Consider the following 72,089-nt stretch of genomic DNA (forward strand, 5'->3'; position numbering starts at 1 on the left):
CTAGAGTTTCAAAAGTAGAATTTGTATATATTTTGAAAATTCATACTTAGCTTGTTATTTATTGCAGAACAAATCAGAGAAAAGTTTTCTGTTTTAAGTTTTTTGAGACCTAGTTCCAATTCCCCTGAAAAGTTGGTATATTTCCTCCTCCTACCGTTTTTTCCCCTTTATTTTGTTTTGGAAACATTTAAATAGGTTTATGCACGAGGCCGTAAGTAAGTGCCCTTCCATATTCTTTGACATGACCTTTATGTATACCTCTCTCATGTGCACTTCTTGCTTCTTTATTTCAGCAGATTATTTTATCTTGTGATCATATCAGTTTTTTTTTTCTGTGACAAATTCAGATTAGTTATGGTAAGCAATGCAGGAGAGATACTTCGAGAAATAATAGAAATTCACATAACAATATTATTTACTGAGTGCTTGTCATATTCCAAGCACTGCCTTAAGTGGTTTTCATACATTTTCCACTTTGATCCTCACAGCCAACCATTTTTTTCCCCCTTCATTTATAGATGAAGACCTGGACTGCAGAGAATTTAAGTAGACTGCTAAAAGACAGTCACAGTGAAAAGGAGGCCCAGTAGTTAAGTGCCTTTTTCTAGTGCAGTCTTAAAACTCAATTAAAATTCATACTTTTTCCATCTAACAGACTATATTTGAAATAGTGAGAATGGAAGTAAAGAACTTGAAAGAGCAAAAAAAAGCTATGGAAAGTCTCAGGGAAGATCCATAGTCACAAAATGAATGCTACTCTCTTCTGGTGTTTTGTGAGGTTTTGTTTGTTTTGTTTTGTGTGTGTGTGTGTGTGTGTGTGTGTGCACACAGGTATGTGTATATATATGTGTGTGTATATATATGTGTATATACAGGTATATATATATATATATATTTTTTTTTTTTTTTTAATTTTAATTTTTTTTTTTGCCTGCACAGACCATTTCTGGTCCCTTTCTTTCATGGCTATTCCTCCTCTGCACATCCTCTAAAGACTGTCTTGCCCCCAGTCTCTCTTGGTTTCTTTGTCCTCCCTTCTTTTGCTCACTAGGAGATTTAAACCATTCACATGGCTTTGAATACTATCTATAACATCATGAACCTTAATTGTATAACTCTAACCCTTAGAGCTTTCCCCTGAGATCCACACTCCCATATATCACTTTTAATTTGATACTTCCATTTATAGGCACTTAAAATTTTATGGGTCCAAAATAGTGTTTGATTACTATCTCCCCACAAAAAATTTTTTCCCAGTCTTTTACTTGTCAGTGAACATCAACACAATTTACCTGATGAAACCAAACTTAAAGGAAGTATTCTTGATGATTCCTTGTTCCTAGCCTTTCTGATACAGCTCAACAAAAAATTTTATTCATTCTATCGCTGGTATTTATCTTGAATCTATTTATATTGATCTCTACCCTTCTACTTAGGTTTAAACAATGATGTCTCATCTGAACTAATTCAGGAAGCTTCCAGGTTGTCTTGCTGCTTCTTCCAGTGCACTCCTCCTGTTCATCACCCTACAGCAGTTAGTGATTTTATTCCAGAAGGTTAATAAGATTGTAACCACCACCACCACACAACACATACACCTGTCAGTATCACTTAATGGCTTTGTTTTGCTTTTGGAATAAAATCCAAATGGTGTGATATGAACTGTGTGGCCCCATTCCAAACTCTAGCTCACCTAGACCACAACTCATGATCACTTTCCTCCTCCCTCATTATAGTCCAACCACTAGGGCTTTCTTTTGTCCTTGACATTTCCAGCCTATGGACCTTGTCATGGAATGCTCTCTTCTCCTTATTCTTAATGTATCTGGTAAGTTCTCCTTACTGAGTTCTGAACTCCAAAAACATTTTCTCGGGGAGGACTTCTTTGTTCATCCTCACTCTGCACCTCCAGCCATTAGTATCTTTTCTCACCATCCTAGGTACTTCTGTTTCTACTTGTTGTAATTTGCAATATTTTGATAACCATGTGTAATTGCTTGCTAGAATTAGACTCCCAGGAAAGCAGAGATGTGTTTCTTCACTGTATCCCCGGTTAACAGCAGAATGCTTGGGAATTGCAGATAGGCAAGATTTTAGGGGAAAAAATCAGTGAATGAATGAAGCCTGATTTAATATTTGTAGGGATTGGGTCAGCAGTGAGGTGTCATATTATGGGAATGCAGTAGTTTGGGTTATTTTGATAAACTGGTACTTTTGCCCCCCTACTGGGCTGCACTCTGTGGGATTTCTAAAGTAAGATTAGCAGGGTTCTTGACACCGTTTGGCTATATCAGCATTATATTTATCTCTTAGCAAAAAAAAAAAAAAAAAGCTAAGTCTTCATCACCCAATCTAATCTATTTTTTGGCCCTTTGTTCATTTGTCTCTTTAATGATTTGATTTCAGGAAGGCCCATTTGCCTTCACATTCTATGCTGATGCTGCTTGGCTAATAGGAGTTTACAGACTGGCCTTGTTTTCCTCTTTCTCACAAATTAATTGCCATGTGACTTAGAGAAGAAACCATACTGCTGCTACTACTAATAAAAGTACATAGTAGATGAAATACTTTCAGCTACCCTGGTATTAGCCCTCTGCTAAATATTTTACATACATACTCATTTAACTCACACTATACCTTATCGGTGGAGAAGAAAAATGAGGTTTCATTGGGCAGAAGGGCAAGACTGGAAACACACGGGTGTCAAAGCCTATGCTGGAACTATTACCTCCTATTTCCTTGTGTGCCTTCTCACCAGGAGTGCCTCAACCCTCTCTCTACAAAGAGGCAGGGAGGACATCACATGACCTATGGACGAGTGATGCTAAATTCCTTTTGCACCCTTAAGATTAAATGCTGCTCTGATTCAACCAGCAATCAGATCTTACTGGCTGGTATTTGACCTGTCTACTAATTGTACCTCTGTGTTCATATACACATAACTCAAAAGTAAATTCATTCTTGAAATCATTTTATTTGTATTCTGGCCGAGCCAGTGTTGACCAAAAATTTTGGGGAGTTTGTAAAAGGAGGGTCACTGGAATGGATTGCCTCTGTTATACGGCATTATCCTGAAGATTTGCTCCTCAGGCTTCCTTTCTTGTAAAGGGCACATTTCTAGACTCCATCACAATCAAATTGAATCAAAATTTCTAGTCCTGACTGCAAATTCCTGCAACCCTACCCATTTAAATGGCCCCTCTTAACATTAACTGAAACAGTATTTTTAACTTGGATATTTATAAAAATGACAAGAGAATTTATCAAAAGAAGGGAACTCACACTATGGAACACATATATTATTTATATAGTCAGTTAAGCATAACTACAGATGAAGCAACTATAAATAATGTTGGCCACCAGGTCATGGTAATAAATTAGAGAAAACTGGCTATGAAAGCCCCTGTGATCTTTTATGTTTATGGATTTGTAGTATTACTTAATGTGTTTCTTTATCCCATAGTGGTCCACACAGATTTCTACTGCATAGGTATTTAATTAATTTATTCACCCAACAAATATTGGATCTGGGTATTCACTAGGCTAGGTGCTGGTCACTTTCTGTATCAGAGCTAAAGCACTAATTAAAAAGTCATTCTGTCTGTTTGCAATTGCCAGATCATCCATTTTTGAAGCTCAGAGCTTTTTGATTTGATACATAGTTTTATCTCTTGAGTTTGTTTTTCTCCACCTGTTTCTCTTTTTTTCAGTTTGCTATTGTATAAACTTGTGTCTGTGTTGGATCTGCTAAAATCATGGCTCTTTTCAAATGCATGAGTGTCCATTGTATGCATTTTGAAAATGTTTGCAAAGGATTCCTGAAAAATGCATCCTTATAAAGAACCTACTATAGCTGTGCTATAAGGATTTTGATGGCAATAGCTGATTTTTAGGTACAAGAAATGTTATATTCCAAGTTGTAGGTTTCCTTGAAATTAACTACTCATTTCATGGAATACCTTACTGTTGTGGGGTGTATTGTTTGTTTTTTTGCCTCTTACTATGAAAGTTAAGGTGAGTTCTTTGGAATTTTTTCTGTTAATATTTTAATCTCTAGTACCTGGCGCATAGTAGGCAGTGAGAAATAGTAGTTGTGTGCTCAAATGAAGGTATCAGGAAATAAAATGATCCCAAATCTGCAGCAATAACTATTTTATGACACAATGCTGCCTCTCCAGAGTTTTGTTAATTATTTGCATTGCCAAAGAAATGGACTACATGAAATATTTTATGCTTCCAGCTAGAGTTTTCAAAATTGAGCATGCTTCATAATGTAAAATAAAAGAAAATAAAATTAAAATAAGTACATGGAACTCTTCCAATGCAGACCCTTGGAGTATTGTCAAATCTACTTCTCACTAGCTGTTTAGATTCTGGAATAAAAAATATCCTTTCACTTTCTCTTAAAAATTGAATGGCCACCTCTGTAACCTCTGGGCTTTAACCTGGTTAGAATTGATTGTTCCTGATCTTTATTGATGTTTCCTTTAGTTTTGTTTGTTTTTATGTTTTTTTTTTCTCAGAGTCCCAGTTCCCTGCCGCAACTATTTCTGCAAACCACTTCTGCGCCTGACCTCTTCATTTATATTATTTTCTTTAGTCAGATCATGTGTTTCCTCTGCTCCTAGATCTCCCCTTGTCCTTGAATCTGGGCTAGACAGAACACTGTAAATGCTAATGCATTCAGTGTTGTCTTCTTGGCTTTCTTTGAATCTTTCCCCTTGCTTTCTCCCTGCTGGCACTTTGCCTCTGTGTGAGTACCTTACGTTCCTGGAGGTCAAACTTCTTTGACTTTGGCTACTCCTTTCTTAGAGTAGGACAACTGTGATCGTTTCTGTAGGTTTCCCACCCCCACCTCTGTCAGTTTCCATCTGTAACTACTACTCAGGCTTTCCATACATATAAAGTTCTCTTACCTCTGAGATTTATATTTTGGCACCTGAAAGTCTGTAGACATCATCTCTCTTCATTTTACAGTTGAGCAAACAGAGTTGAAGTCTGGTTAAATTTGGTGCATTGAAAGCATGTGCTGCCTCCTGAAACCCAGGTAAAATATCAGAAAGCCATAAGAAGGGTAAAAGGCTACAGGGACAAACAAGAGCAAAGACAACAGCAGCTGAGAGATGACATCAAACTTCAGGTGGAAAGCAGATGGATATGTAATGAATGATTGGGCAGAGCAGACGTGGAAACCCAGGTACCTGTAGAGAAGGATACCCAAGAGGAGTTAATTTTATACCCACTGGACCTTGAAAAGTCCCTCAGGTTCTAAGACAGTAGAAGTACTGGGTTCTCTGTGAAAGGCAAAATCTGGGGGAGACAATACCAAAAGCATTGGTTTATTTTTGTAAAAAGAAGCAATTAGAAATATCAGATGCCTTCTCCCACCTCTGACAGCCAGGCAGCTACTGCTTTCCTAGCTTTCAAGGAGAAATTAAGTCTATGTTGAGACAAGCTGACCTGGAAGGGATTTTGAATGGGGAATCCCAGGCAAAGCAGAGAAAGGATGAGCTTCTTTTCTGGAAAAAGGGGGCTTACGCAAGTATCTGTATATCTAATGATGAGAATGATCGCCATCACTTTACTTGGTCTAACTCCTATAATGGAATCCGTGTCATTGCCAGAATCAAACATTTGAGGACCTCCTTAAAAAATCTGGTTTGAAACCCTATTAACTTAAAGGGAAGCCCATGAAATCATGATCCCAGCCCATACACAGAGTTCTATATTAGTTTTTAAATTTCTTACTCTATGAAATTTGGGTAAAAATGTCAACATGAGGCAAAAAGACAAAAACAAAGAGAAATTCAGTGAAAACAGAGTCTATGCAGTGAATTGGAGAATTCCAATTTATAAAATACGTACATACATCATACATCAAAGAGCTAAGAGAAAACATTGTACTTCTCAAACAGTATGATATTAAAAAAAGACAAGGAAGAAAGTTCTTTGAAATTAAAAATAAAATAGTTAAGTTGAGGTGTTAAAAGAAAAAATTGGTATGGGGCACCTAGGTGGCTCAATCAGTCTAGGACCCAACTCTTGATTTTGGCTCAGGTAGAGGTCATGATCCCAGGGGCATGGGATTGACCCCCACATCAGACTTGGTGCTATGTGTGTAAACTGCTTAAGATTCTCCCTCCCTCTTTCTCTCTCTCTCCCCTCTCTCCCCCGCTTGCATGTTCTCTCTAAAATAAAGAAGAAAAAGAAAAATTGGCATAATCTAGATGGTAGAACAAAAAGACAAAGAGGTGAAGTTCAATACTCAGTAGGGGATTCAGAGAAAAAGGAACAAAGAATTGGGTGTTGGTAAATATCAGAGAAATAAGAGAAGACTTTTTTAGTAGGGTGGAGGGTATAAGCTCCTAGAATGAAAGAACTCATGATGCTCTCAGCAACATGGTTGAGAAAAGACTCACTCCAAGGCAGTTTAACATGTCCAAGTGTCAAAAATAGAGAAGGATCTAGATTTCTTGGAAAAATGGGTTGCACCAGGTGTTGTATGGAAGTGTTAAATCACTATATTGTAAACTTGAAACTGATACTACACTGTAGGTTAACTAACAGGAATTTAAGTAAAAACTTAAATGGGAAAAAAAAGTGGTTTATATGTAATGCATCTCAATCAGACTGGCATAGGACTTTTCAGTAGCAACGCTGGAGACTGCATGATGATTCTTTAAAATTTGGAAGAGAACATTTTCCATGAATAGTTCTATAGGCAGCCAAGCTTTCAAACAATGTGAGGCTAGAATAAAGACATTTCTAAACATACGTGATTTAAAAAACTGTACTTTCTATATATCATTTCTTAGAAAAATTCTGTGCATAGGATCTACCTCAGTTGGGGATTAAGCAAGAATAGCAGATTAGATTGAGAAAAGATGAGCTGTAGTAAATACATGAAAGAGGACATTCATTCCAGCAGAAGTGTGCAGCTCACACAGAGAGGGATCCATCCAGGATACCAGAGGGCAATGGGAAGGAGAATCTCTTGGAAACAAAAGAATTGATGGATTTCTCAGGGAATTGATGTTGTTGGAATGTAGTATTGTGGAGAGCTGCCACGGTTTTATTGAAAAGATTGGGAGGGATTATTGATAGGTCCCTAGAAAAATGGACGGCTGAATAAACTGGCCATCGTTAATCTTACCCACTTGTTTCCTCCATTCACCCCTGCACTGCCAACTGATATCAGCATATATGGCTCAGTTCAATGCCCACCAAAGGACCTTGGTTCCTATATTTGGTTTAGTTCTTTAGTTCTTGCCTCCTGAATACTTTATCTCTATTTGGTGTTGAGCTGGGATCTTTCTGCCTACCAAACTGTTAGAATGCTTTTATCTTATAAAGCATTCATTCGTTTTGTTTAAGTAGTCACTGTTTTCAACTGGCACAAAACACTAATGTTGTCACATCATTTCCTTCGTCTCTCCCCCCCTTCCCCCCCCTGTATTTAAAAGGTACATACTTAGTGAAAGCAGGGACCCCATTTTTAGATTAGCTATTTATAAAATACAGGATACCTCACGTTTGGTAAATAGTATTTATTGTACAGAGTTTCTGCTATTTTTGCTAAAGCAAATTGTTAATTACCAGGCAAGACCCTGAGAATTCATCCCCTTACCTTCTGGCAGGATTGTACTTAAATATTCTAGACAAATTAAAATCTATGTTTTACAAGAAAATTTATTCTTTCCTAAGTGACCCATTTTAACTCATAACAATTCCCCACTACTATGAATTCCTTCTTGTCTCAGTTAAGTCCCTTAAATTGCTATTTAAGTTCATTTTCTTCTTTCTGATGCTTTGTTATATCAGCTGGGCGATGTTCTCTCTCTTTCTCTCCCTTTCACCCTCTCTTTTTTCTAGGTTGCTCCAAATTAAAGGTGAAAACAAATTTTTGTCTTAACGTAGCAAGGTATCTTGAAAACAAAATAACGGAGACTATAATTTCAAAGTCACAACTTTAGCCAACTCTGGTCTTCTGATGTGGAAATTGTGCAGCATAACGGCCCTTTGAATCTTGTAAATGTGAAGAGAATTTGATCTTTACTGACCTTGAATGTCGTATTAGCTTAGCCTTCTACCCTTGGGAATAGACTACATACTTTCCTGGAAATTCCTGTTTTGGTTCATTGCCATGACCATGGGACTATATTATTAACCATTCAATCAAATTGTAAGTTTAATGATAGATGACTTTTTAAAATAAATGACATTTAGAATTGATTTATTCCTTCTCTTACATAATGATAAACAATAGCATATTAAGGGATGCTTATAAGATCTGGTTTACTGAAAACAAAGGTTAGATCTTGAATACAAGTTCTTACAGAAAATAAGATTAATAGAAAATTGAGAAACAAAGTAAAAATACCTACTTGTGTCACACAAATATTAAGTACCTCTGTGTAATACCACTAATTTATGAAGCATAGGTAATAACACATATTTATTCTTCATTAAAAATAATATCACGCTTTTGTTAAAGTGTGGGCACCCAGGGATAAATTCCCGACTCCCAGGAGCTGATACCAGTAATGAGGCTGCTGAGAAGAAATATCAGAGATATGTTCTTCAAGTGGCTCATAGACCAGTAATGCATAAGATGTAAATAAGCTGTGTGTTGTATTATTAATGTTCTCTGCTTTTCTGTACACCATTTTTGTGACTACCCTTAAAGTCCTTCACTGTGTGTGGGTGGTCAAAGAATTTCTGAGCTACTCCCTGTTGCTTTCAGATTACTGAACCAATTTGGCTCTAGTTAATAACTCTATTAACTGGATAATGGTTACTGTCCTTTTATCAGCTTAGTAACACTACATCCCCATTATAAACAACTGGTCAGTGACATAAATCTCTTTATATAGTAATACACAAAATACTTTGTCTCTTAAGGGCAGTCTTACAGAAACAGTAACCGATATTGCATTTTTCATTGGAAAAAGCTGCCTCAGGCCTTTGTGGGGCTGCGACTGGGTAGCATCTTCTAAATCTTTTCTCTGGAGTTGAGCAGATGGCGGCTTTCAGATTGGAAACTTGATTCAGTGCTGCATTTAGTGTGATTAAAACAAATGATGAGCCTGGAGCTGGGTCTCTACAGCCCCACAGGACAGGTGGCAAAATGGAAACTGAAGGTAACCCGTTTGTCTACACAACACCAAAGAAATGGCTTGATGAACTTTCCACTACTGGAGTGACTGATTTTTTTTTTCCTCATCAAATAAATTGAGTTGACCAGCTGTATTGGCGTCCTGTAGACACAGCCTGAAAAGTCTCCTGCTCTAACAGGCTTCAAACTAGTGGGGGTCTGTAGTGACACAGCAGGTGCAGTGAGATCTAAGCCCTTAAATGCAATGTATACACAGAGCTCTGCAGACAGCCCCATGGAGCTACCACATAAGATGGTTTTTCATGTGCAAATGAGAAGGTCTTTCATTTTTCAAGCTATTGCATTATATCCCCTTCTGTTGAAAGACAAACACAGGAAATCAACCAACACTGAGTTAATTACAGAAGGGTGGCTAGTATCATAGTCAGGATTGTAGGCTTCAGTCATGGGGCTTAAATGCACCACTATATTTTGCACTTTGGCACACAGACATGAAGCCACACTGGGGATTCATGGTTTTCATGAGATTGCTTTCTGGGAAATCGGTTCTGGGAACAGGATGGGGGATGAGGTGGGGAAAACAGTTTGAGGGCAAAGAATTATGAAGAGCTCATTGGCTGACTTACAAAGTGAGAAATTACCTGGTATGGTGTTTTAGTAGAAACTCTCCACACCCTTGAAACTTGCTGCTAGAAAACAAATTTGAAATCTCTTAGGATGAATAGAAATAAATGTGGATAAGAAATATAATTAATGACTCTAAGTGATTTTGCTAGTTGTGGGTTGTGGAATGAAAAACTATTCCAAATTACTGTAAAAGGTATTTAATTTTTAAAAGTTTTCAGTATTTTGATTAGTATTTGGAGGAGTCCTATTTTGAGGTTTTTACTTACATACCTATAATTTCATATTTTATTTCATAATCTAGGTCCTATAAACATAATGCAACCTTACCATTTTAAAAACTGTTTCTCATGCTACATGCTTATGTATATCTTTGTATATGTACACACACATCTTTATGTTGCATACATATAGATATATATGTATAAACACACCATTTGTTTATGTATTGGTCTCTCTAAAACACTTATATTTTATTTATAATGACGTTAATGAAGACCAAATATTGCAAAAGCCTCTCATGTGGAATGCCCTCTCTGACAGCCACTGGAACTTGCAGTTTTGATAATATTATTATCTCCATTTTATTAGTTAGAAAGCTGATTCAGAGAGGTTAGGTAATTTTCCAAGGTTATAAAGCTCGTAAATGACAGAGCCAGGAATTTTAACCTACATCATAAGTCTTTGAATACTGTCACATACCTTCTCTTGTTGAATATATATCTCAAGGTAAATGTTTGGAATACATTTCAGTATGTGCTACACAATGAATATGATGTATGCATATGCTCAAATTTTGCATGCTGAACATTTCTGTAATGAATTTTTTTTGTTTGGCAGATTTCTAATGTAGGCAATGTTAAAGTCAGGTTTTCTTGGACAAGGTAGAAATCAGACATGCTTGTTTTCTTTAGTATACATCTCTTAGAGTGGGTCTCTTCTATATGGTTCACATTCATATTTTAATTTTAGCCTGAAAAGATGTATAATAGAAACATAATTTTAAGACCTTGTTTTGGTTTTCTTACTATTGTCGGTAGCTTTTGGAAAATAGGATTTAGTTCTTTTCCATATATGATCTCTATGAGATGTAGCTCTCCTGAGTGGCAGGTGGCATTTTTTGTTTGTTTCTTTGAATAAAGGGACTAAGGTAAAATCTGTGATGGTAATATTTAATATTTATGAAACAAAGAGGATACCAAAGATGAGTCTGGGTCTTGGGGTCTCCTTTGAAAAAGTCCATTATTCAGCTCTAAGTAGCCAAACAGTTAAACAATTTGGGAGCATATTGTTTGTAAAAGTACTAACAGAGCTCTTCCTCGTGTTCTGGAAGATGTGTCTTGGGAGAGGTTGGATGGGTTCAGATCCCATTGCTCTATGTTCATTGCAATAACATTCTATTGTATCCATTGACTTTCTGAGCACAAAAGGAAAAAAAAAATGAAAGGATATCAATCATGCTGTAGAGGATAACTTTCGCATGATCCTCTCCACTGTTCAACAAGTGTCTCCTCGGGTCTGCTCAGTCACTGCCAGCCAGGGGATTGATGTGTGCATGACAACCATTAATGCTAATGGACTTGTGCATGTTAAATCCCACTACACTAACAAAGGACACATTCAAGTGTTGAGTGTGACCCTTTTGTGGAAAGCAAGTTGGGATTGATCTTGCTAAAATAACTGATCCTTTTGCAAACCCAGAGCCTTTCACAAGGCAAATTGGCTTTTTTTCCCCCCATGGTGTTTCTTGGGAAAGAAAAAAAATGTAGAAAATGATAGGTGTTTGGCTTGGTGTTGATTTACTGCTATAACTGATTTTAGAAAAATGTATTTTTCAAAGTATAAAATGGATTATAAGAGTTGTTCTAGTCATTGCCTCTGAACAATCTAATCTAAAAAATTAGAGATTCGATAAACTCCAGATGTTTCAAAATATCTGGGTATTCTGGTTCTTACAAGAAAGCAAACAAGATGAGATCTTTTTCAATCCTTTTGAAATTTTAAATTCCATCCACATGTAATTTGGATGCAATGGAATGGTAAGGAGCCACATATTCTAGCTTAGAATTTTTGATTATTTAAACAGATTTCCTAAGCATTTTTATTACTCTTGGCTTTATTTTAGTTTATACTAGAATAATTCTTTGATACAACTAGCTTTAGATAAAACATTGAGACAGCATATAGATTATTTCCTTATTAAAAGAAAGATTGAAGAAATTTTCTCCAATTGCATGAAATTCTTCACTCATATCCATGAGTCTATCGAATGCTTATTGTGTACCAGGTACACTTCTAGGTACTGGAAGGGGGACAGTGAACAAATAGATAAAATCATATTGTTAGGAAGTTTACATTTTAGCGTGGGAAGGTGGAAAATAAATAAAACCAAATTATCATATAATATGCCTGGTGGTGTTAAGTGCCATGAAGGAATAGAAAGCAGGCTAGTGGGAATACGGGTTGTGGGAAAGGGGGCTACTGTTGTACATGGAATGATGAGAACTCCAGAGGCTTTAGAGGGAAAGACCTTGATGCTAAATGTTTACCATTGGCTTATGTGGAGGACATTGATTATGGAAATGGGTAACCTCTTTTCTTTTTCAAAGAATAGAATGCCATTTTACAAAGTGATAGAGGTGACATCTTTCTCTCATCTAACCAATATAGCATGACTTTGAGGGATGGAGCCTTGAATATGGAAATCCATCAACAGTTCATTGTCCTATCAGACAAAGGCAACAAATGGTTTCAGAATAATTCACGTGATTGGGGGTATAGCTCAGGGGTAGAGCATTTGACTGCAGAATAATTCACATGATTGAAGAATGGCAGGAAAGATTTTGCTACTATCCAACTGAGCTCAGGAACAATACTGCTTTGGGGATCCTTGAGAGATTTTAACCTCTACTCCTTTGCCCATTCCCTATCCTAGCTTCCTTTTCCCCAATTTGGATGTGACCATCATTCTTTTTTTAAAATCAATATAGATTTTATATTATAAAATCAATGTATATAGATATATATGTATATAGATATAGATATATATATATATATAGAGAGAGATATGGATATATAGATACATAGAATTTAGTAATTCATCACTTACGTATAACACACAGTGTTTATCCCAACTAGTGTCCTCCTTAATGCTCACTCCTTTAGACTTCCCCCCTACCCAACACCTGCCAGCAAACTTCAGTTTGTTCTTTGTATGTAACAGTCTCTTATGGTTTGTCTCCTGCTCTGTTTTAATATTCTTTTTGCTTCCCTTCCCTTAAGTTTACCTGTTTTGTATCTTAAATTCCACATAGGAGTGAAAATATATGATACTTCTCTTTCTCTGACTTATTTCCCTTAGCATAATACACTCTAGTTCCAACCACGTTGTTGAAAATTCTTTTTCATCACTGAGTAATATTCTATTGTGTATGCATACTACATCTTCTTTATCCATTCATCTGTTGATGGACATTTGGGCTCTTCCTATACTTTGGCTATTGTCGATAGTGCTGCTATAAACATTGGGGTGCATGTGCCCCTTCAAAACAGCACACCTGTATCCCTAGGAAAAATACCTAGTAGTGAAATTGCTGGGTCATTGGGTAGTTTTATTTTTAATTTTTTGAGGAACCTCTATACTGTTTTCCAGAGTGGCTGCACCAGTTTGCATTCCCACCAGCAGTGCAAATGGGTTCCTCTTTGTCTGCATCCTCACAAACATCTGTTGTTGCCTGAGTTGTTCATGTTAGCCATTCTCACAGGTGTGAGGTGGTATCTCACAGTGGTTTTGATTTGTATTTCCCTGATGATGAGTGATGTTGAGCATCTTTTCATGTGCCTTGACAATCTGGATGTCTTCTTTGGAAAAGTGTCTATTCATGTCATTTCTTCACTGGATTATTTGTCTTTTAGGTATTGAGTTTGATATGTTCTTTACAGATTTTGGATACTAACCCTTTGTCTGATATGTCATTTGCAAATATCTTCTCCCATTCTGTTTGTTGCCTTTTAGTTTTATTGTTTGTTTCCTTCACTGTGCAGAAGTTTCTTATCTTGATGAGGTCCCAACAGTTCATTTTTGCTTTTATGTCCCTTACCTTTGGAGACATGTCAAGAAGTTGCTGCAGCCGAGGTGAAAGAGGGTGTTGCCTGTTTTCTCTTCTAGGATTTTGATTGCTTCCTGTCTTACATTTAGGTTTTTGATCCATTTTGAGTTTTTTTTGTGTACGGTGTAAGAAATTGGCTCAGGTTCATTCTTCATGTCACTCTCCAGTTTTCCCAGCACCATTTGCTAGAGAGACCATCTTTATTCCATTGGATATTCTTTCCTGCTTTGCCAAAGATTAGTTGGCCATACGTTTGTGATCCATTTCTGGGTTCTCTACTGTGTTCCATTGATCTATGTGTCTATTTTTGTGCCAAGACCATACTGTCTTGATGGTTATAGCTTTGTGATACAGCTTGAAGTCTGGAATTGTGATGCCTCCAACTTTGGCTCTCTTTATCAGGATTGTTTTGGATATTTGGGGTCTTTCTGGTTCCATACAAATTTTAGGATAGTTTCTTCTAGCTCTGTGAAGAATGTTTGTGTTATTTTGATAGGGATTGCATTGAATACATAGCTTGCTTTGGATAGTGTGGACATTTTAGCAATATTTGTTCTTAGAATCCTTGAGCATGGGATATTTTTCCATTTTTTTGTGTCTTCAATTTCTTTCATAAACCTTCTATAGTTTTCATTGTATAGATTTTTCATGTCTTTGGTTAGGTTTATTCCTAGGTATTTTATGGTTTTAGTGCAATTGTGAATGGGATCAATTCCTTGATTTCTCTTTATGTTGCTTCATTATTGGTGTATAGAAATGCAACAGCTTTCTTTACATTGATTTTATATCCTATGACTTTGCTGAATTCATGCATCAGTTCTAGCAGTTATTTGGTGGAGTTATGGTGGGTTTCCACATAGACTATCATGTCATCTGTGAAGAGTGAAAGTTTGATTTCCTCCTTGCTGACTTGGATGTCTTTTATTTCTTCGTGTTGTCTGATGCTGTGGCTAGGACTTCCAACAGTATGTTGAATAACATTGATGAGAGTGGACATCCTTGTTGTGTTCCTGACCTTAGGGAGAAAGCTGTCAGTTTTTCTCCATTGAGGATAAAATTAGCAGTGGGTCTTTCATATATGTCCTTTATGATCTTGAGGTATGATCCCTCTTTTCCTACTTTTTTGAGGGTTTTTATCAAGAAAGGATGCTGTATTTTGTCAAATGCTTTCTCAGCATCTATTGAGAGGACCCTGTGCTTCTTATCCTTTCTTTTATTAATGTGATGTATCATATTGATCTGTGGATACTGAACCAGCCTTGCATCCCAGGAATAAATCCCACTTGATCATGGTGAATAATTTTTTTTAACGTATTGTTGGATATGGTTGGCTAGTATCTTGTTGAGAATTTTTGCATCCATGTTGATAGGGAAATTGGTCCGTAGTTCTCCTTTTTAGTGGGATCTTTGTCTGGTTTTGGAATCAAGGAAATGCTGCCCTCGTAAAATGAGTTTGGAAGTGTTCCTTCCATTTCTTTTTTTTTTTTTTTTTTTTGGAACAGCTCCAAAATAATAGGTGTTAACTCTTGCTTAAATGTTTGGTAGAATTTCCCAGGGAAGTCATCCTTCCCTGGACTGCTGTTTATTGGGAGATTTTTGATTACTGATTAAATTTCTTTACTGGTTATGGGTCTCTTCAAATTTTCTATTTCTTCCTGTTTCAGTTTTGGTATTTTATATATTTCTAGGAAGTTTTCCATTTCTCCCAGACTGCCCAATTTGTTGCATATAATTGCTCATAATATTCTCTTATTATTATTTGTATTTCTGTGGTGTTGGTTGTGCTCTCTCCTCTTGCATTCATGATTTTATTTGTTTGGGTCCTTTCCTTTTTCTTTTTGATCAAACTGGCAAGAGGTTTATCAATTTTGTTAATTCTTTTGAAGAATCAGCTCCTGGTTTCATTGATCTGTTTTGTTTTTTTTTTTCCCCCTGATATCATTGATTTCTGCTCTAATTTTTATTATTTCCCTTCTTCTGCTGGTTTTGGGCTTTATTTGCTGCTCTTTTTCCAGCTCTTTTAGGTGTAAGATTAGGTTGTGTATTTGAGATTTTCTTCCTTCTTAAGGAAGGTCTGGATTGCTATATACTTCTGACTGCTTTTGCTGTATCCCAGAAGTTTTGGGCTCTCGTGTTTTCATTGGTTTCCATGTACTTTTAAATTTTCTCTTTAATTTCCTGGTTAACCCATTCATTCTTTAATAGGATGTCCTTAAATATCCAAATATTGAGGCTCTTTCCAATTTTTTTCTTGTGGTTGATTTAGAATTTCATAGCGTTGTGTTCTGAAAATCTGCAAGGTATTATCTTGATCTTTTTCTGCATGTTGAGGGCTAATTTGTGACCCTGTATGAGACCTATTCTGGAGAATGTTCTATGTGCACTCAAGTAGATGGCCGTTATTCTTTATAGAGAATTCAGCATGGTATGCCCTTCTCAGGGAAGTCTCCACTGATCAATGCCATCATTCCCTGGTTACTCTCTGGCTTTGCCTACCTTAGTCTTCACACCTGGGAGTTAGAGGAAAGGAAGAAGAAAATGATTTCACATGTACGCATAAATTTCAAGAAAGGGCATTAAAAAATAAACTTCACATTGTCTCAAGACTCCTTTAACTTACAGTGAATTTAACATCAGTTCAAATTATTCCATTTTTAAACTATAGGCTTGCTGACCAAGATTATCAGGAGACTGCCAGCAATCGGAGTTGGGCAGTTAATGCATACATTTTTCACTGCGTTCCTTTTATTGTTGACATAGTCTGAAGAAAATATAAATTATCTTTCGTGCATTTAAAATTTGATGACAACAATATCCAATACTTTTTGAATACACACAGTTGTCAATCATAGTGAGTCTCATAAACATGACCTCATTTTACACTAATGGTCATTTCTATGAGGGGGATACTGTTATCATTCCAATTACAGAGGTTAGAGAACTAAGGCTTGGAAATACTAAATAATTAGCCTAAAGTTACAAGACTAATTAATACCAGATCTAGGATGAAGACTGAGGAAATCTAAGTCCAAGGTTGATTGAAAGCCACAGCATTAAAATATCATTTTCAGAGATAAGAGAAAACGACATTCCAATCTTACAGTTAGACACTGCCAGTCCCAAACCTTAGTGGCTTTAAGTATTAGAAGCCTTAAATATCTTCTTACAAAGAATAAAAAAATGGTATTAATGAACGACTGGCTTGGTATTAAACCAGTGCAATGCAGAACTTCGAACAGTCCATTATCAGGCAATACTCAGAAGTAGATCAGTTGGGGAGTTCCTGAGTTTGAGTTTGAGTTTGAGTTTGTGATTTGCCCAAAGCAAAGGGGCTGGCATCAGGATTAAGACTTGGTGAAGTGCATGGTTTTTCATCTAGGAACAAATGCATGTTTGTTTTGGAAATAGCATCCAATGTCAGCTTTGCTGGAAGTGTCAACATTTGATTTTTCTTTTTTAGTCAGTAGCCAGACACAGAAGCCTGTGAATGAGCACGAATATAACCTCATCGGTCCTTTCCTCAGCAACCTCACGTTCACCCTCCTATTTTGATTCATTTCTAATTGAACAAAAATCAAACAGCTTCCGTTTATCAGGTGTTGTTGTGGGTGGTAGTGAACAAAGCATCAGATCCATGCTTTCAATAGAACTCCTATTTTAGTAGGAGTGGACAAAGAACTTAAATAAGTAAAATTGATAATGATAAGGATGACAACACATTAGGGAGAGAAGAGAATAACTTTTAGATAGGATGTCAAGATTGAGAGGTAACTTCTGATTGAAAGATGATCTTCCTGTTAGGAAGTAATACATGAGGGAGTAAGACAGGGCACAGGTTTCTCTCACTCAGTCACAGGGTCTCACTCTTCAAGTCTTCTGATTGGCCCACCCACTGTTCCAGCAAGGTCTGGCATGTCATGATGTTGATGGTTTTGAATTTTATGCCAAGGTGTGGAGTTACCAGACCAGTATTATGAACATTTTTTCAAGAGTTTTTGTTTAGTTTGCTTACAAGTAAAATGTGAGGTTGCTTTCTTTATCTGTCTATATAAGAAATACATTATCTTCTGCATAAATGATGACAAATTTTTGTAGGACTTTGAGTTTTGGCCAGGAATATGCTAGATGTGTTGCACCAGTTGCTTTTACCTGATGAACAGGCAGGCACAGAGCCAGAGCCTTTAGGATGGTTAGGAAGGAAGTGGGTAGGGATATGTACTGTAAGTAATGTAGGTAATATTATTCTTACTTTACAAATGATGTAATCAAGGCTGAGTTGGCTAGCCTTGGTCCATATGTAGCATTTAGAAGTTTTATCTGAGTTATTAAATTTCAAACATCAAGTGCATAATTGATTTTCCGGTGCCTTCATTATCTATGTGGGGGAATACGTCTGTATGTCTGGATGTCATAATTACATCATAGCTTACACAGGCTTTTAGGGGCACAATGATAGTACCTCTCTTAATATATGATAATATTGTTCAACTTTTTAAAGTTTTTTATTGAAATGCTGAAATCTTGCTGTTCAAATAATGCATTCTGGTGTAGTGGAATGCTGAATAATTTATCACAGAAAATAACAAGCTTTGTGCGACAAAAATTCTGTTTCATACTATCTAGTAATCTTCATCCTGTAGTAAATTTATTATGAGATCAAATGATTCCATTTGAAAATCACTTGCTTGCAAAAAAAAAATTGCTTGCTTTCTAACCAAGATCAGTAGAAAAATAGACCATAATCATACTTGGACAGTTAATGAATACACTTATCATTGCATTTTTCTCATCTTTGACCCAGAGTTTACACAATAATTAGTAATGTCCATACATTTAAAATACAATAGTAAAACATCTAAAAATTGCTGGGCATGTGCTGTGTTCTGAGTTTATGCTAGGAAGTTTTTGTACATTATCTCATTTCATCCTCTTGACTCTCCAATGAGGAAGATACTATTGTTATGCTTATTTCAAAGATGATAAAGACATAGGTTGATCAAATAAGAATACTTGCTCAAGGTTACAGATCCAAGAGTGGGTTTAAGATTTAGGCAGTCCGACTCCAGGGCATATGTTTAACTAAAGCACCACCTGCACTTCCAGAGATTAGTGGGGAAAAAAGGGTGAAACTCAGAATTGTTAAGTTCAGCATTTTAGTAACTGTGGTTTTAAATTTTGTTAACTTTGATTCATAAAAGAGGGATATTCTGTGGAGAAAATTTTCAATTTATGTGAAAGTGCTTTGACACTTTAACACTATCCAAAAAATGGTTTTTTTTCCTTAAAGTTCCTTAATATTTGATTGTTAACAAGGCAAAACTATGGAGATGTACAAAGATCAGTGGTTACCACAGGTTGGGATGAGTGAGCAAGGGATAATTAGCCACCTAATTATCCTAAAGAAGGTTTTTAGGGCAGTGCAACTACTCTATATGATGCTGTGGATTTGGGGTAATGATGTCAATGTAGGTTCATCAATTGTCAACAAATGTACCACTCTGGTGGGGGATGTTGATATTTGGGGAGGCTCTGCATGTGTTAGGGCAGGAGGCATATGGGAAATCTTTGTATCTTCTCAGTTTTACAGCGCCCTAAGACTTTAAAACATAAAGTCTCTTTAAAAAGTCTAACCAAACATTTTGTTTGACACAATGGGCTCTAATCTGAAAACTAAATTAAAAACAGAAAAGTTACTTAAAATTTTTTAAATGCAGAGCTTCTAAAAACAGCATTGCAAATTTCACAGTTTTTCTGCAAGGAAGATCTTTATAATTTCCATCCAACAGGGAAGTAAGGTACAAATAGAGAAGTAAGACACTTGGTCTTAAAAATAGTAGGTGGCAGCATATATATTTATCATATGGGACAAATTCTTTTCTTGTAATGGCTTATCTATAAGAATATAAGTGTGATGTTAAAAACACAGCAAAGGATTTTTGGCTAAAGTTTAGCAGTACAGTGATGACAGGCATACCTCTTTCCATATTTCAATGAAAATCCTGATAAAAGAAAGTAAAAATTCCAAATAGCTTACCATGAAAACCAAGGGTTAACTGAAAAGCTACTAGAATTTATGTAAATTTCTAACAAAGTGGCAAATTAAAAAAAATACACGAGTAATACTATACATAAATCACATAGAAATATCTTTAGAAAAATATTACATTCAGATTAGCAATAAAATATATTTAAAAGGCTGAAATAAACTGAATAAGAAATAAACAAATCTTTTTTTTAAATTTTTTTTAACGTTTATTTATTTTTGAGACAGAGAGAGACAGAGCATGAACGGGGGGGGGGGGGGGGGGGGGGGGAGGGCAGAGAGAGGGGGAGACACAGAATCGGAAGCAGGCTCCAGGCTCTGAGCCATCAGCCCAGAGCTCGACTCCAGGCTCTGAGCCATCAGCCCAGAGCTCGACGCAGGGCTCCACACAGGCTCTGAGCCATCAGCCCAGAGCCCGACGCAGGGCTCGACCTCACGGACCGCGAGATCGTGACCTGAGCTGAAGTCCGACGCTTAACCGACTGAGCCACCCAGGCGCCCCAAGAAATAAACAAATCTTTTACAGGACATGAATCTTGACTGTCTGGATCAATGGAAAGACCATGTTCCTGATATTAAATATTAGAATAAGTTATCATAAAAAGACTGAGAAGACTTTAATGAAAATACAATAGTATTTTGATATCTTTTAGTGGATGTCCCACTCTTTTTCTGTCTACATTCTTTAAAAAAAAAAAAACAACCCACCACATTATTGATGTATAATTAACTTGGAGTGAGCTGAACATATTTAAAGTGTATAGTTTTATGTTTTCCAATACACCAATAAAACCATCACCGCAGTCAAGATACTAAAAACACATTCATCAAACCCAAAAGTTTCCATGCCTTTTATAATGCTTCCCGCCCTTCCTATTCTGCCATCACCTACTTCCCCCAAGCAATTACTGATCTGTTTTCTGTCACTACAGATTCGTTTTTATTTTCTAGAATCTTATATAAATGACATCAATCATATACTATGGATTTTTTAAATATGGCTTCCATCATCATAATTATATTGACATTTATCTGTGTATACCAGTAGTTCATTCTTTTTTTTTTTTTTTTTTTTTTTTTTTTGATTGCTGAGTAGTATTGCAATCCAGGAATATGCCATGATCTTATTTATCCAGTTATCTGTTAATGGACATTTGGACTATTTCCAGTTCTTGACTTTGAAAAATAAAGCTGTTATAAGCATTGGTGTATAGTGAACAGTAAAGACATAGGTAGAATACACTTCTCCCTAATGATAAGTATTATGTTGATAGTAGTGATAATAGTGCAACTTCCATTAAGTACATGTTATGTGTCAGATACTATGTCATATCCTATATGTCAGGTGAATTTTACATCTATAACAAAATAATAGTTCACCTGAGGCACTGAAAAAACAAACCTTTCCGATCCCCAAGTAAGTGTGAGGCTACCTTAGAGAAGTCATCAAATGAGATATATGTGGATTGTTTGCACAGCTCTGGGGAGATTTCTTCCTACGTTGTAAGGGGTTAGGGACATACCATCTCTGTCTTGAATGAAATGAAGCTTCAACTGGACTTCTTGGAGGCTTGATAGGCATTTCCTGTGGTTGGAGGAGCCTGTATGATGCCTGACTATACTGGAGAAAGCTAAAGCCAAATTTGATGGGGCAAAGTGTGAAAGTAGGAGGCTGCTGTCTGGAAGGAACCACGTGTACACAAAACACCATAGAGGACAATGTGAACTGGAATTTTGTGTTGCCCAGTGGGACACTGCTGGGAGGGTTACAGGACTCCAGTAGTGTAAGTTGTGGACAAGTGTAGAATCAGGTCTGAGTGGAGGACTGTCCAGGAGGCTGCAGTCAGAGAGAGACCACTGGGGAGTCCCCGGAAGACACGTGCATGCTCAGACATCTCCCTGGTTCAGAGAACAAGCAAGTGAGGACTTCATGTTCTGACTTCTTTTTTCCCCACACTCTTTGATGCTAGCAGATTGGAAAAGGCAGCAGTGGATTTGGGGAAGAGGTGGAAAGCTGAAAAGAGAAAAAACAGGAGTCAATTACATCCTCTACCTGAAGGCAGGCAGGTTACCAACTATAGGTCTTACCCATAGAGAAAGAAAATAAACTAAAAAAAGATTCAAGTGTTGATATCATAAATTGGACATATTTAATTACCGAATGAAGACACGGCTTTGTAACTTAAAGTTATCGTAGAAACATCTGTTACCAAATATAAAGGGAATTGCTTTTTCCACTGGAAAAAGTTTTAAGTGCATGTTAGGAGGCAAAAAATAAAATTAAAATTTGATTATACCTCATATGTCATTCTTTGTCAGAGTTTTAGTTACATCTGAATTATTAGCTTATATAATTTATAGCTTCTGAAGTTTTACTTGAACACAAAAATTTTAAGCACAAATACTCATGTGAGAGACAAGAAATTTGGCTTATAGGTGAGAAATTGAGAAGAAAATAATTCTTGCCCCCTACATTGCCATGAAACCAATATCACAAGCAGCTTAGTGCTGACCTGCCTTGGGAGATAAAAAACTAGTTCATATCTCAAAGAGCAAGATTTTCGAAAGCCCTTTGCAGATAAACATTTAAGATGCGAATCCTTTGAGCACTGTTCATTTCATTTCTGAAAATGCCACTGTTCTAGTGTAAGTTCATATCAGCTAACTGCATGTCTTTTTCTGGGGCTCGCTGTTTGTTTTTATGCAGGAGACATGAAAAATGAGGGTTCTGTATTGAGATGTAACTTGGTCACAGTAGAATGATCTCCATCTAGTTCTATCAAAGAGCCAGCAGAGCCTTAAGAAACTAGAGACAGGGCTTTGAAATGACAATTGCAAGTAAAATGAAATAGTCATTCTCTTTACCCAAAGCTTATGAGTGAGGACTTTTTTCCTGGCAGTTTTATCTTTTCTTTATATCAACCACCAGCTAAACACACATATGGACTACACACACACACACACACACACACACACACACACACACACGTGCTCTCTGTCACTCTCTCAATTCTGAGGCATATGTGTCTGTGTGTGTGTTTGGTACATTTGACAGTTGGGGAAGAATGTAGTTTTAAATAGAAGTCAGTGTTGGCCAGGTTTACCTTAAATTTTGTACTAGGATTTCGTATTGTCTTTTCTAAACTGAAAATGAAAAAGAAATGCTAGCACACCTTTTATCTGAACGGCAATGGAAATCAAACTCCCGTAAAATGATTTATTTACATTTAAAATGTGCTCAGTGTTTTTTTATCCTGAATATATTCTGACCAAGTAAATTCCCATCAGATGTTTTCCATTCTAACTCTCCATGTGAGGATCATCACAAAGTGAACTTTAAACAATCTTTTGTGTAAAGAAATTATGATTATAAACATGTAGAAAAAAAGTGTGTGAGCATGTTTCCTAACGTACTTGGATAGGAAATACTTCAACATATTTAACTTGAATATTTTTCTGGAAAAAATCTTCCATTGCCTTTGTTTTTAATTTTAGTTGATTTCCTTATGTTTTAATGCATTTTCATTAATTTTATAATAAAAGTAGCTGTATGATTACTTCCAGAAAAAAAAATATTATCCAGGAAACATCACAACTAGTCAACATATTTGGTTGAGATATTCCAACATTTAGCTAGCCTAGAGCTAATATTTTTAATTAGAGAAATATTTGAATTAGGGGGAAATAATTATAGGTAAATAAGTTATACTCCAAACTTAGCATTTTCCAAAGAATTATTCTGTGTCAAGGTACTGTTCATTCCCCTATCCCGGTAGATGATACTGTTGATTGTTTCATTTTGACTCACTGCTTTGAAATCAATATGGAGGAGCTTGGCTGATGCATTTTGATAAGCATTTGTCTGTGTGCATAATTCTTTGATATTAGTGATAAGAAATAGTAGAACGAATACACAACAGTTCCAAAGTACAGTAACTTCTCGTTTAGCAGGAAATGTTTTCTTAATTTTTCTCTATTCTTCACTTAGCACTGTCATTTATAAAATTCTCAATTTATATTTGTTAAGTTAAATTAACTTAGGAAATGTATTTTTTGTGGATGGTAGGGGATGGGAGTCAGCATTATGAATGATACAAGTTGAAGATAAGGAACCAAACTTAACTAAATTTTATAATGCATGTGGTACTTAATGATAGGGTAGCTGACAGATAGAGGAAGTTTTTCAGCCCACTGATTTGACTTAGAATAATGATTTAGGATTATACTAAATCAAATCATTTGGAGTTTTTGGGCCTGAGGTTATTTTTGTGTAGCATTTACAGAAGACACATACTCAAGGGAAATAGAAGGGTGAACACATACATACACACATATATAATAACATTTATTAAATAAGTATTATATACTTATATATACTTATATACTTATAATCACACTCATTGAATATTCTATGTACATTGTCTGGTTTGAGCCAAAACAACTCTATGATGTAGAGAATATTATCAGCATTTTACCATTGAGGAAACTGAGGCTCAGTGAGATTAAGCAACCTGCCTGATTTCACACAATTAGTAAAATTCTGGATTTTAATTGAGGTCTACTCCTTTATAGAGTTCTGTGCTCTTTCTCATTGACTTTCTGCTTAAGAAAACAAGCATTTCAGAAGAATGCTAGCACGTTAACAATCTATTGGCAAATGTTGACAGTTAAAGGATACACATGAGCTTCATCTATTCATTAGAAAATCATCATCAGTTGGTTGATGGTAGAACCTGAGCTTTAAACATCAAGAATCAGCTTGTCTGTAGTAGCAGGGTGAAGGCACAGAGGTATGAACAGAGTATGGTGGTGAATTTTGATACAGGCTTTTAGAGTTGCTAATTGTAATATTTGAATTAGGAGCTCATGCCCTGCAGATAGGAAGCATCCTAAAATTACTGTACTCCGAGTATTGTGGTGAGCAAATGGCAAAGACACGTTTCCTCGGGATACAATTTTTTCCCTGTATACAAACAATATCCTCCTTTATTTGAATGAGAACAGATGGATGAAGCCTCAATATAAATACTTATTGCCCATAGTAATGGATGATTTTATGAGACATTCAAATTGGGCTTAAACAAGGGTATGAGTTAGTAGATCTGCTTAGCTTGATATTTTTATTCTGACAACAAGAATTTCTATAAGAAAGGGTGAAGCTGAAAGGGCAACTGAGGCCCCTTTGAGTGAATTAGTATTCCTGTTGCATTACCCATGTGGATAATATTCTTTACCTCTGACGTGACCCTTACAAATTTAATTAAGTTTGATGGCTGGCCAGCATGTAGATTATTCCTGCTGTAGACAAAACGTGGATGTTTTCTGGCTAAGGATAAAATATTTGTGGAAGTTCCTGTTAATTTATGTCACTCGCCCAACTTTTCTAACTTTAGATGTTAGAGTTGAAGAACAAATGAGATTTGCTGCCTTGCTGTTATTATGTGCCTCATGTCATGGTAAATCAGAAAAGTGTGATGGTACTGTATGGTCAGGGTTACTGGAGAGGTTTTATAAAGTGTGTTTATAAAGCTGTTTGATTTTACACAAACTTGATGTATGAAAATTAGATGGAGGTCTTATTTTTTAGTGGAATTTATTTTTCTGTCACTTTGTGTGTACAAAATTAGGATTTGTAATCTAAAGTAAACCTAAAAAAAGAACCAGTTCCATATAATGAGGTACCTTTCTATTAAGACCTCAACCCTTGATGGTTTTCTATTGAAAACCTAGCTCTAGTAGAGTTTAATTTCTCATCTGAGCGAATCCTATTCTTCTCAGCATCTTGTGTAATATCTCACATAGATTACATTTCACTGAATTGGGTGATTTTGAGATACGACATCCTTCTGAACTAAGGATGAACGACATCCTTCCTACTGTCGCAGTAGCCTCTATGTGGAGCTTTTCTTCTAAGAGTATATCAAGAAGTAGAATGGTGGATTAGAAGCTGCATTGTACTGTGGGATTGTGGTGTCAAAGTTACGCTTATTGCTTTCTGGCGCTGTGGCTCTGGTAAAACAAGCCAGTGATTCAGTGTCCCTATTTCCTCATCCATGAAATAGGATTGACAGCACTTTTCCTGTGATGACTGACGAGTAGTATACTTGGAGAAGCATTGTAAACTTCCAATTTTATGTCATCATCACTGAGGCATTGAGGAAGCCTCCTAATCAATAATAGTATTGATTATTATCAATAATCAATTGATAGATTGGCAGAGAAGAGGAGTATTAGAAGACTTCCTTACCACAAAGTAAAAACTATACTGATCCATGGAAGCGCAGGACAGCAGTGGTAAGAACACTGCACTAAAGTATCTGCTTTCTACTCAGACTTTTCTTGCTGTCTCTGGAACGCTCATCATTGGAATGATCTTGCAGACACCTACATGCCTCATTCCTTCACTTCCCTTTGGAAGTCTGTTCAAATGGACTTCATTGCAGAAGCTCTTTCTCATGACCCGGCATAAATGACCCACCATTCTCAACCATGGCGATTTTCATCCCTGCTTTATTTTGCTTTACTATCACGTGCCTTCTTGATTGCTTATTTTTTTCCCATTAAAGCACAAGCTCCATGAGAGCAAGAACCTTGTGTCTTTTGTTTATTGTCTCATCCCCAGAAGCTGTAGTATATGGATGTAAATGAGGGAATATATTAGGCTAGGAGCAGAATACCTGGATTCCAGTCTTTGCTCACTATATGAACATGGAAAACCTGTCCATTATTTCTGCATTTCATTTTTCTCCCTGCAAGTGCTGATGCCAATTTTTATTTTTTTTTGCTCAGTTGTTGGGAATTTTAATAAAAAAAGGAGACTTATTTATGTGTACCTACTATTGGGCATGCACTGCTGCAAGTAAAATATCAAAGCCCCATATCAACTTGATAAATGGATATTAGTATTCCCATTTCACAGATAAAGAAACCAGAGCTAAAACAGTTGGTGACTTGTAAAATCTAATATAATAAAAATGTGTGAAATAAGTATTCTGGACATAAAAGTCTTTTTAATAAGGGATGCTATGTTTATAATAAACTAGCAAAGAAATGAATGAATAGCTATTTTTATTAAAACCGTCCTATACTTGTAACCAAACCAATGTGAGTTTGTACCTTGGTGACTCAGAAACTACAACAGTTTGGGTTGTGGCACAAAGAAAACTTGTATTCGTAGCAAATAAGGAGGTCACAGGGAATGATTTCCAAAGCTGTGACTCAGAGAGAGAGAGAATGAGAGAGAATGAGAATGGGTTCCTTTTGTTTAGGGTCAGGATGGATATTTACATAGGGAAGCCCTGTCGTGGTATGTAGAGGCAGACATAAGGTAGTACATGCCCCTTCAGGAAACATGCCTATACATACCTTGTAATATAAATGAGACTGAGGCTCCTCCTTGGGTGGAGATTTTAGTGCCATAGTTGATCATTCCAGAGGTCACTCCATGGTCCCTCTGTGCAGGCGCCAGTCCGGGGATTAGCGCAATGGGGCTGGGTGGTCTGGGCGATCAGGGTAAGTGGGCGTTCTCGTCAGGGCAGTCACCATCACCTAAATTTTTCATTCGTTAGGAATAAAGCCAGGAAAAAGATCTTGGGGTCAAATGCAAGACAAAGGTGAGTGAGTATAAGCAGGTGGGCAATAAAGGACAGGTCTTGGGGTCTGGCTGGTGACATGGTTTGCTAGATGAAAATAGTATATAGTTAGGTTAGTTTCTCTATTTTTATGATAACTTTAAGCATGGATAAGGAATACGTAAAACAAAAATAATTCATTTGGATATATTACCACTGGTACTATCTGCTGAAAGGTTTATGGTTTCCATTTTTTTTATAGACATCTGTTATAACTTGAGAGTGGTAATTCCCTGAACATTTCAGACTTGTGTAATAGAAATTTTTTCCAGACCCACTTAACTTTTTTTGGCAAAGGAGAAACTAGAAGCAATTATCACTATTATTTTGATAGTGCTTTGAAATTTCCAGTTTATGCACTTTAGCATTCTTTTAAATGAATGCATAGGACATATACGATGTTCAGGGTACCAAGACCTTTGGTAGACATATTGATGTACAGGCTTCTTGTAATAGCTTAAAGGCCTTCTAATGTCTGTAGCACAAGTTTTGGCGAATGGTCAAGAAGCTAGATGGAGAATGCTTTGTTTATAGCCAAGCCTTTTTGGCCAATCGAGGTACACATATAAGAGGTCTTGAAATTCTTTGAGCAGAAGAAGTCAAAGAAGTCTAACAGAGAATTTTCAAATGTAAAGTGGGAGAGAAAACATGAGAAAAGATTTTCTACAGAAAACCGTTTAAATGACAAGATGGCTGAATTAGTTTCACAAGAGCTTATTGGGTAGCAAGGGGAAAATAGTGGTCTTAGTGAACTAAGGAAAAAGAAACTGTTTCTCAGTGCTTTACACTTTGTATCTCCTTATTAAAATTTGGAAAAAGTAATCTTAACTGGGCTTACAGCCATTTAGAAAAACCGAATAATTAATTCCTGTTGTTGTTTGTTTTCCTATACCAGGCCAAAATATTTTATTTGATTCACCTAAATGGCTTCAGGCCAAGCAAGCAATATGCTAAATGAAAAGTTTGTCATGTGGAAAGATCTTCAAAAATTAAGCAATTTTCTCATCTTAATAATTAATTTTAAGAGACCCAGAGTAGATCTCCTTTTAGGTACATTGATAAAATTGAGTTGCCTTTCAATTTTGACTCTCCACTCTTAAAATGTATGGAAAGGTTCATTAGAAATGCACATATGATTTCCATTGATTAAATTGAGGGAGGTATTGAGACGCTTTTTAGTTTCTGTGTTACTGATCTTAGGTCTGTCGCCTTGGACATGCTGTTTCAGATCCTCTGGGGCCAGTTTAAATGAAATTGGCCAAATGAAAATGACAAGAAGAAATGCTTTTTATTCTCCTCTAGAGTTTAAAAAAAAAAGGTGGTGGAGACATGAGATGAATGAGGAAAAGAAGTATCAGGCATCAGGCAAAGTGTTGGTACAAATACATTGTTTGATTTTTCTGATGCAATAGATCAGTCATACAAGGAACTTTTGACTTGAGTTTATTATTTTACTTAATTACTCACTTGACAATGACTGTGAAATAACATTTAGTAAAGATTTTTTTTTTTTAAATCCTCTATTTTGTTAAGTGAAAAAGAAATTCAGGACCTTGCCATATTGTCTTTTATTTCTTGAAACACTTGTTCTGATGTTTGTTAGAAATACGTTGCTCAGGTACTGAGTATTTCTTAAGAGGAGGCAAAAAATGTGGAATCAGGGCAAGATACGGGTGTGAGTGTGTGTGCAGGGGAAAGTGATTTAAACTGTGGTTGTAGAAGATGGAAAAAGGGAACTATATCGAGGTGCACATGTATGTGTTTTCTATGCAATGATAATACATTGAAAGCTGAAGTAGGTGAAACATAGATTCTGGAGAGAAGAACATGTTAATGACTCATCAGCGGACTCTAATCTATGGGCTCATCAATATGTTACCATTATGATTTGAAAGGAAAACATGCTTCATCTGCAAGGATATTTTAGAAAAGAAAACCAAACAAAAATGAAATGAAAGTTCGTACACCACCCCCTGCCCCCTGCCCATCATACATTGCTTTTTCCACGAGCAGCAGTATTCTAGCAGTTTTTATCTGAAACATTAGCCTGGCCCAGTAGGTATCAGATTAGATATACATTACTCCATTATCTTGGTATACTACTCTGCATCAAAGGATCTATGGACTTGGAAACCGAAAAGGAAAGAGAATAAATAAAGGATATCTCTTTTCAGTTTTAGAGTAGCGCTTTTAACATTAAGAAAAATCAATAACTGGACTGACTGCATTCAGTGGGGAGCATTATTGTTTCCCATAATGTATCTAATGCATATCATTACCAGAGTAATCACATTATTATCTGCCTCTGCCTTGCTGCTTGCTTGGCTAGATACGAAGCCGGAGCTATTTGTAAAGTAAGGTTTTTTTTTCTCTTCTGCAAAATTGCTGCAAATTGTATTTTCCCCATTTTCTTTATTAGTTGTTTGAACTAGCCAGAACCTCTGAATTCAGATTAAGTGTCTTGGTTTGTTGCGGTGGTTATTATTTTTTCTCCTTGAGGATTCCTTTTTGTCTCGGCTCAAATTAATCTCACCTTGAGGAAATGGGACAAATCATTTATGGTTCACTGTACTGTCTGGTGTGCAAGATGGGGCAGCATAAACTGAATGTGGGGGGGTGGGTCATGTTTCTGAGATACTTTCTAAAGTCAGCAGTTGCAGAGTGATGCTGAAAAGTGTTTCCAACAGTGTTACATTCCAACACACCAGTGCAGGGGCCTCAGTCTAAAACAATGAAGAGTGTCCAGAGACGAGAACAGTCAGCTCTCTTTCTGTCTCTGATTATAAGTGGGGTAGAGGATATGCCTCCATTAATATGAGGCATACATTTGACTGAAGTTTAACCCCTTTCAGTATCATGAACTTCATGATCTTGAACTAGGTACTGTGTGCACCCTAGCTCTCACTTGGATAATGGGAGCCACACCCAAGTCTGTGGTACACATTTTTGGTAGAGCTGTGCAATAATGCATGGAACATAGCTGGCCAAGAGCTCTTCCCAGTGATCATGTAATAAGAGTGGCTATTCCGGAGGGCTATACAATAAAAGAGGGTCAGTGGAGCAGAAAACTGCCCAGAAGATGACTGAAATGAATATATACGGGGTGTTGCCCCCAGGAATTCTTTATACCGCAGCACTGAAGTTGCTAACGGTGTCTGATAAGAGGGATAAACAGTGGGAAAGAAAAATAAATGCAGTGTTTTAAAAATATGAAACTCTGAACAGGAAACAATTAGGGCTTCTGAAGTGCTGAGCAATTCAGTCAAACTGAGACCACTTTGCATTAGATAGGAAATAGGGGTGTGTAGCTGCGCTAATTCATGGGCCCTGCTGAAAGTCTTCCCAGAGAATGAGAAGATGGCATTTTTGGTAAAATAATTGTTCTCAGGAAACTCCTTGTCCCCTGGACCTAAGATGCCTCCATCTGTCATTTCACTTGCATACTAAAAACATGATTACTTAAGGGGAGATTTCAAAATTTTCTAATCAGAAATCACACATCCCCTCCCTCCTTCCCTTCTTTCCTTTTTTCTTTTTTTTTTTTTTTTTTTTTTGTAGGCCTATTGAAGAGTGTGGGTAATAATTGATATAAGATTCCTATTTGACAGAAATTGGAGCTTTCGCAAGCAAACTACTTTCTGATCACTTGAAAATACTTACTCGATTACAACCCTTTGCCCATTCAGTTTGTGGAAGCAGATTAAGGCAGAAAGCTGCCACTGTGTTTCCATATTCAGTTCTCTCTCTATATTACGGAAAGGAAACCAACGTACTTGGGAATTAAAAACCTCTTTGATTCCAGAACTCAAGTGTATTGCTCAATCTGGAACTGGCAAGGGATGCAGAGGGACAAAGGAAATGGATGTAGAAAAAGACAGTTCTAATTTTCCTTAACTCAGATGGAGGCATTTAAAACAATCATGCCTTTGGGATCCCTAGAACAAATCATTGGAACTTGCCGTATGATGACCAGACATTATTGGGATATGTAGGGAATGCTTCTGCTATGATCCTTAACTTTTAATTTATGTTCTGATATGTTTGTGTAGTGTAAATATATAGATTCATGTTACATATTAAATCTATATTTAAAGATAAAATATATTAATATAATTACATAACATAAAGTTGATTTAAATATGTATTAAAAGTATTTAAAATATATAAATACAGTGGTGCCTGGGTTGCTCAGTCAGTTGAATGTTGGACTTTGGCTCAGGTCATGATCTCACAGTTCGTGAGTTTGAACCTTGCTCCAGGCTTCTCGCTGGTAGTGTAGACACTGCTTGGGATTCTTGGTCTCTCCCTCTCTGCCTCTCTCTCAAAATAAACAAATTAAAACAATTAGATACATAAATACATGCTAGTTACATAAATATAAAACTAAAAGGACACTTTGCAATTTCTTGAGGAAACAAGTTTAAGAAATATATGAGAATGAAAGTATAGGATTACTTTGTGTGTGTGTGTGTGTGTGTACATGCGCGTGCATGCATGTGTATTTTTACTTGTTTGGTCTCTTTGTTGTTTCCTCAGGAACATGTTTCAAGTGATGTTGGCTGATAGTAAATGTTATTTCAACCCAGAACAAAAATAAAACAAGTAACTCTAATCAAATAAACTCTTAATAGCCTCTGGTCAGTGAGAAAATTCAATTGTCCAGTCAAGTTTAAAAATCAATAGTGGCCACTCCAAATTTGAGTATAGTTATAAACCAGCAAACTTAAACACATTCTCAAAGATCAGAAATCCTTTCAGTCTAACGCAAACATGTCAGAATCTGGGGGGTGGGTGGGGACAGGAATCAGAACCTCAAAGAGAATTAGGATGTTTCATAGTAGCTACATAAAACCTACTGAGAAAAAAATAATAACAAAGTTACCAAATATCAGTGACTGAGTTACAAGTGAAGATAATATTTCAGTAATTTGGTCTCAAAAATTCTTCCACTTATGAATGATATATTTATTTTGTATTTGCTTGATGTATCTAATGCCTACCATTCAGTGGAAGCATCCTCAGAATTAGGAACTCAGTTGTTTTCTGATCTTGCCATCTAAGATTCTCAGAACCAGAGACCTCAAGAGGCAGTGTTAATGTTCAGTTAGAACTCGAATGTTGAACTCAGGCACGTGTATATTTGAACACTAACCCAGTCACTGTGCTCTGAAGTACTTTCTTCTTCCAGAACCTCAGTTTCCTTGTTTTGGCAGTTGGGCTTTTCATAGTGCCTATATGATAATTAAAACATTGTAGCTAATGTATATAATACCTAGAACACAGTAACTGTTGAATATTCCTATTATAGTATGATATATAATAGCTAATAAAGCTGTTAGGACTCTTATCTTTTGGTTTGGACTGGTTAACTCATTTGTTATACCGTTAGTGAGGTCACAGCCTTACAGAGAATCATATATAGAGTCCACCTATTTCTATAAAAAATGTGTCTGTAAGTTACTCTGTTGGTTTTTATAAAACAGGAAAATAGAACATCAGTCCTTTTATTAAGTAGCTTATAATCAAGCAGGAGGTACAATGGCTAGTCACAAGATACTATCGTAAAAGATAAAATCATGGTAGGCAAAATCAAATAGGCAAAAAATCCCATTTTAAGAATAATATCTGCTTACACTTATTGCTAACTCCACATCCAAAGCACTCTTGCAGAGATAAACAAATAGGTCTTTTAAAATATAAGGGAATCACGAAATGATTTATTAAACCTATTAACAGCATTCACATGAAATCTCTTTTGTTAAAAATAAATAGGAAAGGAGAAGAAAAACTGTAAAAAGTTAAGACTCTATGACTATATTGTGCTTAAGGCAAGTGGACCTCATTGAGAAGAAATCTATGGCTGACTAAAATAGGAGCTATCCCATTAATCACACAATACATTAGATAATAAATTGCGGTTGTTAACTTGATATGCACCACTGAACTTGGAGAAAATATCACATAGGCAGACAAGTGCACCAGTGTATGACAATGTAATAGCTTGTGGATATATTCTTTTTGTAAATATGTCTGCAGCATATCCGGTGTCTTACTGAATTATGCTGTAAAATAAGGTTATTCTTTAAGTCACAGAGATTAATGCTGCAGATTTTTCAACACTGGGAAAAAGAAAGCATACATTTGAATAGAAGAAAGAGTGAGATAGAAATTAACATTTTTCACTCAGTGTGTCGTTCTAATATTTCATTGAATTTTCTAAGGGAGCTCTTAGGATGTTAGATTAAAAAAAATGTTTTGGAAAAAGGAAAACCAATGACATATTCCACTGACAGGTAATTATGTGAACTGATTTCAAAGATCAGTTTGAACCATGATCAAGGATATTTAATTATCTGTGCTGTATGGATCTAGTGAGCCCACTCTGAAAATTTGCTGATAGCACAAATAGGAAAGAATTAAAAAAATGCTACTTTATATAGGCCAGGCAGTACTTTTTACAGAAAATGACGATAGGTTTCTTTTAATTTTGTTTTGGTAAATATGTAAATTTAACATTTAAATGGTTGTTAAATGTAATTTTCATCTGGTCTTGTGTTTCCAACTTGTTTGACAAAATAAAACATTCAGCAACTTAGACCAGGTTTCATTGTGAATATTGTCTTTGCATAAGCCGTCCCACATGCAGCCACTAGCCACGGGAAGCTACAGAGTGCTTGAAGTGTGGCTAGTGTGAATTGATATGGGCTGTCAGTATAAAATACACACCAATTTCAATGACTTAATTTTAAAAAAGGTAAAATATCTCATTTGGATATTTAAGGTTTAATGAAATGCATCAGTTACATGTTTATTATATATGTATGTATATATACATATATATATTTACTTTTTTTAAAGAATAGAAAATTAAAATTGCATATGTGATTTGCATTTATGTCTTACATTAATATCTATTGGATAGTGATGTTCAATGGGATCTAGGAAGTAAACTAATGATACAGGAAATAAAATTCTGAACAACAACAACAACAAAAAAAACTTGACCTCTTCAGAAATACATTAAAATAGCTCACATTCTGACCATAAAACGTTTAAGTTGTGTGTAAAATATTGTATATAAACCATATAATTCAAAGTATATCATGCATTAGAAAAAGGCACAAGAAAAATAGACTACAATTACATAGGTGTAATTATAATTAGACTACAATTACATAGGTATGGAAAGAGAACACTGCAAAATCTAAAACACAAAATATCCATTTAGTTATATTTCTAAAAAAGGTTTTTTTAATCTTTATTTTTGAGAAAGAGAGAAATGGAGTGTGAATGGGGAGGGGCAGAGAGAGAGAGAGGGAGACAGAGAACCTGAAGCAGGCTCCAGCCTCTGAGCTGTTAACACAGAGCCCAACGCAGGGCTCAAATGCACAGACCACGAGATCATGACCTGAGCCCAAGTCAGATGCTTAACCAACTGAGCCACCCACCCCAGGTTACGTTTCTTATCTGAAGGGTAGATCCTGCCTGTGATCTCTGCAGCCATATTAATGTAGTCATTGAGATTACAAAGGACCCTCTTCCCCCCAGATAGTCTGAAAGTTTATGGAAAATTTATTTTCTCACAGAAGAATTTTAAATGGAATCAATACAAATCAAAAAATAGAAGAATCTTGGCCCAAGTTCCTCCACCCCCTTGAAAACATAAGACAAAAGAAAACAGTTTTGGCCACCAAAGGCCATATAAACCATCTATTCCTTTTATTTTTTCAAGTCTATATTTGCCGATATTGGGATTAGACAAGGCAGGGAAAGCCCCCAGTGCAGCCATGAGCAAGAGCAATACAGTAGGTGACTCTAGGATTTATTGTTTTGCGGTACTACTTTAGTCTGCCTTTGGATTGATAACTTAATACATCAGTCGTTAGCACCTGAAAGAGCTCACAGATATTGCAAAGTAAGCCGTTTATGCTTTTACTTTCCTTTTCTGAGATGAGTCCTTCGTTTATATTTTTAAAATATTGTGCCTCTTTCAGGAATTATGTAATTATGTAATTATGTAAATTCAGAGTACAGTGATTGTTCCCTGAGACGGGGCCATTATCTACCAGGAGTCACCATCAGATGGGGATGTACCCTGAAATGTTTGTGTGTGCATGTGTGTGTGTTGGGGTGATTGTCATCTGAAAATGGTTCCTGTGTAAGGTCTGTAAGAGCCACAACTAGACTTTGATGTGTGGGCCAGATTGGAGGGTTAATCCCCAAGAATGTGGAAAAAAAACAACACACCAATTTTTAAAGAGTCTGAAGCAGAAAAAGCTTGCAGATTCTAAATCTGTACTGTCCAATATGGTAGTCACTGGCAACCTGTAGCTATGGAGTGCCTCATATATAGCTAGTATGACTGAGAAACTGAACTTTTAATTTTTTTTTAACTTTAAAGTAAATTTAAAAACTGACACAGGATTAGGTGAGTGGAAAACTTTTAGGCAGGTTTGAAAAAATTCTGGATTTACTTTTTCAGCTATACATTTTAGGATGCATACATACAGATCAAGCATTTCTCATTAAAAATGTCAAAGTGAGCTATGCAGAAAGAATAAAATACAAGCCAGATTTTGAAGACTTAGTACCAAAATAAATAAATAAAATATCTCACTAATAATTTCACATAGATCACATATTGGGATGGTATTTGGATTGAAATGAATGTATTAAATTTGATTTCACCCGTTTTTAAAGTTTTTTCTTAATGTAGCTACTAGAAAATTTAGAATCCTATCTGTGGTTCGCATGGTATTTCTATTAGTGTTGTCTAAAAAAGAGGAAAAAACATAGGAATAACCATGAGATACAAAGATTGTAAACGGGATATGACAAGTCATCAGTGAGGCACTGATGACATGGCAGGTAGTTAAGAGTCAGTAGCAAATAGAAGAGAAGCAGACCCTTCGCTGACCTTACTGTGTTGGTAGATGACTAGTGTGTAAAGCTGGACTGGTTTAAGGGCTTCAGTTTGAAAACATGACTTGTAAGCCTTTTGTGCCTTACAGTCAATGACAAATATGTTGCTGCTTTAATAGTAATAATTTTAATCATTACTAGTTTTGATTTTAGAAAGTGTTAGTCCATTTCCATCTCCTTTTAGCCTTCCACATGGTATTGAGGGTGTTACATAGAGGCATTGAAAGGATTTTCCCACAATAAACCTTTCAAACAAAGACACCAGAATTCTAGAGTAGGAAAAAAGAATGTTAAATTTCACTTCCAAGGGTAGAAATCTTATGAAGCAGTACCATAGATCACTTTGTTATGCAAAATCTATTCCATAAACTACTGGATTAAATTAATCCATTGGACAGTTTGGAACAAATTGTATTATGTTGTATTTGCCGTGGAAGTCCTATGGCCCTCACGTTGAAGTCAAATAGCCTTTCTCCCCACATAAGTCAGTTTCAAGTTCACTATAGAAAAATCAGAAACACTAAAAAGTGAAATGGAGAAAATAATAATCACTTGTAACCTACACCACCCAGAGATAATGACTATAAATTTCCCTTGCGTTTTCTTTCAAGGGGATACAGTTGGGTTTAGGCAGGGTTTGGTATGTCTTAATAAGCACTGCATCACAAAGTCTGTATTTAATACTGTTTACCCTTTTCTTTGAACTCTCTTTGGACTGTTTCATAGCCCAGACTGAGGTTATGCATTAGAGAAACAACAACTTAATAAATGATGTCTTGTTGGCTTGAAAGTATTATTCACATAGATTTCCAAAGTGACCAAGATACAACCAGAAAGTGTTTTATTCACTAGAAAATCTCATTGAACATTTTCTGACACTATTAGTAAGTTAAAGAGAGTGTGGATGAAAGAGAAAACATGAATTCTGAATCCTGAAGAGCCTGTGCTTATTAGTACTTTCAGCAGAAATCATGAAGGGCCACCTCATCAGGCAGATAGATGAAGCTTCATTTAGGTAAAGAAGTGTTCTGAGAGTAATACATCACAGAAAGCCCTGTAGCAGTCCAAAGTGGATGCTAGACAAACATGCCTACCTGTCATTGCTGCCTTTTGATTGGAAGGAGTTTGTATTTGTTTCCTCTTTAAGACAAAGATGTACATGCAAGTATGAAATCACTTGGCAATTTTAGCAGTGTAAGATCTGAAAATTCAAACCCAAGGACTTGAAGTTAGGCAAGCTCCTTGAGATGTAGCAGAGTGCCAAATGCCCTTCGGCTATTCTTGAGCTATTTACTTCCAGCCTCTGGCTTTATTTTAGCTACTGTCCTTTTACTCAATCTTGCTATTCCACCTAGTTTTAGGTGAGTTGAAAAAAAAAAAAAAACTGCATCTTGAAGTCAGGAAAAGCAAAGGCTCAGTGTAATGTCCCAGAACCTCCTATGCTTATTTCTTGTAAGACCATCAGGTACCTAAATGCCAACATCTCCACTGTCCCTTATTCACCTTCCACTTTATACCCATAATCAGGGTAACTCAGAGGGGAATATGTTGCAGTCTCTTGATTGCTGAGATCATTTCTGGATTTAGATCAGTGTCAAAAGTCCTGAGAGCTCTTAGTTTAGTATTTCTTCAAGTTTCTGGTCCAGTTGGTGGTAAGGCAGGCTGGTGGGCAAGCTTCCCTGATGCACAAGTGAAGGTGCTGAGAACTTCCCATTGTCCATGAACTAGGTTTCTCACTAGGAAACTGTGTGCTTGATTTGAGAACTTGGTATTGATTCTACTTCTGATCTAAAACTCCATGGAATGTGTTAGCTCCAAACAATGTTAAGGTAGCCCTTATTTCATGGCAGTGGTGAACATCAAGCTGCAAAGGATTTCAAAGATGAAGACTGAGGCGATAGGAAACCATCTGGCAGACACAGTATATGTGGTAATAGGAAGAATATCTGGGGTATACTCAATGCCAAATAATAGCATTCATCAATGCTTCATTTACATATTCATATTTTTATTCAAGAAATAATCATCGTTTCTGTGTCAGGTATGACAATGCACGAAGAGCAGATATGATTTCTGACCTCTTGGAATCAGACTTAATTCATAGTTGTGTAATTCCCTTAATTCTTACATAGCAAATAATAGTTTGCTATGGATTACATAATTCATATTTATGTAATCCCTTAATTCCTACAAAGAAAAAATGGGGGGGGGGCAGTGATTGAGTGTAGTTGGAAATGCTAACATAAGGTGGGAGTCAGGAAAGTCTTCCTTGAGTAAGTGATATTTAAAATGATGGAAAGTTTAATGATACATTGCTAGATGTTGGAAATATGATGATAAGCATAGTCCCTGTCCTTGAAGAGTTCATGTCTAGGAAAGAGACATGCAAACCAGTAAGAATCCTCTATGAGAAGTGTTCTATAGAAGCATATGAATTACAGTGGATCCCGAAGGTTGTGGGTAATTCTGTCTGACCACCTCAGGAAAGGCTTTATGAGATTAAAGTGCTTTAAGTGTGGGTTTTTGAAGCACAATCATTTTGAAGCCTAAGGAGTATTACCAAACAATCAAGACAGGAAATCATATAGCAAGTAATGGTTGGAGTAAGAAAAAGTCTAGTATGTTTGGCAAACCCTAAGTAGAAGGGAAGGCCTAGAAAGACAATTGGCCAAAGGTGAGATTGTGTATGGAGTGGGATGGTAAAATTTAAGGCATGTGAAATACTGTATAAAAGAGTTTATACTTCTCTTTTAGGAGTGGAGGAGCCATTAGAGTATTTTAATTAGGAGTTTGAAATCGACTGGTGTTTGTAGACTAATCATTCTGAGTGCAAAAGGAAGGATGGATTTGCCTTATGGAAAGGCTGGATTCGGGGAGACTGATTCGAAGGTCATTGCAATAGGCCCTAAGAGAGGAGGGAAGAACTTTAGCTATGGCAGTGGCCAGGAAGATTTAAAAGCTATTTAGGAGTAAAAATCAATGCTAATTGAGGACTGACTGGCTAGGATAGATGGAGAGAGAGAATTCCAGAATATGTGGAGATTTCTACCTTCTGGGTAATTTATGGAATCCACAGAACCATTGTCAGGTAGTAGAAAGGCTTAAGATTTGAGGTTTGAATCCTGGCTCTAACACTTCAGCTAGCTGAGCCTCATTTTTCTACATAAAAATGGCTTAAAATAATTTTGTGGGGGTTAGAGGCACTTGAGTGGCTCAGTGAGTTGAGTGACCAACTCTTGATTTCAGCTCGGGTCATGATCTCATGGTTGTGAGATTGAGCACCTCGTTGGGCTCATGGATCCTGCTTGTCTATGGGCAAGACTATGGTCTACATTCAGCCTCTATTTTCTTCTTGAGGACCAAACACTCAGGATTAGGGTAAATTGTACAGAATCAGAAATGGTTTAAGATAGTAAGTTCAGTTTTAAGCATGCTGAGTTTGAAGTTCATATTGTAGTCTAGATGGATATATCTTGTATGTATTCAGAAACAGAGCTCGAGGACTTGGGAATGGGGTGCAAATAAAAGCCCAAGAATTTGGAGATGTAATTATTAGGTGATAATTGAAATCACTTGACTGTATGAGAGTCCACCCGGTATAAGAAAGAAAAGATTCAAAGTGAAATCTCTGGTGCTCGGTATGTAAATAAGTAGACAGAGAAGGAAGAGCCTCCCAAAAGCAACTAAAACATGGTTTAAGAAATAAGAACAAAACCTTGAAAATGGGAACAAACATAACAAAACCTGCCTAGTATGAGAGGTGAACTTTAAGAAGGAAGTCTGTAGCACTCTGACAGGTCTTAGGACTGACAAGTAACTTGAGGAAAAGGGAGAACTCTTTGACTATAACAATTAAGAGATCACTGACAACCTTAGAGCAATCTCCTTATGGTGGTGGGGAGCTGAATGCATATGGCGGTTAATTGAGGAAGGAGCAGAAATGAATAAATAGTCAGGAGATGCAGAATACTCTTTTTTTTTTTTTTTTTTAAAAGAAATTTGGCGTGGCGAGTTGGGGTGGTAGGTAGAAATGGATAAAGATAAAGAAAAGAGGCCTTGGGTGCCTGGATGACTCAGTTGGATAAGCATCCAACTTGGGCTCAGGTTATGATCTCACACTTCGTGAATTCCAGCCCCACATGGAGCTCTCTGCTGTCAGCGCAGATCCCGCTTTGGATCCTCTGTCCCTCTCTCTCTGCCCCTCCCTGACTCATTTTCTCTCTCTAAAATAAAATAAACATTAAAAAAAAGAAAGAAGGCTTAATTAATAGACACTGAGAGCAAAGATCTAGCATTGAGGAAGCAGAGGGAGATAAGTGATGGAAGGTAAATAATAAAGGAATGTTCTAGAAGAGGCTGCAGCTCAGGAAATATGTTACAAAAGAATGCATTTGCCTGAGATGGAAAAGGCATAACTTCCCTTTGAGTCAGAAGGTGGAGTAAAGTTGGAAAGACAATCAATAATTGGAAAGTAGGAAGCTTCCAGAATTAACACAGTTGTTTTATCCTGTTATTTAGCTTTTATTTTTTTGTGTTCTAATAGCTTAGATTTCGAGTACCTTAATTAGATTGGCTAGTACCTTTTAATATTCTCTCTACATAAAATGAATTATTAAATTTTAATTTAGTAAAAGCTAAGTGAAACCACACCTCTGTCCTTTCTTCTCCCTGAAAAAAGAACGTTAGAAAATACTGATTCTTAATAAAGTAGCCCCAAGAATGACAAGGTCACAAAAATTACATTATCTGTGCCAGTGTCTCAGAATATCAGAGAAATATGTTCCCCTAATGATTTGTATATCCTACAGAAATATTAAAGATAAACTTTATGCAGGACATTGGAGTAGGTGTTAGCTCTTAAAATAAATTGTTCCAGTAATAAAATGATTTGTATTGTTTCACTACCACTATAAATGAGTTTTTATTTGAGCATTCGCTTGTTGGAAAATAGTTTTACATAGCTTTTTTAAATGTTAACTGTTAGCTCAAGCTTAATTAGGATTGTAAGTAATTAATTTTGTATCATGTTTACATTTGAAAACAAGTACCATATGACCTTTGTTAGTAGCTGAACACATAGTTTAGTTAGATTATCTTCATTTTATTGTGTTATAGACAAATAAAACACAAAATAACCAGTCCCTCCTCATACTTGTGATTTTAGAAATGATGAAGAGCAGGATCTGGATTTATATTATAAATAATAAGCAAGTATAGTAAATTCTGCAGATAGAAGGATCATACATTTGAAATACATAGTCCAGAGCAGATGGGAATTCAGCCCAAGGTCAGAATCTCAAATAAAGACTTTCAAAGCAATAAGATGATACAGTTATATTTTAATTTTACCATCATGTGGGGATTTATAGTATTCTATCATTGGTCTTCATCACTACTTTTCTAATTTATACCTGAATGATCTCAGTCATATTTTCTGGTTCACTACTGACTTTGTTCCAGTGCTTTGAAATACATTTCATTAGCTTTGATCTTCTTGCTATATTAATATATGTAAATCCAAACACAGAACAGATATCTATTTTTGATAGTGTAACAGAATTAATACTTAGTATTTTCAAAACTGCACTTGGGCCTTTTCCATCAAATTTACTTGTCCTCCTGTATTTCCTACTTTAGAAAAGGATATAACCAAGGACCTGACACTTAATTTGGGAAAGTATCATAGTTTCTCATTCCAGGTTAACACCAAAGTCACTATGTTGTATTTCATTCTAGGCTTTTCCTTAACCATGACTTTTTTCCCCCAATAGTTGTGCTTACACCATTTAAATTTCTTTAACATTATCAATTTGTGGTTATTTTTTTCTTCCTATGTCAGTATTGGTGTTTGTACTTGTATTAAAAGTATCCACTTGGGGCGCCTGGGTGGCGCAGTCGGTTAAGCGTCCGACTTCAGCCAGGTCACGATCTCGCGGTCTGTGAGTTCGAGCCCCGCGTCAGGCTCTGGGCTGATGGCTCGGAGCCTGGAGCCTGTTTCCAATTCTGTGTCTGCCTCTCTCTCTGCCCCTCCCCTGTTCATGCTCTGTCTCTCTCTGTCCCAAAAAAATAAAAAAAAAAAAAAAAAAAAAAAAAGTATCCACTTCATCCAAGTCTTAAGATTATTGTGAGAATTCAGTTAGATAACAAACATAAAGCACTTACTAGGATGCCATCTATATAAAAAGTATTCAATAGAAACAACTCAAAGGAACATAATATGTAATTAAGTCATGGAACATAGATTTAGAGGAAAACAAGGTAATCCTCAACTACTTAGAACTAATATTTTGGGTGTGTGCGATGCCATGATTAAGAGGTAATGTTATGTATTATCAAAGAAATTGTTCACATTGAACTGAAGGATAAATATGGAAATAGTAACAAAATGAAAAGATAGAAATAAGAAGCAGCCTTAGAAATTGAAATATTCTAATGGCAGTCATTGAGAGTTACCAATCATTATTTATTATCAATGGAGTGTATCATCTTTATGTACATTGCAACATATCAGCATTACATTCTGTACAACTCTGGGTATATCATTTGCCCTCTCATTGCTTCCATTGCCTCAGGATACCATAAGGATCTTGACTAGAGAAACTTTAAGTTCGATTTCAGTTTTAAAAAATATGACTTTATGACCACAAAAGAGCTTAATTCTGATTTTTCTGAGTCAACACTTAACAGAATTGTGAAAGACCTCCCGTCTGTGTTTATGTATTTTCTGATTCCAGAATCATCCTTCTCTTTCTAATCTGTCATCCCTATTAATTCTTCAAGTTTCTTCTCCAAATATTTCTTTAATGACCTTCGTATTGCCTTCATTTTCCTCCAATGAGACACACAGATATGGAATCTAGAGTAGAGAAACATAATCCTGATTTCAATATTAGCAGGCCAACTCTTTAAGATAATTATGTGTGTGTGTGTGTGTGTGTGTGTGTGTGTGTGTTTCCGTATAGTGCTCTAGAAGTTTGCCTCATACTTTATTGTACCTCCTCCATTTCCTATGTTCCAGTTTTTATCCCATAGACTTCTATCCATTTTATCCCTGTTGGTATTCTATCCCAAATTTGAAATGACTTTTTTTCTCCTTATTGCCTTTGTAAGGAGGGGGAGGATTGGGCAGTCTCTTTGCCAAAGGAATGCTTGACTTCGAGGGAGAAAAACTCACAGTAACCAAGCACTTCCCAATATCACAACTTCTGTTAGCAATATCAGAAATAGTCCAATCTCTCGATTCTCAGCTGTCCTTGAATCCTCTTCTGGAGGGAGAAAGGGAAAAAAAGAAAGTGGGTTGGGGAGAAGAAAAATACTAACTTGAGAACTTGATCCATAATAGATGACTCTTACTAACCTCAAATAATTTGCTTTGTCCACTACTTCTATTGCTGTTTTCTCTCTATCTTCATTTAATCCAACCTTTTCATTTCTCAGCCCTTCAATTGATCTGGTGCCCAGTAATTTATTCATACTGGTACAAATTTTGCCCAATATTTTAGCTCTGATTTGTAACATTAGCATGATGTGCCTAGAAGGTGCTCACCAAATATTTGTAAAATAAATCAATAAACAGCTGTGATACCTGGTCCCTCAAAATGCCACACCACTATCTTTGTTACCTCCACAATACTCTCCTCTGAAGCATTGGGTGGTGATGCGAAGACAGGTCCAACAATCCAAGATAGGACCTTCAGTCACAACTGATAAAGAGAAGAAATTTAACAGAAGGGGGGGCCATGGCATGGAGTTTTCTTATTTCATACATCAAGTCTGATGGATTAAATCTCAGGCATTTCCAGGACTCTTAAGTTTACATTGCTGTGAATTCTTTCTTTCCCTAGTAATCAAGTTTCTTGATGAGTCAAAAGCTTCCAAAACTTAAGTCAGATCTCTGGGGAAGAAGTGGGAAAAATGATGCCTCAGCTTATATTGGCCCTATGGGTTATAAACCATACTTTGGAAGGCCTCTGAGCACCTCCAAAATCTGTGTGTTTGAGATTTGAGACACATTTTGTTGTCAGATACTGTTGACATTCCCACCCCCACAATCAAATCTCTAGGAAGTGAGTTCTGAGTGTGACAGGTGGGAAAGATATGGCCATATAGAACAAATGAGATGGGGAAATAGAGGTTGAATCCTTAAGGTGTCCCATGTACTGTACTCACCACAATCTTCAGAACAAGCTAAAAGAGAATTAGAAAGTTCTAGTGAGCTTATGATCAACGTAGAGTTTGCCATATTTATACCCAATAGTCTTTATTTGGTTACAAAATGAGGTTCCAGCCACCCCTCCATCCATTCTAAATAACTCTAATATGAAACTACCTTCCTCCTCTCACCCTCATTTCCTATTACTTTCACATAAGTTCACTGTTGTTAGATAGACATCTTTTATTACCAACTTCAGAGAAGTTCTTTAATATCTCTTTCAGTTTCGATTCCAGGTTTTGGCGGACATCGAGAAGCTTGCCTTGAAAGATAAAGGCACCTAAGAGGAGGTGGAAGGGACATCAGAAACTAGGGGTGGTTCTTCCCTTCAGAATTTAATCCCAATTGTTTTTGCCTTGTTTTTCCCAATGAACTTTGCCTATACTTGCTTGGGCAGTACAATCTTTTAACATTGAAACAATCCCTCACCTTTCCATGTTTCATTGCCCAGTTTATAAAGTTCATTCTTCAGCCATATTCTCAACTTGACAGCCTTATGAACAGCTAGAGAGGGGGTTAAAGATACATACAGAGGAATAATTACATCCATGGAAAAACTTATGTGGACCCACGTGCACTCTTCCGTGCCTCCCTTTTCCTTTTAACCCACAAAACTCTGAGTGACTCAAGCTTCCCTCACCCAACACCCGAAGCATCTTGTCCCCGTGGGAGACCTTGAAGCTTAAATGGATCATCTCCTTAATCTGCCATTCAAGCAGATGAGTTCGGCCAGGGACTTCTGAGGGTACCAGCTTTGTTATCAAGGACCTAATATCCTCTTTGAATTTGGGGTCACATTCCAAGCAGGCTTTGACCCCATGGAAGGCTGCCAAGGACAGGGGCAAGAGTAGGAGCAACCACAGGTCTCCCATTTCCTTCCCCCAACAGATGGTTGTCCTGGCAACTAGTTCACCTAGTTCCCTTTTCTTCAAAAATCCAGGAATAAGAGCCTTGTCCTGGATAGTCTGACTCCACCTTCCCCTCCATTTCCATCCCACTTCTAGGCAATCTCATTTGCTTAAGGATCTTCAGTTGTTTTCTGACATTTATCCTTCATGCCAGAGAGGGAGAACTGCCAGTTGGGAAGGAGATACCTGAGTTCTGAGCATAGAACACAGAGAGAGAAATCTTGAGCTCACACAAGCAGAGTTCCGTGCAGAGATATATCTCAGAAAAGGTTTTTCTTCAGGTTTCTCCTATTCTTGTGTCCTCAGTAAATTCCCACATCCCTCCTGATCATGGGAGTGGTGTCTCAAGAAAGAGATCTCATAGGACCTTAGAGCTGCTTAACCAAAATTCTACTTCTATAGAGGAGGTAATAAAGCCCTGGAATATTGAATTGCTTGGGGTCTCAGTCCCTAATGGTAGAAGTATTGTTGAAAATTAGCAATAGATGTCCAGATGTAATTGATGTCATTGATAGTAATTTTTATATAATTGGTAATTTCTCAAAAATTGGTAGGATGATTTTCAGGCGTGACATATAATTTTTTATATCATTCTTTTAATAAAGAGTCTGGAGCAAGGAGACAGGAGACATCAGTTGAGGAATATATGGTGATGGGTGAGAATCCAGTAACACCCAGGGTCCTTTAGTGGACACATCTTAAAAGTACTAATGCTGAAATGTGAGGCATGTAAGAAAATAACCACAGTCATCATGGACTGCCCTCTCAGGCCACCATGGAAGGAACCCAAGTAAGCATTTCAGTTTAGGGCTCTTGAATAAGAATGTTCTTCGTTTTTTGAAGAAATGAAGATTGCTTTGCAGATTTTTCAGGATACCAGTTACCTCTTCTCTGTTACATTGCTTGTATGGCTGTGTCCTCCTGGGAACCAGGAAACCCTGAAATCGTAAAAGATTAGTGGTAGAATTTAGAGCTAAAGTATGGTAAAGTCATGGAGTGAAAAGCTGTGAGGGAAATCCAAAAATCTACCACTAGTTATATGCCTACCATGCACTGCTAGGTATGTACTAAACAGTTCTGATAGATGATTTGCAAGTCCTGATGGCACAGCAATACTTTGAAAGATTATCCCAATTTTACAGATAAGACTCTGAGGTTAGGAAATGTGAAACAATCCTTTCGGCAAAATAATTTGGTAGCTATGGGATCAGGGTTTTAACTCATGCCTGTCTGACTCTAAATTCTATATACTTTAATCACTGCCTCTCAACATTTTTTGGGACAATGCAGAAAATGATTTATTGGAACTTGATAAATCAGAAGATTGCAAGAGGGGCAATTCAAATCCTTTGCTCCAAATCCACACCTCTTTGTTCTGATCTTATTTTCCCTTGGCTAGATGATCTCATCTTTAGATGATCTTCCAAAGGATTTCCCCATGTTGAGATCTGAAGGCATTTGAGGTTATGGGATTAAATGAACTCTGAAAACCAAATTGGAGACTAAAAGGGGCTAAGACCCTTGGCATGAAGGTAGCCAGATTTGAGGAAAAAACATTCTTGAAGAGAAACACACATTATAGATATTTTCCAGTTAACAACGCATACTTCTACTTTCAGATTGGACACTTAAAGAGAACGCTTTGCCATTTTAGTGATTAAGTCTACTGTTCAGTGTCACATTACCTTGATCCAGACCATGTGCCCAATTGACCAGTTTTATTATCCTCATTCTCCCAGCTTAATTGGCAATCCAGGATTTTTAGGATGAGAGAAAAAAATATTCAACTTCTGCATAGTCTTGGGAAGACTGAAAAAAAGCAAGCCACTTTCTAAAAAGACGGGACTTGTAATTGAAAGGGACATATAAAAAATAATGCAGGGGGGCGCCTGGGTGACTCAGTCGGTTATGCGTCCGACTTCAGCTCAGGTCACGATCTCGCGGTCCCTGAGTTCGAGCCCCGCGTCAGGCTCTGGGCTGATGGCTCAGAGCCTGGAGCCTGCTTCCGATTCTGTGTCTCCCTCTCTCTCTGCCCCTCCCCCGTTCATGCTCTGTCTGTCTCTGTCCCAAAGGAAAAAAAAAGTTAAAAAATAATGGAGGGACTAGCACTACCATGGAGCAAACAGCAAACAGATAATAACAGAATTAGCTGATAATAGAGGCAGAGGTGCACACAGATCTATAAGAAGACAGAACAGCACTAAATCTGGAGGAATTTTTATAGAGAGGCTGGATCTAGGAGAGTAGAAACAACAATTAATGAATATATGGTGGTGAGTGAGAACCCAGAGATATTCAAGATGCTTTAGGAGAAGCATCCTGAAGGTACTGATGATGGAGTGTATGACACAGAAGAAAATAACTACAATTATCCTGGGCTAGTTCTTCAAATTCCGTAAATGTAAAATATTTGAACTTGGGAAAGGAAGAGCTGTCTGGACATTGACTGATGATATAATGATCACATTACTTAATTAAAATAATGATACTTGTGTCTAGGAGGCAAAAGGCTAATACCTAAATCCTTCATTGATTATGCTAATACTTGGTTTGGATTGGCACAGAGGGGATATGATTTGTAGTCAGTGTGAATGTGTAGAATAGCTAACCAAACCCTTTATTTGCTTTAAATAAGAGATACATAGTAGCACATGCATTTGTAATATTTTACCAAATAGACATTTATTCATTTGCCAATCTTAGATAAGATTCATGGGTTATTCACAGGTGAGATATATTACATATTGTATATGTTCTTTTCCTCCAAAACCATTAGTCCTAATAGTCCCTTTTAAAGGCTAGAGTCAGTTGTTTTGTAGCATGTGGCCTTTGTTACAAATCATGAGGTTTAAAATCTAAAATAAATAAATAAATAAAATCTAAAAAGTTTCATAAAGAAGAGCAAGAAGCTTCTTAAAAGAATTTCCTTCAATCCATAGTAAATCTTGTTTCCAGATCCATACAAAAAAATAAAAATAGGGAATCACTGTGGCTCAAGCTTCTTAGAGCTTCTTTTCTTGAGGATTATTTGTCCCAGCTGAGCCCTCCTGCATTGCTGCCTATCTCTGTCACTTCACAGGATTCCCTAGAAGTTTGGCAAATAATCCAGATACCTTTCATAGTCAAGTGAGATTCAATTCCTTCCTGACTGTGTGATCTGAGACTAGGGAGCCAGTGCTTGGCATTTGGTCAAGTTATAAGCCATCTGTCTAGGCAGCATAATAACCATAATTATAAATGTTGAAATAATTACTGTATTCCAGATCCTTCACATGTAAAGTGATTTTAATATTTTCTGGTGTGCCTGTCCACTTATCCATTTATACTCCATTGTTATTAAGCCAAATTCCACCCTCCCCCCGCCCCCCACCATGTTCCACTCGTTCTTTAGAAGAAGTCCTAAGGTTGGAGCTTGGAAGACTTTTTTTTAAACATTTATTTTGAGAGACACAGAGCACAAGTGGGTGAGGGACAGACACACACACACAGAATCCGAAGCAGGCTCCAGGCTCTGAGCTGTGAGCACAGAGCCTGATGTGGGGCTTGAATCCACAAGCTGTGAGATCATGATCTGAGCCGTGGTCTGACGTTTAACCGACTGAGCCACCCAGGTGTCCTGGAGCTTGGAAGACTTTGAGGGAATCTCCATCTGGAAGGAAAATAAACTAAAAGAAAAGCTGATCCCATCAGTAGGGATTGTGGGAAGAACAGGGGAGACAAGTAATGACAAAAGATTTGTGTCATAACCTCTTGTCTCTAGGCTGGGGTCCCAGAAGGGGAGATTACATTTGGTGGGTTAAAGGGAATACTAAAGACAAGAGGAGCTTGCCCTGCATCCTTGAGGAGCTCCAAAGACTACACCAGTTACATGCATGTGACAACTGTACCTCAGGAAAAATAGTAGCATGACATGATTGGCTAACAGAAGACACTCCTGAGACCGTGCTAGTTACCCTGTGCTGTGGAAGGACCAATGCGCTTCCCCTGGTTGCCAGGGAAGGATGTGCAAGTGAACTCAGGATCTGACTGGAAAGCTTGACACTGTGTTTCATCAAGGCTTCAGGGAGTGGGGTCCTGTCTGAAAGATGGATAGCAAACCACTAGATCAGGAAAGGAAAAGGCATTTGCAGCAAGCTCCAGCACCTCGATGGGGCCAAATTGTGAGGGAAAACTGCCAAACCCTGAGGAAATAGAGAACAAGCCCAAAGTGCCCCACATGCAGAGTTTCCCAGAAAATACCACAAGAAGACTCAGAGGTGGGGTGGTACCAATCTTGCCTTAGAAGATACCAACACATTGGCAAAGAATAAAACAAATACCCTCAAAGTTAAAAAAGTATGTCATTCAAGGGAACACACATTAGTGAAGAAATGCACTACATAATTCACTGAAGAGGAGAAGACGGGTTTTAAATGCTAAAAGAGAGTTCAGTAAGTGATTGTACTTACTACCATTTTAGTATGCTAGGTAAGATGGACTGGTAGTTAAAACAAGCCTGCTTTTTCAGTGATTAGGACAGTGTTTTCTTAAGCCCAAGAGAGGTCTAGTATTCCAGAGTTACCAATGTTCATGGTTCCTGATCAATTATAGGAGGTTAGGGCCAGTTGGAGTAACCTAACCCTTGTCCTATCTCCTGGGCAAGCACTGCTATCAGTGGAAAGCTTTCCTCTATGTGCTATATATCCAAGGGCCCCTTCAACCGCGGGAGGACCTATGAATTAACAAAGGCCCCGCACCTTCCCATTCCTATATCCCATTTTGGAAAGAAGCAGGGAATGGGAAGAAAATATGAAAGAATGATTTTTCCAAAAGGTACTTGGTTCCAAAAAAGAGTGTTTAAATATTGGGTGGGATTAAATTTATCATATTGTGCTGATACTGCTTTTTTTTTTTCTTGCTCACCCTGTGAGGTGAGAAGTGAGGTGTCCAGAGGAAGCTCAGGCCGGTTATAGATTATGAAGAAGCAGTCTCCTTCGTCTATCTCTGAGTAGTATAAATAAATGTGTGACCTTGAAGCATAAACACCATAATACTCGATTCTCAAGACAAGTTTGCATTACTATTTCCCCTTTACAAGACAGGGGCCTGATGTTCAGAGGTACTAAGGGAAGTGTCCAAGTTCACACACTTACTAAGGGAAAGATGTGCAGTAACACAAATTTGTCTGCTTTCATAGTTGTATGTTTCCAAAACAGCAAGATGTTTCATTTTTTAATGTTTGTTTATTTTGAGAGGGCGTAGGAGGAGAGGGAGCGGGTAAGGAGCAGAAAGAGAGAGAGAGACAGAGAGAGACAGAATCCCAAACAGGCTCCATGCTGTCAGTGCGGAGCCCAACACAGGGCTTGATCTCACTAACTGTGAGATCATGACTTGGGCCAAAATCGACAGTCAGGTGCTCAACCGACTGAACCACTCAGGTGCTCCCCAAAATGTTTCTTCGGTAGAGTTAATCCAAGGTACAATCATCATTGCCTCAGGTTAGGAAGAATTTCCTCAAGGAAATTACTTTTTGCGAGAAAAGAAAAATGGTTTGTTTTTTCCCATTAGTTTACTTTTTAAGCAAGTGGAATTTATAATCCTAATGAACTTTTATAGTTGTCCCACCCTCAATTCTTTTTTTTACCCCTCCTCTTTAATTACTTGTATAGAGGATTTAAGGAATAGTTATATTCTACTGCAGCCTGTTTGCCTGCCAGTTGCAGAACTTAATTTTCTTTAATACAGTATAAAAAGGCACAGATGTTAATCTAGTTTGCCTTAAATACATACTAGGCAAATACAGAATTCTTTCCTTCCTTCAAAGGAGATTAAAATACAACAAGAAAAAAAAAACCCCTCTAAGAACACAATAGCCAGTAGCAAGTAACATCATTAAGTACTTAGTCTGTGATTAAATAGTCTTTTATATTCATGACATGCATGATCTTAGAAAATCCTCATGCTAAAAGGTTGGTACCCTCCTTGCCATTTAGAGATGAGAGAACTGGGACTGAGTAGGTGAGTATCTTTCAGCAGAGCACAGAGCTCTCAGATGGTTCAGTTTGCATTCTTAACCTCATTTTGACTGATCCCTTATGTACATTCTTTTAACCACTAAGCTCTCTCTCTCGCCCCTTTTTAGGGGCGAGAAAAAAAAATTTATGTGTTTATTTTTATTTCAGGTTCTAATTTACTATAGTTTACAAAAATGGTAAAATTGGTTTCAGGTGTGGAATTTAGTGAGTGGTTATTTACACACAATACTCAGTGCTTACCACAGTGCCCTCCTTAATAAACATCAGCCATTTAGGCCATCACCTGCCCACCTCTCTCCGTCAACCTTTAGTTTGTTCTCTATAGTGAAGAGTCTCTTGATTTCTCTCTCTCTCTCTCTCTCTCTCTCTCTCCTTATCGCCTTTCCCCTATGCTCATCTGTTTTGTTTATTAAATTCCACATGTGAGTAAAATGATAGGGTATTTGCCTTTCTCTGATGTATTTTGCTTAGCATAGTACACTCTAGCTCCATCCACATCATTGCAAATGGTAAGATTTCACCATTTTTGATGGCTGAGTGATACTCCATTGTGTACCTCTACACCTTTTTTTATCCATTCATAAGTCGATAGACATTTGGGCTTTTTCCATAGTTCGGGTATTGTTGATAATGTTGCTGTAAACTTTGGGTGCCTGTGCCTCTTCAAATCTGTATTTTTGTATCCTTTGGCTAAGTACCTAGTAGTGCAATTGCTGGGTCGTAGGGTGGTAGTATTTATTTAACATTTATTTATTTTTGAGACAGAGAGAGACAGAGCATGAACGGGGGAGGGGCAGAGAGAGAGGGAGACACAGAATCCGAAGCAGGCTCCAGGCTCTGAGCCATCAGCCCAGAGCCCGACGTGGGGCTCGAACTCACGGTCCGTGAGATCGTGACCTGAGCTGAAGTCGGACGCTCAACCGACTGAGCCACCCAGGCGCCCCGGTGGTAGTATTTTTAACTTTTTGAGGAAGCTACATACTGTTTCACCAGTTTGCATTCCCATCAACAATGTAAGAGGATTCCCCTTTCTCTGCTTCTTCGCCAACATCTGTTTTTTCTTGCGTTAGCTTTAGCCATTCTGACAGGTGTGAAGTGGAATCTCATCATGGTTTCATTTTGTATTTCCCTGATGATGAGTGATACTGAGCATTTTTTCATGTGTCAGTAAACCATCTGGATGTCTTTTAGAAAAATGTCTATTCATGTCTTCTGTCCATTTCTTAACTGGATTACTTATTTTTGGGGTGTTGGGTTTGATAAGTTCTTTCTAGATTTTGGGTACTAACCCTTTATCAGAGATGTTATTTGTAAATATCTTCTCCCATTCCATCGGTTGTCTTTTAGTTTTGTTGATTGTGTCCTTTGCTGTGCAGAAGCTTTTTATCTTGATGAATCCCAATAGTTCATTTTTGCTTTTATTTCCCTTGCCTCTGGAGACATGTCTAGTAAGAAGTTGCTGTGGCCAAGGTCAAAGAGGTAGCTGCCCGTGATTTCCTGTAGGATTTTGAATTTTTCTTGTCTCACATTTAGGTCTTTCATCCATTTAAAAAAAGGCCCTGCTCCTATGCATAATGAATTGCCATGTTTCTGAAAAAATTACACTTAGTGGGTGAGTATACTATATGGCATTACATCCAGTTCTAATTCTGGTCCTTGTAGGAACAGATTTCTCTTCAAAGTATCAAGTCATGGGAGAAACTTAGTTGAATTTGAACTTCATGGTCACTACCCTTTAATAAATGATCTTGTTGGTAATAATTTCTTTGCATTATACTACCTTTCATTAATACAAAATTTCACAGTTGGAGCTTTCTCTATTTGGAGAATTCTCTGTGATCTTGCCCTGAAATGACGGAGTTTCTTCCTGATTTTCTCTACTATGCTAGGTAAATATTTTTTGCTTAAATAGAATCACCTTTAAGCACTACAGCTATATTTGGTTACTGTCAGTTCGTTTGGAGATTGAGCAAATTTCATTATATCTTTCAGGGTGTTGTGTAAAAAGGTCTCAACAAAATGTACTATCTCCCTATTTACCACATAGTGACATTAGAGGAAACTGCAAAAGTCAACTCCAAAACAGGATGGTTTCAATTCAATGGAGGAAAGATTTTAGTGGAATGCGTTATTGACATTAATTATTAGAACGAACTATTAACATGGTGTGAAATCTATTCCTGGAGGAGATTTTTGGTCAACTCTGTCAGTGTTGGGCAGTCTTGCCTAGGGGTTTGGGCTTTATTGAGTGGGGTTCCTCCTAGCTGACCCAGCTGCTCTATTACACAGAGAATCATAACTTGGAAACTATATTTCATATTATTTTTTCCTTAAATTTCCTTAATTCCTTAAATTTAACAACAGATGTATGTTCAATTTCTTTTACAAAAAATAGAAATTGTGGTATTACATATACTAGATGGGAAAAGAGTTAGTAAAGTTCTATATTCTGTAAATGATTGGCATTTTTAACAGAAACAGATTCACCAAAATAGATTCCAGAAACCATCCCAAATCGGTTTTCAAGAGGTATGGGGAATATTTTAGAAAAAATATAATGTTTTTGAGTTGTAGCTATTTGAGAATTTCGCCATTTCTATTTTCTTTCCTTGGTGCCATAAGAAAAGACCTTGACAAAGTGTGCATTGACCACTTTTCATTTATGCCAGGTTTAGCTCTATGTCTGAAGGGCATATGCGATAAATTGCTCATACATTATCTCATTTGCAGTCTGAGTTTTATGAGCTCCTGTAAAACAATTACCATATATACATTTTACAATAAATGGGCAAACAAAGTGGCTGCAAACAATATGGAAAAGTCAATAATTAATTTCAGATTTCCCAATGTAGCAGAGACACTGGAGCTTTCTCTTCTTTTCAAAAGAAGTGGTTTCTTTGTTAGGAATATGCAAGCATGTTAATTCATTACTGTGTGGTTTCTCTTTTTCCAAAGCTTGTTGAAGGCCTAATTTATGTGCAAGACTGAAAGCTGTTTAAACGGATAATATGCTTCCTTCATGAGAAATACCACCCCTTTATGCTCCATTAAATTCAGACGTTGACTCTATAAGCTACGTACCAATTATTTCTTTCCAGAAACAGCAGCCTAGTTTTTTCCACAAAGGACAACAGATTATTGCAGGCTGCTATTAATCTCCACATAGTCCACAGAATACATAGGACACTAGGGAGAAAACAATTGAGTAGCTATTTTAACATTTGCAAAAATGCTATATGCAGAGGAAATAAAAAAGATGTTTGTTTGCTACTTACAACTTACTTCAGATGTCCCCCCAAATATATAAAAGCCTTTAAATTAATCAATAATGCCCTGCTGGTGTGGAAGCAGTGCCCATGGATGAACACAGATGGTTCTTGATCTGTTTGATCTTCGTTTTCCCCAATACCATGTACGGCCGACCACTGTACAGTTGTACTGTATGCTCCATTTGTTGGATGATGCAGTAAGTGAAATGCCTATTACCATCTTAAAACAGGTTCTTTCATTTTAACAACATTGTTTGGTGCATGAAAATGGGTCAGTTCTCAGTAAAAACCAGAAAAATAATACAGGTACCTCTGCATAACTGACAGACTAGAATTTAATATAATGGCTTTGGATCATTTTGGAGGGTGTAAATTACTCTAACATGACTGTCTACAAAACTATTGTTACTGATACAGGTCCAAGTGTCAAAATCCAAGGAGAATTTTAAGGAGAAGCTAGGAAGTAAGTTATTTAAAAATGGGGACTTTTTAAATTGATCCAGTCAAAAATATTTGAGTGCCTAGTTACTTCACTGTCATTCAACAAGTATTTATTGAGCGTTTGTCAGGACTATCAGTCAACAGGAAGGCGAGTACAGAAATGCTTCTAGTTTTGTAGAGCTCACAATCAAGTAGCACAAACGAGCTGATCATTGAGTCTAAATGGTTTTTCTTCTATGTGCTCTAGTGGCAATTTTTTGGTTTCTTCTTATGCTTCTTTGCTTGTTTGTTTGTTTAATTAGCAGTCCTCTTGTTTCTGAATGGGATTTTCACTCAGTTCTATCCAGATGAGCATTTGGGTGGTATGGTACACAGATCAAAGAGTGAACCCTGGACTAGCTTAAGCCAATTAGTATTTTTTTAAATTCCCTAGAAATTGCAACAGGTATGGGTATGTAGACCAATTGGAGTCCATGAGATAGATGCCAGTTGAAGCTTCAGAAAAAGGGAGTATGTGTACTGAGAATCTTAAGGGGGGGGGTTGACAAATTTGAATATATAACTCTTCTTTGCGAGGTATATCTGGTGGGCAGAAGCTCAAAGGGTTTGATAATTTGGAAAAGACAGTTTAATTGTTGAAGACATGTGTTGCCGGCAGAGGTAAAGGTTAGGTAATTAAACAAAATGTGGTATTGACCTGGGTACTGACTCCAATTATCAGATCTACTTGACTAAAACTTGGAACATGTATTTACTAAGTATTACACCAGCAAAATTTGCAAAGCCGCATCTTTGGTTCTACACTAGTTACAAGTCATCTAGGTAGTGAGTGTAAGAGCTAAAACTGAAGGGAAAGAAAACCCACAGTAACTGATCAAATTAGCTTTCTCTTTTAGTAAGACAAGGAAACAGTGGAGTCACTTAATTGTGCTGAGATTAAAATAAAAATTTTAGTGGGGCACCTGGGTGGCTCAGTTGGTTAAGCTTCTGACTTTGCCTCAGGTCATGATCTCAGAGCTTGTGAGTTCAAGCCCTGCATCGGGCTCTGTGCTGACAGCTCAGAGCCTGGAGCCTGCTTCAGATTCTGGGTCTCCCTCTCTCTCTGTCTCTCTCTCTCTCAAAAATAAATAAATATTAAAATAAAAATTTTAGTGATTCTTAACAATGAATAAATAACTTCTATCATAGTTTTAGTAAGCAATTTACTCAAAGGAAGAAATAAACTATACTTAAGCTATGATGCAACAAATAAATTACTAATAGAGAAACACTGGTCCACTTTTGAAAGCAAATTTTGGTACACAAATTTTTCTTGTGAATTTATTGACAATATTAGCAAGGGAGTTAGGTGTTAAGTATTTAATGAAGTTCTGATATGTGTCAGACACTTTCAGAAGTAGTATGTCATTTTATTTGCATGGCAGCTCCATGGACAAAGGTTTGATATTTTCAACTTATTAAGTAAAGAAACTGGATCTCCAAAGGAAAAATTACTTATCAAAGCCTATGTGTCCTGTGAGGGGCAAGCGTTGGGTCTAACTCAAATGTTCATACTTAGCTGAATTAGATCACATTGACCAAATACCTTATGTGTACTTAATCCTAACCAAATCAAAAGGTTAAATGGATTTAAGAAGGATGCAGGGAAAAGGGGAAAAGTATTTTTTGTTGACGATGGAGGATATGAAACAGAGGGCAAGCCACTGGGACTGTTGAATTAATTCTCATGCGTGTCCAAGTTAAGTTATAAAACGTTTAATAACAGTGCTTAACATGAATCTGAAAGCTTGTTCTCTGACCTGGATTTCCATTTGGAAACTACTGATAGGATAGAAAAAAGACCAAATGTGATCAGACTCACATGATGTTTAAACATGTGGGATAAGATAAATAGGTAGGTTTTATTTATGAGAATGAAATCATCAACTGCTTACATCTCCCAGTGCCTGGCAGCTGACTGAGAAAGACATGAATCTGGGAAAGGACAATTGGCCTACAAACTAGTACTTTCTTTACATATCCTTTAAAATAAGAGTTGTGTGACCTTGGGCAAGTCAGTTAATACTTAACGGTCAAAGGTTCTGCATCTGTGACATGGGGATAATAAATATACTGCATAAGGTCATTGAGAGGAATAAATGAGATGATAATGAGCTAATAACAGTACTTCATACTTATTAAACGTAAACATTTATTTAATGTTGTTACTGTTATTACAAATAAAACTGTTTTTCCTGTCTTTCTTGTTTAGTAGCTGTAAGATCTTGCACAAATCATTGGGTCTAAATCTTGTTATTCATTTGTGAAAGTTGTTATAATAAACTACTGTGCTAACCTTGCATGCTATGTTTTGAGAATTAAACTGAACAATGAATATAAAAGTACTTGATAAAATTTCAATTGAGGAATGATGTTTGACATCTTTTTGGCCTCTGTAGTACTTGGCAGATAAGGTCACTACCTTTTGCTTAAATAGCATAATTTACATTTCTCAATTTTCTTTATCTCTTTTCCTGTCTGACCAGCTCTTTTTACTTGCCTTTGTGGAATATAGTTTCTTTCTTGACCCCTTAATTGTAAGTGTTTCACAGGGCTTCCCTCAACACCCTACTAGCTCTGCTTAATCTCTGCTACTCCTGTGACTTTGACATCTAAAATCCCTATCTATAGCCTAGTCCTAGACCTTAAAATGAAATTTCCCAAAGGGGCTTGATAACTTAATAGTTAGTGATTGTCAAAATATATTGTATAAACTTTATCAAGCTGTATTCAACCCCAATTTTTCCCCTAGATATTGATAAAGAAGTAACTGAGCTATAGTATCAGACATTGTTAGAATATTTGTCACAATTCTTGGCTATAGGCTTTTGAAAGAAATAAGTAACCTGAGAGGACAAACTAAGTAAATCCAGCCTGATTTAGTTATAGCAAGGACCATTCTGGCATTTAATTTATAGCATCTTCCTCTTCCTCATTCACCTTCTCCATGAAATATTTATTTAGAATTAATTATGTGTAAATAGTAAGTTTTCTGAAGGAAAGAAGAGGTAATCCTAGGGTGTAAAGGGGATTACTTTTTGCTTTAAGTTCACGTATTTTAAGTCATATTCTTACTCTTGCACTTGCTTTAGTGTTTGGGTTCTCATATATCTGAGTTATACTGAGAAATAAGAGTCCCTTTGTAAATATTCAACTTGACAAATAATCTTCTGATTTGAAGTCATTCTGAACGAAGAAAATAAGTGAACTTCAAGTGAAAATTGATGCCTACGTTTGAATTAAAAAATTGGTTTTCTTCTAAATTGGAGGATAACTCTTCCTTGGGAGGTAATTATTTACCATTGGAAACTGCTGATTTTATACCAAGTCATAATAAGAAATATATAAAAGTCAGATTGGCATGCGAATAACTGACCTGTCTAGTCCCCAGGTACATATTTTACTTTGTATACTTAAAGCATTAAAGCATTTCAAATAGTTGCCTCATTTCAGGATGCAAAACACCTCAGACAGAAAGGACAACAAAATAGCTCCACAGAAGCCAAATGATTTATTTAAATTTTGATTTCCAAATGAGTGAGGATCTCCACCATTGCTTGATCAAATACAAACATACGGTATTCCTATACTCTGTTGGTGAGAATATTGTATATAAACTACTTGTAATTTGTGTTAGCAATCGGTAGTGTATTGCAAAAAGAGAGAGATGTCCAATTACTTAAAGAAAAGAAGCAACTGTCAGAATATAACCAAAAACTCTTTGGAATTGTTAGATAGAAGAATAAAGGTTGATTGCTGAAGGTGTACCTGGAAAATTATCAGTATTTGGGGAGCCTGGGTGGCTCAGTCGGTTAAGCGTCCAACTTCAGCTCAGGTCACTATCTTGTGGTCTGTGAGTTCGAGCCCCGCATCGGGCTCTGGGCTGATGGCTCAGAGCCTGGAGCCTGCTTCCGATTCTGTGTCTCCCTCTCTCTCTGCCCCTCCCCGTTCATGCTCTGTCTCTCTCTGTCTCAAAAATAAATAAAAACGTTAAAAAAAAAATTAAAAAAAAAAAAAGAAAATTATCAGTATGGGGAAAACTGAGGGGTTGAAATAAAACCAGTCTTACATGTAAACATTGGTTGATTCAGGATTAATCTATCAATAATTTTTAAGTTGCTGGAAAACTCAGTTATCTAACATGAAGTCTTATATCCTGTTCAATCTTTATAATTCTACGAAGAAGATATTTATACTTTCCGGTTTTGCAGGTGGATTGCTAGATTTACGAATGTTAAGGTGCTTTCTCATGGCTGTATACTTGGTCCTTGGCAGAAGCATGATTCAAATCCAGATCTGTCTGATCCATGCACCCATGTTCTTTTCACTGTCCTCTACTGTCATCTCATTACCTCTCTGCAGACTAGAGCAACATTATTATATTTTACATAATGTGATGTAATTTAACGCTAACCAGTGATTTTTTTAAGTTATGGAAATTAATTTTGTCCTAATCCATTTAAAGTAAATCACTCTGTCTTCCCTATGGTCCAGGCCATGTGTTTGTGGGACAGATGGTGTGATCTGAGGTCATGGAAGAATGACGCTGACTGATCCAGGTGGGGATTATTAAGATTTTATGACCTAAAAGAATCAGTCCATCTTACCAAAGATTATGAGCTTGCAAAAATATAACTTGTACACTCAAATTTTTCTTAAGTGTATTTATGGAAATACGTAATGATTTTTAATCTTTCTAATTAACACAATGCTGAGTATCATTTGAAGGACATAATTTTTTAATAAATTGGATATTATACTAATAGGCTTTATAGCTTAAAAAGCATATTACCATAGTTAAATTACTCACTGGACTAACATTCATCTACTTTCTATAAAGTGAGCGAGCATTGAGTTAGGTGCTGGGATGTATCATGGAGGGAAATACACAAAGTCCCTGTCACAGCATAAGGACACAAGGAAATGGAAGGGTAAAACAATTGTAAAGGTCCTGAAGGACAAGAACCTTGTTTTAGAAGAGCAAAGGAACTTGACTTAAAATGGCTGCTAAAGGCAGTTTTTCTCCTGATAGAAATTAATTTAAGCTGAGATCTGAAAGATGAATGGGAGTTAACTAAGGTAAAGAATTTTGAGAGAATGTTCCAGTTAGAGAGGAAGTCTGTGCAAAGGCCCAGAAGCAAGAAGAGTATAATTAATTCAAGGAACTGAAAAAAGTCTGATTGGATCAAGGCAGAGAGTAATGTGATGAATATGCAGAAAGAGTAAAGTCCAGAGTACACAGAGGGCCTACTGGGCAGGTTAAAGATTTTGGTTCTGGCCTCAGAGAAGGGAGTAGCCATTGATGTAGTTTAAGTAGAAGCTGATCTGATCAGATTTATGTTTGAGAGATCACTCAAGCTTTAGTTAGGAAAAGTCCAAAGGGACCAGAGTGTATGGAGGGAAAGGAGGAAACTATTGAACAATAGTCAAGATGAAAGAAAATATTTAAATTGGGCCATGGGTGTAGAAGTGGAAGCCGTAAAAGTAGATGAAATGGATTTTGGTTTTTGTAACTATTACATGAGCCTCAGTACCTAGTAAAATTAGATAATTTTTAGGGAGTCTTGACTGAGCAAATAAAATACAGAGTATACTGACGATTTTTCCCAAGGAGCAAAGAGAAAACTGTATAGAACATAGCTGACCTGGCAGTCAGATGAGGTGGAGGAACTCTGAAGTTGTTTCTCTTGTACCCGAGGATAGGTTACCAGTAAAGGGCCATTCACAGAGATGGACAATACTGAAAGACCAGGTTTGCACAGGAGGATTTGGAAGCAGTATAGTACAGTGGTTAAGAAATTGATGTCTGTACCCAGGAAGCCAGGGTTTAATTCTTGGGTCTGGAACTGGTTAGTTTTATGGACTTGGGCAATTATATTCTTTATGCCTCATTTTCCTTATCTATGAAACGAGGATTATCATGATGCTACCTAACTTACTGAGTGCATTATGTGGCACAGAGCAAGAGCTTAATAAATTACTATTATTAGTATGAGTCATTTTGGATGTGTTAAACTTTAGGTCCTTTTAAACAGCCGAATAGAGATGTTAAGTAAGCTTTTAGATGTATGGGTCTAGAGTTGCAGGAAAGACTTAGGAGTCTGTACTGGGTAGGTGGTGACTGAAATAATGGGAATGGATGAAATTGGCTCCTGAGAAAAAACAGAGTGAAACAGAAAAGGACGTTAAGTCTTAACTTGGAGAGATAGTCTCCTTTAATGGTCATGTAGAAGATGGGCCTTATATTTTTTTAATAGTTTTTAAATTTTTTAAATGTTTGTTTATTTTTGAGAGAGACACACACACAGAGAAAGGGAGCTTGTGGGAGAGGGCTGAGAAAGGAGGAGACACAGAATCTGAAGCAGGCTCCAGGCTGTCAACACACAGAGCCTGATGTGGGGCTCGAACTCATGAACTGTGAGATGATGACCTGAACAGAAGTCGGATGCTTAATTCACAGCCACCCAGGCGCCCTGAAGATGGGCCTTTTAAAGAGACTGAAGAAAATTAACCAAACAGACAATGAAGAAAAACAAAAAAACCCACCTTTTATCAAATGTATCAAGAAAAAAATGCATGTGCAAAAAGGAAAGAATGATTATTCTTGTCTGATGTAAATCATAGGAGGCAAAAAACTGAAAGATGGCTCTCGAATTTAATTACATGGGGGATCCTAATATAAGGTCAAGGGAAGGGTTGTTGTGTGGCATTATAGGGTCAGATGTCAGAGTGTAATGAATTGAAATGAAAACTAAGTAAAAAAAGAGAATGCTTTCAAAAGTTTAACTGAAAGGAGAAGAGAAAATAGAATTGTTATTTGTAGGGATGGGAAATGAAGAACCCTGAGGATTTTTGAAGATACTGTAGAAAACCTCAAATTGATTCTGTAAGGGAGCAGGCCACATATTGTAATGTCAATTAGGAATTGACAATTTAAAAAAGCAAAGTTATCAAAGTGTCCATACTGAAAAGACAAAACTCAAATATTGGTTTTATATTATCAGCTTGGTCATCTGCTGATCGCTTCATATAGCCTGCAGGGAGACCAGGCAAACACATCTGCCACGTTCGAACATCTGCTTTTGTCAAGATGCTCTTCACCAGAAATAGATTACCCTAATTCCCTATATAGGAATGTATGTCTGCTCTAATTTCTTGTCTTCTCCTTAAGTTCCCAATTTTGAGTTTCTCTGTTGATAGGTCCTGGTTTTGGAATCAATGTTAACACTGACTCTGGCTGTCACCCCTATTGGCCCTCAGTAGCTCCTATCCTTCAGCTGGTAATTTATTTGTTTCATACCTGCTCATTTCCTGGCAGGTGAGCTGCCTTTTGTCCTTTTGTCCTACTGAGGTTCTAGTCATTGTTCTAAATACTAGGTAATGGCAGTGAACATACCCTCCCCCCCGCCAATCCAAGCCCTCAAGAAACTTACTTTCTAGTGAGAGAGAGAATATATGCATAGACCTCTATGTGCATAAATGAGTGAAGTTACTTATCTGGGATTACACAGTGGGTGAAATGTGCACACTCTTGTCAATGATTCTATTGAATTCAACTTGGGAAGTTTAAAAGAATTACCCAACAACTGGCCCAGGAGTAATTCTGTCTACATTTTGTGCAATTCTGAGAATTGCACAGAAAAATTACATAGAAAATCATCAAATTTTTACATTTGTGTGATTCTTATATAATTTTGTGGGTGCAATTGAAACATCTCGCATGGTGGTGGGAATATATTTATGGTTGTTTTGCATCTTTAAGGTGGTCACAAAGTAGTGGTAAATTCTGGAAAATGCTCTTTTACTAGAGAGATTTTCCTGCCGCTACTCCAGAAATAGTTGTGGTTAAGGTCCTGTTTTATGTCATGTAGTAGCTTGAAGCCAGTATGGTAGGATCCATTGCATGCCATTAGGTCTGATAAGGTTTTTATTTCTTTAACAATCGTTCTATTAAACAGTTGTGAATGGGGGATGGGAAGGAATCAGGGGTGAGGACTGTCAGCCTATGTCCAGTGTTAGGACGCTTGAGTGTCCCGGTGTGCCAGCAAACGATTGCGGAGTGATGAGAACAAAGGAGGTTTTAATGCTGATCTTCTCCATATGAGTCTTGATGCTGGATCTTTCTGCCTTTGCCTGAATGATTTCACTTTTATTCTCACCATTTCCCTCTAGCACTCAGTAATGGAATAGTTGAAGCAATAGGTATCTCAAGAAATAAAGCATTATTTATTCATGTACTTCTTTATTTCACATTTTAATGACTGCCTATTGGACAAGGTAAGAGTAAAAGTTTGGGGAATCCAAATACCCAAGATACAGTTAACGCATTTAAATTGATTAAAATTTAGTGGAGAGAGACAGAAAAATAATGTTAAAATAAATAGTGATGAATGGGAATATAGCATAGTAGTTAGCAGTCTGAGCTTGGGAATCTGATGATAGAACTGGATATGGGAGTCCAAATTCTGGCACTTAAGGCTAGCAAGCCTTAGATAGTGATTCAACACCTATGGTGATGCCATTAGTAACTGAAACACAAAGATAATGTGAAGATGAGAGAAAACGATTCAATAAACTCTGACAACGTCTGGCATATTATAGGTTAGCCTGCATAATTGCTCGTATTGGTGTTTCTTATATAATAGAGGCATACACATGGTGATACATGAAGAAGGGAAAGACATGGGAGGTGGAGTGTCACAGAAGATGTTCTGAATAAGCGACACAGTCTGAGTCTTGATGCTTGAAAGATGAATAGGGATTAGGAAAGACAGAAAATGTAGGGGAGGGAAGGAAAAGGGTTAGGACAATGTCTGGAAATATATAATTAACATTTGGAGTGGTACAAAAAATTCTATGTATTTGGGGAAAAAAATGTTAAAGTGTGAACATGGGAAAATCTTACATGAAAGGCCTTGTGTAGTAGTAGGTTCTTGGGAAACCACCTAAGTTCCATCTTTCCATGAGTCTTGGCTACGTGTGTTTGTGATACTGGGATATCCTTCCAATGAATTCATAAATCTTCTTCTCTTAATTTCAGCATTCTAGCAATTCTGTTGCTTATAGTAAGAACAATCCAAAATATTTAGCTAAACTAAATTTGAAATCATTTTATTCATCATTATCGGTTCATGGAAAGAATTAAAGTTTAACTCATATAGAAGTGTCACTCTTCTAATCCTCGTATTTTTGAAGTTAGAGATAAAAATTCTTGCTTAGAAGTGGCACAGCAGATGCGCCTGTGTGGCTCAGTTGGTTAAGTGTCCAGGTCTTGATTTCGGCTCAGGTCATGATCTCACTCTGTGAGTTTGAGCCCCTGACGGGGCTCTGCACTGATAGCATGGAGCCCGCTTGGGATTCTTCCTCTCCCTCTCTCTGACCCTCCCTGGCTGACACATGCACTTTTTCTCTCTTTCTCTCCCTCTCTCAAAATAAATAAACTTAAAAAAAAAAAAAAAGGGCACCGTCATTATCCTCTCTGTGGTTCTTCTTCCTTCTGAGAGGGTGGAGGGTTGAGCCAGGAAAGTGCCCAGTTCTTCCTGGATAGAAGCACAGACATCTTTGACTGTCTGCTTTTTTGTGTGTTTTTAAATACATCGATGAGGGGGCCTGACACAACTCCAAAATGCTGGAGGAATGCAGTTAAGATCCAGGGTTTCTGGCTTGTTCTTTCTCTGCCTCTAGTCTAGGCAGAATGCCTTTCTACATGGTGCTAGTTTAGGTTACCCCAAAGAATATCCTGGAACCCATGTGGAGCCAAAGTCCAACTGGAAATAACATACTGTTGTACTATTCACTCCCTTGGATGTTTGTTTCCCCAGTGGCAGCTGTAGCGGTAGCTGCTTGTGGAACAAACTGTTTCAGTGCTCCTGGGTTTATGCTGTCTCCCTTTGTAGAAAATATATCAGTGTATACCACCTCTTTGGCATGATCTCTGAGAACTACCTCATATCATTACCGTGAGGATTGAAGGAGCTCTCATAGGTGAAACTTGCTTGGAAGTTGATTGAATATGGTGGGTCATGTCCATTCATTATGACCCTATCCTACTGAGTGGGATAAGGAAAAACGATACACGGGATCTGATTTTCCTTTCTGTAGTCACTGTTGTAAATTCAGGGAGTGGGGAGGGGACCTTAGATTTACTTCCCACTCCATTATGTTGAGTTCACAAATGAAAAGTATAGGTCTACCTTTAAATAATAAAAACTGCATATTTCCCAGGAAAGTTCTAGTATTTTCAATTTAGGATTATTCCAGATGAAGAGATCCCATTCTAAATTCTTGTTTTCTAATTTTTTGAGGCATGTTTTTTTTTTCCTTCAAGGAGAAATTTTAATATCTTTCCTAAAAATAACAAAAACATAGCTTGTGGTTAATAAAGTCAACCTTTTTGTTTTGTTTTGGTAGAAGTTTTTTTTTTTTTTGGGGGGGGTGTGTTTACAATGGAGATTATTGCATAGGAAGTGAGGGACAGGAGAGACTGAACTATCGCTTGATCCACATTGTTGGGAAGTTGGGGAACTTAACTTTTTCTCATGTTTTGACTCTCTCTTTGTCAGGTAGTGTAGTTATGGCTGAAGTGAGTGTTAACAATCTCGCTTGGGGCTAAAGAAAATGCTAGGCTACTTTAAAACAGGATCTCACCACTTTTGGCATCAGGTCAAATTTGCAGCACCAGCAACTAACTCTCTTGTAATCTGTTTTCTCCAGAGTTCACTGAAAATGAGTAATTCCACGAGTCTATATGCTTGCTCTTTTGTTGTTAGAAATATTCTTCCGTGAATCACTCGATAGCTATTTTCTCACATCACTGTATGCTCAAAATGTTTTCTCTTTTAATTAAACAAGACAAAAAACTTAGGCTTGGGTGGATATTGGTCTACCAAAGCTCTCTTTAAGGATACAAGAGCAAGTAAAATTACAATGCCCTTTCAGAGAACAACCATCAACTATTCTGCAGATGTACATGTCCATCCCTGAAAAGTCTAACTTAGAGTCGACTGTCATCTGTGCATCTCCCACCAGGCTTATCCTATCTGTATCTCGAAGTCGAGAAAAGAAATTGAATGCATTATCAAAGACCCAACTTCCTTCTTCTGTAGTCAGTGACCTGTTGGATACAGAACGTTTAAAACCTCATCTTCCATGTAAGAATACTGTTTGTTTTCCCTGTCATTTATTGATTCACTGTACTAATATTTATTGTCCACGCACAATGCCCTGGATACTGTTTAGGTTCTGGCATTATTTTAGTTAAAAGTGTGACAAAGATACAACCAATTCTATTGCTGGGTTAACAGCAGTAAAATTAACAACAACAACAAAAATACATGGCATTGCACCAGATAATGATAGCTGCTATGAAGACAATGATCAAAATAAAATTAGCATCTTTGGTCTTAGAGGTAATGGCATTTGATAGCTTTGCTCTGCCAGCATTGTTTTCAGTCTTGTGGAATTCATCTTTTACTGGGTCTTCAGAGGTATTTTACTGAGTTACAAAAGACCAGTCATTGCGCTGGAATCCCTGCTCTTGATCTTTGTGTAGGTGGTGCTATCCTTTTTCCAATGTTGTTGGATATCTTGTTCAGTCTCTTACCTGTGGTTCTCTTTGAATATTTCTCTCATTTCTCTTTTTCTCATTTGCTTTAGACAGGATTTTTCTTTTGCTCCGTCCATATGGTAGCTGGATGTCAATAGTCTCAGACTTGTAGTTGTTATGACATCAATCACCCAGAGAGAGAGGGATCTTGGCAGTGGTTTGATGAAAAGAAAACTATATTTGTGGAATTTCTAGATTTCCATGTGTAAATACCTCTCTTATGGCCAATTTTAAGCTACCAAAATGACCTCACTGGACATGGAGTTTGAAAAGGTTCAGATCTTATGTGTACACTTTTTAAGTGTGCCTGTCTACGCAGATGTCTTACGGGTACATGTCAACTACACTTCAGTCGAAATATGGAATATTTGCATTTCTTTGGAAAGTTCCTTTGTTCCCTTTGCATTCAGTACGCCACTCCCACACCAAGGCAGCCACTACTGTGATTTCTATCACCATAGGTGAGTTTTTCCTGTTACCGAACTTTAAAAACACAGATTATGTGCTCATTTGTCTCTAGTTTCTTTTGCTGAACATAGTGTTTGAGATTCATACATGATGTTGTTGCATATGTCTTTTATGCAATGATGTTGTTGCATATGTCTGAGTAGTGTTTAGTTGTGTGACTCTACCTCACACTGAGTATCAATTCTATTGGACATTTGGATGGTTTCCGGTTTGTGGTGATTATAAATGAAGCTGATAGGAATATTTTTGGATATGTATTTTTATGGATACATGTTTTTATTACTCTTGGATATATTTTGAAGAGTGAATTGCTGGATCATGGGGTAGATTCGTGACAACAATGCAAAGTGTTTTCTAAAGTTTTGGTATAATTTTATATCCCATGAGGGATGCATGCTATTTGCCTCAAATCCTTAACTACTCTAGTATAGGTATGGACAGTCTCTGGAATTTTAGCCACTCTCGTGTAAAGTGGTATCTCACTGTGGTTTTGCTTGCATTTCCCTGAAACTCATGATGCCAAATACCTCTTTTTGTCCTCACTGTTTTTTCATATGTCTCTTTTTTTGTTCAGCATCTTTACAAATCATGTTTCTTTTCTTCATGTTAATATGTTTTCATATTGAATTGTTTGTCTTTTATTATTGAACTGTCAGATTTAAAAAAAACAATTTGGATAAAAACCCTTTGTCAAAAGTACACACTGTTAATACTTTTTCCATGTATACCACCTTTTCTATTTTCCAAATGCTCGTATTTTGTTAATGACAGCTTTTAATATTCATGGAACCCAACCCATCACTTGCAGATGCTTTTCCTAACCTGTTTAAGAGGTATTTGCCTACTTTGTGATCATCAAGATAGTCTAGGGTTTTTTTTAAGAAGCTGTAACGTTAGCTTTATGTTTAGTTTCTGATTCACCTCAAATATATTTTTGGGTTTGATGTTTGCTAGGGGTGAGAATTGGTTACTTTTGATTTATATATCCTGGTGTTTCAGCACCATTTGTTTAAAAGATTTCTTTATCAGTGACCTACCTTGGAAATGAGGGAAATTGTTTAGCCTTATGTATGTGAGAATAATCTCTGGATTTCCTGTTACATTCCATTGATCTGTTGGTCTACTTTTAAATCAGTACAAGACTGTTTTGATAAATGTTGCTTTACATGGAGTCTTGAAATATGATAATGCGAGTTCTCCAACTTTGTTCATTTTTCAGTGTGTTGACTCTCTCGTTATCTTTTCATTTCCATATTAATTTGTAGAATCTGTTAGCCCATTTCTACAAAATATCCTTTGTAATATTAATTTGGAATGCATTAAATCTTTAAATCAACTTTGGGAGAATTGAAATTTTAATAATATTGAGTCTTCTAATCAATGAACAGGACAAATCTCTCCATATATTTAGCTTTGTAGTTTTTAGATAAAGGTCTTATTATCTCTAAATGGTTCAAATATTTTATTGGAAATGCCATTTAAAATGTTATTAAAATTTTTTTAAACATTTATTTATTTTTGAGAGACAAAGAGAGGCAGAGCATGAACAGGGGAGGGGAAGAGAGAGATACAGAATCTGAAGCAGGCTCCAGGCTCTGAGCTGTTTGTTAGCACAGAGCCTGATGCGGGGCTCGAACTCAGGAACTGAGAGACCATGACCTGAGCTGAAGTCAGACACTCAACCGACTGAGGCACCCAGGTGCTCCCCCCATTTAAAATTTTATTATCCAGTTGTTTGCTGATAATATGTAACCAGGTTACAAGTAATAAATACGACACTCTCGCTTAACTTACTAGTTTTGATATTTGTTCTATAGATTCCTTAGGATGTTTCATGTAGGTCATCATGTTATCTGCAAATAGAGACTATTTTCATTCTTTCTTTCAAATCTGCTTATCTTTTACTTCTTTATCTTGTTCTATGTACCTGGTTAGGACTTCCAATGCAATATTGATTAGAAATGGCAAAGAGCAGAAATTCTTGCCTGTTCTGATTTTAAAGAGAGATGCATTCACATTTTCACCAGTAAGTATAATGTTAGCTGTAGACACCTGTTCCAATGATCATATCTCTTCTTATTTATTCTGTTAAAAAATAGGAAAAAAAAGTGTTTTTTGAATGTTACTCCAACCTTATATACCTGGAATAATCTTCACTTCATATATTACTAGATCCCATGTGTATATTGGTAGGTACAATTTTTTGATAATTTTGTGATTTTTACATCTGTTTTCAAGAGTGAGGTCAAGCTATAATTGTTTTTCTGATATTTTCTATTCCAGTTTTCAGTATCAGAATTATGATTAGCTCATAAAAGCAGACATAAAATATAGTCTGTCCACTATTTTTAAAGAATTAGTGAAAATCTGCTGCTTTTTAATTCTTTAAGTGTTGGGAAGAATTCACCTGTGAAAACGACTGGGCTTAGTTTTTTCCTTATGGGAAAGATTTGATTACAAATTAAATTTGAAAAGTAGGTATAAAACATTAATATTTTTCATTTCTTCTTATGTCAGTTTTGCTGTTCTATTTTTCAAATAATTATCCATTTCATCTCAATTATCAAATTTATTGGTATAAAGTTGTTCATAATACTGCTTTATCTTTTTAATGTTTTTAGACTCTGTAGTAGTAATCTGTCTCAATCTTCAGTTTGTAAATGTGTGTTTTCTTTTTGTTTTGCTTGATCACGGTTTATCTATTAATCTTTTCAAAGAAACAATTTCACTTTGTTGCTTTATCTCTGTGCTTTTTGTGTTTTATTGATCACTGATTTGTATTTATTGTTTCCTTTTCCCTACTTAGTTTGATTTGCTTTCCGTTTTTAAAATCAATGGACATGGAAAATTAGATTATATAAGTGTCCTTTTTCTAACATAAACATCTTAATTATAATAAAATTTCCTCTAAGTCTTGTTTTAACTATCACAGTTTGAAATATTTTCTAATTTTCTTTGTGGTTTCTTGTTTAACTCATTGTTTATTTAGAAACATTCTGCTTAATTTCCAAATAGTTGAGAATTTTCTTTGTCTTTTTATTGTTTTGTAATTACTTCCATAAAATTAGAGGTTCAGAGAACACAAGTGTAAGGACTCAGTTCTTTTAAATTTACTGAGAGTTGTTGATAATTCAGGATATGGCCTATTTTGGTAAATGTCCATTGTGCACTTGAAGCTGACATGTGTTTGGCTGTTATAAGGGTATTGTTCTATTAATGGCTGTTCAAATTAATTGATAGTATTGTTCAAACCTTCTACAATCTTGCAGCACTTCTTGCTAGTTTTTCTAATAACTAAGAGAAAATTGCTAAAGCCTCTTCATATGTTTAAAGATTTGTCTATTTCTCCATTTAGTTCTGTCAGATTTTGCTTTGTTTATTTTGACACCTTGTTTATAGCACATATACATTTTTCATTTTCATGTCTTCCTGAATAATTGATCCCTTTAGGATTGTGAAATTTTTTCTCTATCTCTTGAAAAGTCTACTTTGCCTGATATTATTATAATCTCTCTAGATTTTTTATGTTTTATGTGTGCATGGCATAACTTTTTCTCTCCCTTTACATCTTTGTCTTTATACTTGAAGTAAATCTCTTACAGTCAGCGTACAGTTCAATGTCTCTCTATTACATATCTTATAATCTAGCTTTAACTGGAGTATGTGGATAATTCAAATTTATAATAATTTTTTATGTATTTGTGTTTATATTGACCATCAGACTATTTGCTTTTGCTTTATTTCTATTATTTCTTCCTCTCTTTCTGGATTAATTATTTTTCTCTTGCAGTACTCCATTTGGATTACTCTGCTTTTTGTTTTAAAACCATGACTCTGTGTGTGTGTGTGTGGTGTGTGTGTGTGTGAGAGAGAGAGAGAGAGGGAGAGGGAGGGAGGGGGAAAGAGAGAGAAATTACCCTTGGCATTATAATATGCAAGCTTATAACTTTCTACTTACAATTTGTATCCATACTTTTTGTAAAATTTAAAGAACTTACAGCAGTGTAACTCCATTAACCACCTAAACTTTGTGTTATTATTTTTGTATTATCTTCTATGTTATAAATTGTAAAATATGTTGATATTTTTTGTTTTAAGCAGCAACATTTTAATTAATTATAATTGCTAATTAATTAGTTTATTTTTCTGTAAATTCACATTTTTATCTGGATTTTACTTTTTTCAGCCTGCAATGGCTCTTTATCCAATGTTTTTCTGTTGGCGATGACTTTCTCAAGTTTCACTTGTTAATAAACACATAAGCATAAAAATATATAAAAGGAACCAATTCTATACATTTATACACAACGAGTTGTTTTTAGTTGAGGCCCTAGAACAGATTTACATTGATTGCTTCAAAGCTCTTTTCTGTTCTCTCTTTTTATCAAATGCTTTTTTTTTTTTTTCTTGATTTTGGGTTTCTTTCCTCTACTTCTTCACATGTGCAGAAATTATTATGATGGCCTTTGCTAATGGCATATTATAGGTAGTCTGAATTATGTTATCTTCCTTTAAAAGTTTTGGATTTTTTTTCTGAAAAGAAATGAAAACCCTGAGAGCTTTTATTATCCTGACAGGCTTGGTTTTACTCTTTAAAAGAGTGAGTATATTTTGCTTTTGTCTTTAGTCCTAATTCATTTCATACTCTAGGACATAATCCTTGCTTCTAAGTTCTGACATTCTGAGGTC

General features: G+C 36.6%; 1 protein-coding gene across 3 annotated transcripts; it reads right to left on the reverse strand.

Moving 5' to 3' along the window:
- Nucleotides 1-42,886: 42,886 nt before the first annotated feature.
- On the reverse strand, nt 42,887-45,737 carry IZUMO3 (IZUMO family member 3). 3 transcript variants are annotated; one of them, XM_042912795.1, is made up of 7 exons: nt 45,297-45,737; nt 45,086-45,160; nt 44,847-44,936; nt 44,614-44,631; nt 44,067-44,147; nt 43,636-43,709; nt 42,887-43,300 (listed from the first exon to the last, which is right to left on the reverse strand). In XM_042912795.1, the coding sequence occupies exons 1-7, from the start codon at nt 45,526-45,528 to the stop codon at nt 43,220-43,222; spliced, it is 651 nt and encodes a 216-aa protein (XP_042768729.1). In that variant the 5' UTR covers nt 45,529-45,737; the 3' UTR covers nt 42,887-43,219. The 3 variants fall into 3 exon arrangements, with proteins under 3 accessions (XP_042768729.1, XP_042768728.1, XP_042768730.1); XM_042912794.1 differs by having other exon boundaries at nt 43,619-43,709; XM_042912796.1 differs by lacking the exon at nt 44,847-44,936 and having other exon boundaries at nt 43,619-43,709.
- Between the last annotated feature and the right edge of the window lie 26,352 nt (nt 45,738-72,089).

The sequence above is a fragment of the Panthera leo genome, chromosome D4, assembly GCF_018350215.1.
Source record: "Panthera leo isolate Ple1 chromosome D4, P.leo_Ple1_pat1.1, whole genome shotgun sequence".
NCBI classification, from domain to species: domain Eukaryota; kingdom Metazoa; phylum Chordata; class Mammalia; order Carnivora; family Felidae; genus Panthera; species Panthera leo.

Coding starts and splice junctions, on each gene's coding strand:
- IZUMO3 (XM_042912794.1), bottom strand. CDS start 45,528: ATGGGAGACCTGTGGTTGCTCCTACTCTTGCCCCTGTCCTTGGCAGCC. Junction 45,161..45,296: donor CAAGATGCTTCGGGTGTTGG/GTGAGGGAAGCT, acceptor CCCCCTCTCTAG/CTGTTCATAAGGCTGTCAAG. Junction 44,937..45,085: donor GGGCAATGAAACATGGAAAG/GTGAGGGATTGT, acceptor ACCTCCTCTTAG/GTGCCTTTATCTTTCAAGGC.